The sequence below is a fragment of the Saccostrea cucullata genome, unplaced genomic scaffold (genome assembly GCF_032062105.1).
Source record: "Saccostrea cucullata isolate Sc308-1 unplaced genomic scaffold, CSIRO_AGI_Scuc_v1 ctg827, whole genome shotgun sequence".
NCBI lineage: Eukaryota > Metazoa > Mollusca > Bivalvia > Ostreida > Ostreidae > Saccostrea > Saccostrea cuccullata.
Window position 1 is genome coordinate 839 of NW_026922193.1, and position 72,089 is coordinate 72,927.

At 33.0% G+C, this 72,089-nt stretch overlaps 4 protein-coding genes across 7 annotated transcripts in view; 3 read left to right on the forward strand and 1 right to left on the reverse strand.

Moving 5' to 3' along the window:
* The first annotated feature begins 8,231 nt into the window (after nt 1-8,231).
* LOC134261354 (uncharacterized) lies at nt 8,232-20,522 on the forward strand. Of its 4 annotated transcripts, none has more exons than XR_009990800.1 (6): nt 8,232-8,296; nt 11,285-11,359; nt 11,777-11,815; nt 12,107-12,145; nt 19,748-19,858; nt 20,403-20,522. XR_009990800.1 is itself a non-coding variant. In XM_062743793.1 (6 exons), exons 1-5 carry the CDS (start codon nt 8,246-8,248, stop codon nt 12,281-12,283), a joined length of 243 nt encoding a protein of 80 aa, XP_062599777.1. In that variant the 5' UTR covers nt 8,232-8,245; the 3' UTR covers nt 12,284-12,331; nt 20,403-20,522. The 4 variants fall into 4 exon arrangements, 3 of the variants coding, with proteins under 3 accessions (XP_062599777.1, XP_062599775.1, XP_062599776.1); XM_062743793.1 differs by lacking the exon at nt 19,748-19,858 and adding an exon at nt 12,245-12,331; XM_062743791.1 differs by lacking the exons at nt 19,748-19,858; nt 20,403-20,522 and adding an exon at nt 14,602-19,741.
* Nucleotides 20,523-25,416: 4,894 nt separating this feature from the next.
* On the forward strand, nt 25,417-37,133 carry LOC134261343 (tripartite motif-containing protein 2-like). The gene is made up of 2 exons (XM_062743780.1): nt 25,417-25,506; nt 35,451-37,133. Exon 2 carries the CDS (start codon nt 35,475-35,477, stop codon nt 37,131-37,133), a length of 1,659 nt encoding a protein of 552 aa, XP_062599764.1. The 5' UTR covers nt 25,417-25,506; nt 35,451-35,474.
* A 9,641-nt stretch (nt 37,134-46,774) lies between these two features.
* On the reverse strand, nt 46,775-59,438 carry LOC134261344 (CD151 antigen-like). The gene is made up of 7 exons (XM_062743781.1): nt 59,265-59,438; nt 54,863-55,054; nt 54,274-54,348; nt 52,751-52,846; nt 47,995-48,117; nt 47,795-47,878; nt 46,775-46,944 (listed from the first exon to the last, which is right to left on the reverse strand). The coding sequence occupies exons 1-7, from the start codon at nt 59,328-59,330 to the stop codon at nt 46,885-46,887; spliced, it is 696 nt and encodes a 231-aa protein (XP_062599765.1). The 5' UTR covers nt 59,331-59,438; the 3' UTR covers nt 46,775-46,884.
* Nucleotides 59,439-72,006: 12,568 nt separating this feature from the next.
* The window catches only part of LOC134261346 (parathyroid hormone/parathyroid hormone-related peptide receptor-like), a 24,436-nt gene continuing 24,353 nt past the window's right edge, over nt 72,007-72,089 (forward strand). The window contains exon 1 of the mRNA XM_062743782.1: nt 72,007-72,089. This exon is cut by the window's right edge and continues 82 nt beyond it. The gene's annotated coding sequence lies outside the window, so the exon portion shown is untranslated.

Sequence of the window (72,089 nt, forward strand, 5' to 3'; positions counted from 1 at the left end):
CCCATAAATATTTTTTATGCATAAAGTATTTGTAGTTATTATTAGACATGTTATATAGATTGCTTATGTCTACAGTAACCCCAAATATCTTTGTAAAATTCACTTCCGGTCGCGTGATTTTCTGTCCTCAAAATGAGATGTTATCATAGCTAGATGTCGTAAACGATAAGAGGTTAAGACACCAAACTTATAGAAGTGATAGATCATGATAAGTAGGCAAAACCATAAGGGTTAAGATCGTTCGCCGTCATTTCCGGTCGTCACAGGAAGTGATCAAAGAAATCAAAAATTTCAGCTTTTCTTTTTAGAATACTTCTCGGCATCACATTATTGCATCTTATTGGTTGTTCTGATATATGTCCGTCCCACCAGAAACAAAAACGGCAACTTCCGGTTATGAGAGAAAAACTGCATAATTTGAGTTTCATACTATCCCATAAATATCTTTTATAGAAAGAGTATTTGAAATGATTTTAGAACATGTAATTCAGACTGCAATTGTCTAGAGTAACTACAAACATCTATTAAAAATTGATTTCCGGTCTCATGATTTCCTTTCCTCAAACTGAGTAGTTAATATAGCCAGATCTTGGTTATGGTAACACATCAAGACACTTAACTTATATGAATAATAAACCTTGAAGAGTGAACAACAGATATAAGGATAAATGTCTCCGCCGTCACTTCCGGTCGTCACAGGATGTGATTTAAAAAATCGAAAATTCCGACTTTTTTCTTTCCAATTTTTTTTTTCATTACTTTATTGCATCTAATTAGTAGTTTTTAAATATGTCAGCTCCACCAAAAAAAAAATTAAAACAACGAAAACTTCCAATTATAAGAAATAAAACAAAGGTCAAAAGGTCAAGGTCATTGGAAAAGTATTTAAATTGCTTGTATATGCCACATGACCTTGACCTTTGAGTTTGACCCTTACCCAAGAGTTATTTTTTTTTATATTTAGCTTGATACAGCTTCAAGTTTTAAAGTCGAGTTTAAAAGGTTTTTGAATGACCTTGACCTTGATAAATGACCTTTACCTTTGACCCCCAAAGGTCACAATCAAGCTTGAGTCCGTGGGGATGTTTACATCTCTCACTTTAACAAATGCTTATATACCCCCCCTTTTTTCCTTTTTTTTCTAAATCAGTAGGAAACTAGAAAAATTTTCTACAGTTCAAACGACGACACAGATCGACATGAAATTTAAAGATTGCAGTAGATGACACATCAAAGAAAGTGTCCTGAGTGTTTAACAGTGAGTCTCTGAAGTATATAATGAAATTCTAATGAGCATCGGCAACAACTACATCTTTTTTCTGTCTGAAATTTAGGTGCTGATGAGCATGAAAATTAATTAAAGCTTGTATTGGGTATTTCTTCACTTTTTGTCAATAGCATTCGATTCTCCTGCTCAAAAATGAAATTTTAATACCAAGTATTCTTGATCTCCTTTGTATGCAGAGTTTATTTCAATTTTATTTACATTGAATATTAATTGAATGAATCTAGGAAATAGCGATTTTTCCCTACCAAATCAATTTCTACGCAATTTAGATAGCTTAGATAAATTGCAGTTACCTCCCTTTGAACGGCGTGGTGTAGAGAAAATGTCCATGACTCACAACTGCATGAGATGTTTTGACCTTTGACCTTGAAGATTAGGTCAAGGTCATTGGAAAACTAGAGAAATTGTCGATTTAAGCTTAAAATCCAAATGACCTTGACCTTTGACCCCTTACTCAAAAAGTAATAAAGAAATATTCATTACCTTTATCTAGATTCAGCTTCAAGTGTTAATCTCAAGTTTATCTCTCTCTTTTTTTATTTGGATGACCTTGACCTTGATAAATGACCCCCTATTAAGCCAAATGTCACACACAAGTTTCAGGTCGTTGAGGTATTTGCAACTCTTACTCTAACAAATGCTTATATCCCCCCCCCCCCTTTCTAAAAAAAAATCAACAGCAGCATAGAGAAAATGTCTACAAGTCAAACAACACGATATATCGACATAAAATTCGGAGCAAAAGCAAGAAGAGACCTTAAAGAAAGTGTCCTGAGAGTTTTAAGGCGAGTCTCTAAAATATAATGAAATTCTAGTGAAAATCGGCAAAATCTGCATTGTTTTTTTGTCTTAGTTTCTGCTGAGCATAAAAATTAATTAAAGCCCGTATTGGCTATTTCTGCATTTTTTTTAATATCATTCGATTCTCCTGCTCTATTACAACATTTTAATACCAAGTATTCTTGCTTTCTTCAGTGTATGGAATTTATTTCAATTTTATTTGGATTTAATATTAATGGAATGAATCTTGATTTCATTTGAAATTTGATTTTTTTTTCTAGAATAACACAATCCCAAGAAATAGCGACTTTCAGCATAGTAAAAAGAAATACACATTTCTTCCCCGTGTTTCCCATCTAGAGATACATGTTTGGAATTTTATTCATGCTACTTACATTGAATTTCATGCCTATTTCGGTCAGGAATGTTAAAACCCGAACCCGATTCTCTGTTTTCCTTTTCCATAATTACAAACTGCCTTGCATCTCTCGCTCATGTTTCTCACATGCTCTTAAATAATTTATTGTTATCCATTTCAAACATAAAACAACTCAAATCGGATATTTTCAAACATCTCTTTAATACATGTATAATGCACATATGATGCAGGTACACATGGGACATTTCACAATGTTTTCACTTACGCTTCCGTTTTGATGCGCAAATCAAATGCAAGTTATTCATATTATCATGTATATCATAATTTTAATCAGAACCTACCCCTTACATCTTAACTCGAAAACAATCTCATTCAAGCTCATATATACACCTAGGAGCGTGTTACAATGTTTTGAGCGCGCTCTCTTTGCGTGATCAATGAATTCGTGCTTATCCCCGAGTCGACTCTAATAATGCAGGAAGTCTGTTTAGAGTATATTTATACCAACTGCGAGCCCGATCTAAAATCCTAGTAAAGAAATGAGAATTTTGCTGTTTTATTTATTTTCTTGCTTTTCTTCTACTTTTTTCAGCCCAAATGATATCGAAATGCTTACAAAAGTGGAAAGGCCGATAATTGTTCACTGAACAATTAGTCTACTAGTTTATTATATGTCTGTCTTTTTTAAAATAAAATAAAAAACATCCTGCATACAGATTAATAGAGGAGGACGGAAGACCTTCTTTGTTGCTGTAGCAACAAGAGTTTCTAGTTATTATTAAGGTCTTCCGTTTCCAACGGAAGACCTTATTGTTTTCGTTCGGTTTCTTTTTCCCTATTATTATTCTTTTTTTTTCTTACCGATTTTGTGCACGCGAATTCTCGGAAATGGCTCGACCGATTTTCACCAAACTTTTAGATCTGATAGATATTTATCTGAACCTTGTCGGAAATTTTAGTCGTCGATGACGTCACTTCCGGTCGTGAGATATGGACGATTTCCTGATTTTTAGAGGGTCGGCTTGTCCTGGAAACTCCTCCGGAACGACTTAAAATATTGACTCAAGATTTTTAGTGAAAGTAAGGGAAGGTTTGGTGAGTTGCAGGCAGGCGTCCAAATCTTCATAGCGCAAAAGGCGCCGAAGCTCAGTAGAGCCAAAAAAATGTCTCGGAAACATCTCACAAAATTTGACATCTTTTGTTTTATATCTTCGTATCTTTTCATAATTTGTTAAATCATATAGAAGAAAAGTTGTACAGATTCAAGAGACCTTTCAAATGAAATCAAGAAAAAGGGGCTGACCCCTCAAATCAGGGGCTCAGAAGGGCCAAAACTCTTTCATTTATATCTCTTTATTGATCAATATTTTGTTATACATTACAGAAGCAAAGATATTTATCTTTACAATTTGTAACAATATATTATAAAATTTTGATCATATGTTACGTAATTAGGGGTCTCAAGGGGCCAGAATGTCACATCTTTGACGCTTTATATCTCAAAAAGGGGGAATATTTTGATAAGCAATATTGAACAAAAGATGATCAGAATAATGTTCTAAACAATATGCATATTTTGAATTTTTGTAAAACGGCCCCATTAAGGACTTAGAGCGATGGCCCCTAAATATTTCCATTCAGCATATCTCCACCACGAAAAGAAATCTCTGAATAAGTGTTGAACAAAAAATGACAAGACCTTTCATTTGATATCAAGAAAAAGGGGCCGACCGCTAAAATTAAGGGCTCAGAGGGGCCAAAAGTTTTCCTTCTATAACTCTATAATGATCAATATTTTGTTATACATTAATGAAGCAAAGATATTCATCTTAACAATTTGCAACAATATATTATAAAATTGAGATAATATGTTACGTCATTAGGGGTCACAAGGGGCCAGAATGTCAAATATTTGACACTTTAAATCTCAAAAAGGGGGAATATTTTGATAAGCAATATTGAACAAAAGATGGCCAGAATAATGTTCTAAACAATATGCATACTGTGAATTTTTTTTAAATGGCCCCATTAAGGACGTGTAGGGGTGGCCCCTAAATATTTCCATTCACCATATCTCCACAACGGAAAGAAATCTCTGAATAAGCGTTGAACAAAAAGTCTTTGAATTTAAAAGCCCTTTCATTTGATATCAAGAAAAAGGGACTGACTCTTCAAAATAGGGGCTCAGAGGGGCCAAAAGTCTTTCATCTACAACTCTTTAATGATCTATATTTTGTAATACATTACTGATTAAAAGGTATTCATCTTAACGATTTGCAACAACATCGTATAAATTTTAATCATAAATTACGAAATTAGGGGTCACAAGGGGCCAGAATATGAAGTGTTTGTCGGTTTATATCTCGAATAAGAGAAATATTTTGATATAAGCAATGTTGAACAAAGGATGGTCAGAATAATGTTCCAAACAATATGCACCGTTTGAATTATTGTAAAATGGCCCCATTAAGGACTTGCATTGGTGGCCCCTAAATATTTTTATGCAAGATATCTCTTTAACGAAAAGAGATCTGTGAATAGGTCTTGAACAAAAAGTGTTCAAAATCACGAGACCTTTCATTTGAAATCAAGAAAAGGGTCTGGACCCTCAAATTAGGGGCTGAGAGGGCCCAAATCACTTTCATCTATAAGTATTTGAGATTGTTGAATAAATCAAAAGAATTTAATCAAGTGAGAGAAGTCTTGATATTGTTTTGTAACAAATATCACAGTCAAAATAATATCTCATCTTATCGACAAATCGGACGGAAGACCTACTCGTTGCTCGCAACGAGATCTCATCTAGTTATTATTATTATTCTTATTTTTTAGACAAATTTTGTGCACGCGATATCTCGAGAACTATTCATCGGTTTTTCATCAAACTTTCAGGGATGATGCGCTCTTATATGCCATTGTTACATTTGGAAGTATTTTGGAACAAGTCGATTCCGGTGCCAAGTTATGGCCATTTTCCTGATTTTAAAATGAAATTTTGTCAGTTCGAGATCTAAGGAACTACTAAAGATATGAACTGGAGACTTGTTGGAGAACATAGGACATGACTTCTAGATATGCGGAATGTCCTTTTCGTGTGTCGTCGATACTTCCGGTTGCTACCGGAAGCTAATAAAAAAAATCAAAATTTTAAACTTTTTTGTTTTTCATTATTTTTCTTTGATTTTTATAGTGATAATAGAGACATTTTAGAGAATGCGAAATATGTAATTTGTTTTTGAATTGATAAAGCCAATCTCGAGATATTCGCATTGAAAAATTTGAAGCGGTGTTCCCGATGGCGTAATGGTTAGCGCGTCGGATTTTCAAGCGGGCGACCCGGATTCGATCCCCTGTGTGACCGAAATTTTTTTATGACTTTTTCAGCTAGATTTTTCGCTTTTTATTTCAGAATCGGACGGAAGACCTCTCGTTGCTCGCAACGAGATCGTTTCTAGTTATTATGTTCCCCAAACGAAGTTGGGGAACATATTGTTTTTACTCTGTTTCTTATTATTATTATTATTAAGGTCTTCCGACTTCCTTCGGAAGACCTTATTGTTTTCCTTCTGTTTTTTATTATTATTATTATTCCACTTTTCATAGTACAGGTCATATCTCAGCTGTGCGTGGACGGATTTGAACGATTTTTTCAGGGATGATGCATCTTGTCAATATCTCCAGGGGTGTCCCTCACTTTTTTGAAATTTTTCTTCGTTCGCGATTTTTGGGGAAATTTGTATTTTTTAAATGGAATTTTGTCGCAAGAAATTCTCGAGAACGGCAAAAGATATGAAACTGAAACTTGCTGAGGTGATAGAACATTGATTGCAAATGTGTTGATCGACCTTCATTTTTCGTCGTTTTGACTTCCGGCCGCAAACGGAAGTGAATTAAAAATTCCAATTTTTCAACTTTTTTGTTTTTCAATATTTTTCATTAAGATTTTCAGGGTTGATAGAGTATTTTTTAAGAATTTTAAATATGTTTTTGATATTTTCATGCGTGCATTTATTGTAAAGATATGACCGATCGAAACTTTGCCCAACAATTGGGGGTCGAATCCCGCTTGGGGCGTTTCAATTTTTTCTTTGTTTCTGTCTTTTCAGTCGCATATGACTTTTTTATCTTCATTTGTGGCAGATTTTGCCGATTTTAAAATCTATATTTTGATACATTTTTGAATAACTGTATTATACTCATGATCTAGGTTGAGAAACTGCTGTAAATGAACGTACACGGAAAGAAAATCTGAAATCTATTTTATGGGATGAAGAAGCATAGTTCAGAAATGTCTTAAAATCCAAGCATACATGTACCTAATACTCAATATGTTCTCATCGATCACTATTGCTATTACTATTGTTGATTCACAGAAGATTCGTTTCCAATTCCGGTAATTTTTTTTTTTACTTTAAACTTTTTTAGAAGCATGAAATAGAGAAACATCCAGTCGATTGGACTTTTATACTTGATCATTTAATCTACTTTTAGGCGCTCAAATAGCTGACAACAGTAGACAAAAATAAAAGATAAATTCATTTTCCACCCATGTCCGTGATTCAGTATTGCTCTCCTCGCGATGAATTATTTGATGCATGATTACAGTTCATTATGTCCCACCTTTACTGAAACATTTATTACCGCTGTGCAATTAATTAAATGTAGCTAAAATTATTATTCCATAGGCGTCGGGACCGGGGGGCTGGGGGGGGGGGGCTTAGTCCGGCCCCTTTTTGCAAATATATACATAATATTTATGCATTGAAAATTGGGGTTTACCTTTCTTGTTAGTTTAGTCCCCCACTTTCAATTACCCCCCCCCCCCTTTCGATTTACTTCCGATGCCTATGTATCCCAGCTTGTGATAATAACTAGTGTCCATAAATTAATCTAAAAAATTTTAATTGAATGATCTTTAAAATCATTTCGCATTTGTACAATAAATACTCAGAAAGTACACATAATACGTTTTATATGAGATTTACTGTATACAGAACCAAATAAGCTTTCACATTTTTAAATATGTATTAATATATAATATGAGAGAGAGAGAGAGAGAGAGAGAGAGAGAGAGAGAGAGAGAGAGAGAGAGAGAGAGAGAGAGAGAGAGAGAGAGAGAGAGAGAGAGAGAGAGAGAGAGAGAGAGAGAGAGAGAGAGAGAGAGAGAGAGAGAGAGCATTCTGTATTCTAACGAAAAACCAATCATTTCTTCAGGATTTTTAAACTATCAAATATAAGCAAATATAAAGGCTTTTTTGCACATTGATCACATTTTTATCATTTTCACTCAATATGATTTGACATATCTGTCTATGATGCACATAGGCCTGGCTACTGCATTATAAATATATCTAAGCAGATAAACTTTGAAGAAAAAAAGAATATGTGTATGTTTCCTTACGTTTACATTCATAATTCAGCATTACATCTAGGTGTTCCATTATTTTGAATGTTCAACGTAAAGAAGGCCAGTGTAAATTTCATATCCGAAATATTTTGCGTACGAGATAATCAATTGCACGGTTCAGTGATCACAGCATCGCACCAGTACGGAGGTACAACGCAGAAGCGAAATTCGAAAAAGTGCAGCATTCATATTTATAAGTAAAGAAAGAGAAGCAAAAGGTTATCGTGGGTCTCCACAGTGATTTTTGACTGTAAGTATTGCTTTGTTGTAGATAATTTTTTTTTGAAAGCGACTGTTTACAACCTTAGGACTAGGCATTCGCGCATGCGCAGTGCTCCACTCCTTTTGCGCATGCGCATTTTGTTGCGCATGCTCAGCCTTCCCTTTCAATATGGCTTCAAGAACAGACGCTGGGATTTTCACAGAGATGTTTTTCCTCCTGGTTAGTTAATTTTATACTATTAGATGTAAATACAAACATTGAATTCTGATTAATTACTTGTCTCTTAATAATTTTAACAAGAAATCTGAAATAATTCAGTGAAATTTTATGAAATACTTGTGTGTACTCAATTTCTTTACCAACAATACATGATTTGATAAGAAATATGTGTTTTATCCTAAAAGAAATCAAAGAAAACCTTGAAAATTTACAAATTACTTGCCTAGTGACACATTTAAGCAGAATTCTCAAAGAATTCAGTGAAATTTTATGAAATACTTGTGTGTACTCAATTTCTTTACCAACTACATGATTTGATAAGAAATATGTGTTTTATCCTAAAAGAAATCAAAGAAAACCTTGAAAATTTACTAATTACTTGCCCTGTGACACATTTAAGCAGAATTCTCAAAGAATTCAGTGAAATTTTATGAAATACTTGTGTGTACTCAATTTCTTTACCAAAAATACATGATTTCATGGAAAATAACTGTTATATCCCAAAGGAAATGAAAGCAACCCTTGAATATTTACTAATTACTTGCCCTGTGACACATTTAACCAGAATTCTCAAAGAATTCAGTGAAATTTTAGGAAATACTTGTGTGTACTCAATTTCTTTACCAACAATACATGATTTAATAAGAAATATGTGTTTTATCCCAAAAGAAATGAAAGCAACCCTTGAATATTTACTAATTACTTGCCTAGTGACACATTTAACAAGAATTCTGAAATAATTCAGTGAAATTTTATGAAATACTTGTGTGCGGTCAATTTCTGTACCAACAATACATGATTTGATGGAAAATAAGTGTTTTATCCCAAAGCAACCCTTGAATGTTTACTTATTACTTGCCTAGTGACACATTTAACAAAAATTCTGAAATAATTCAGTGAAATTTTATCAAATACTTGTGTGCAGTCAATTTCTGTACCAACAATACATGATTTCATGGAAAATGTGTGTTTTATCCCAAAAGAAATGAAAGCAACCCTTGAATATTTACTAATCACATGCTTAGTGACACATTTAACAAGAATTCTCAGAGAATTCAGTGAAATTTTAGGAAATACTTGTGTGTACTCAATTTCTTTACCAACAATACATGATTTCATAAGAAATATGTGTTTTATCCCAAAAGAAATGAAAGCAACCCTTGAATATTTACTAATTACATGCCTAGTGACACATTTAAGCAGAATTCTCAAAGAATTCAGTGAAATTTTATGAAATAATTGTGTATAGTCAATTTCTTTACCAACAATACATGATTTGATAAGAAATATGTTTTATCCCAAAAGAAATCAAAGAAAACCTTAAATATTTACTAATTACTTGCCTAGTGACACATTTAAGCAGAATTCTCAAAGAATTCAGTGAAATTTTATGAAATACTTGTGTATACTCAATTTCTTTACCAAAAATACCCAAAAGAAATGAAAGAAAACCTTGAATATTTACTAATTACTTGCCCGGTGACACATTTAACAAGAATTCTCAAAGAATTCAGTGAAATTTTATGAAATACTTGTGTGCGGTCAATTTCTTTACCAACAATACATGATTTAATAAGAAATATGTGTTTTATCCCAAAAGAAATGAAAGCAACCCTTGAATATTTACTAATCACATGCTTAGTGACACATTTAACAAGAATTCTCAAAGAATTCAGTGAAATTTTATGAAATACTTGTGTATACTCAATTTCTTTACCAAAAATACATGATTTCATAAGAAATATGTGTTTTATCCCTAAAGAAATGAAAGCAACCCTTGAATATTTACTAATTACATGCCTAGTGACACATTTAAGCAGAATTCTCAAAGAATTCAGTGAAATTTTAGGAAATACTTGTGTGCGGTCAATTTCTTTACCAACAATACATGATTTCATGGAAAATAACTGTTATATCCCAAAAAAACTGAAAGCAACCCTTGAATATTTACTAATTACTTGCCTAGTGACACATTTAACCAGAATTCTCAAAGAATTCGGTGAAATTTTAGGAAATACTTGTGTGCGGTCAATTTCTTTACCAACAATACATGATTTAATAAGAAATATGTGTTTTATCCCAAAAGAAATGAAAGCAACCCTTGAATATTTACTAATTACTTGCCTAGTGACACATTTAAGCAGAATTCTCAAAGAATTCAGTGAAATTTTATGAAATACTTGTGTATACTCAACTTCTTTACCAAAAATACATGATTTGATAAGAAATATGTGTTTTATCCCAAAAGAAATGAAAGAAAACCTTGAATATTTACTAATTCAGTGGAATTTTATGAAATACTTGTGTGCACAGTCAATTTCTTTACCAACGAAACATGATTTGATAAGAAATTAGTGATAAAATGTTAAATTCCCAATTCCAAGGGCCTACGTCCAGTGTCAGTGACTTTGCTCACTCTGTAAATTTTTGTTAATTTAAATCATTGCATTTTGCTTGAAATGACCATACTCTAGGGATTTGTGTTTTTACAACTCAACTTATAGTCATTATACCCCCCGCAAACGAAGTTTGGGGGGGATATAGGAATCACCTTGGGGGGGATATCCGGTCCATATCCTTTTTACAGAGGGATATTAGAATCTATTACTCCACACTTAGATTGCTCGTGACCTAAGGGTGTGTCATGACCTTGACCCAAGGTCATTTTGGGAAGTTCAAGGTCACTGGAAGAAAAATTTCATAATTGGTGTCCGGTCCATATATTTCTTATGGATAAACTTGGTAGGTACTCATTTCACTCAAAAATTGCCCATGACCCAAGGGTGTGTCATGACCTTGACCCAAGGTCATTTAGGGAAGTTCAAGTTCACTGGAAGAAAAATTTCATAATTCATGTTTGATACACATCATTATTATGGAAAAACTTACTTCTGAAAAACCCAGCGGGGGGTATTTTGTCCCGTTTTGGCAGTTCTAGTTATTAATCACTGTTAATGCAATGTTAATAAACGTATGCATGTTTTATAGATAGCAGTGCATTTTATTGTCACTACTGGAATGCTGCATGGGAATGATGGCAGTGATTTTCTGTTTCCTGTTCCTGTAAGTATAGTTCATGTAACATTTCAATGGTGGATATTAACTACAGAAAGTGTTTTACTTTACATCTTGTCTGTTCAGAGGTTTTACCTGCACATGCCAAGGGTATTCCTATGTATACAATCAAAAAGGTGCAAAACTTAATAAATGTTTGTGCATTGGATTCAGGTAAATATCAATATGTATTTTTAAATCTGTTCATTCTTAACCACTTAAAATTCCTTTGACCTACAGCATGTACAATACAAATGTAATTGAGTAAAATGATGGAACTCTTTCTTTTCAAGAAATGAATTGACCTAGTGTGGTATTGCAACAGCAATTAAATTTTTGTAACGTACATGTAGTTGTAATATTTCACATTAAAGCTATAAAGTTCACTTTGTGATCATGGTAATAACTAATATTTTAATATTGTAGATTGCAGACATTTCTTTGCAGAATGAATTACTTGGAGAGGTGAGTTCAAAATAATGAATGAATGAAAAGAAATTTCTGTTGAATTGCTGTTAAAAATATTATGAAAATAAGTTATGTACTTGAAAAATCAGTCAGTGAAACTAGTGTTATAATGTCATTTGCATTAGAGCCATATCATAAACCACATATAACAAAATATCTTTGTTTCCAGGATAGGCTCAACAAGTTGTCTTTTACTCCTCAGTCACACTTTTGTGTCTTTTTTTAAACACATAATTTTAGGTTAAAAAAGATGTAAAAATTAAGTTTGCTCTTGATTTTTATTTTTAGAGACCCATTGACTCCTTACCTTTGGAATCAAATTCACAAGTAAGTTGAGCATACTTCTTGATTGGTAAACTTACAAATGAACTTCATTATAAAGAAAAAAAAAAAATATATATATATATCATTTTTAAAATCTATCAGGATGTAGGTATGGGTTGGTCACATGATCAACTTCCTTGAAGATCATCATGGTAGATTTGACATGTGCCAACCTCTATACTTATCCTGGTAAGTTTTAAAAAGCTGATGTGAGCTATGACTCATGTGAGCTTTCATGATCAAAAAGTGTCCATTTGTCTTGTGTTTTTCTTTGTCTGAATTTTGATCGGGATCAAAATTCAATTTACCATTCAACTTTCGTTTTAAATCATGGAAATACCAGCATGATTTTTAACAGCTGAGAAGATAGTTATTGCTGTGATAGCAGTAAAGAAGAATCATCTTTTGTGGAAGATTGATGTTATATGGTAAGAGATATGCATATTTGAATAGTCATGTGCAAGCGATTTTAACTGTGTCCAATGAACATAAATGCAATTTTTCTACTTTGAACTATTAAAATAGTGATGGTGAATATGCCTTAACATTGTTACACCCCACAAATGAAGGGAGGGTTTTAGTGGAATGGCATGTCTGTCTGTAGGTTTAATTTTGATTTCTTTGCTGTTTAAAGCATGGATTTGTCTGAAATTTTGTATAATAATAATTCACCAAAAGCATGAGCTGTTTTTTCTGTTGCTGTGGGGGTGTGCTTATTTTCAATAAAGCCATGATTCCTCTCTTTTATATGGAAGGAGCTTTTGATAATGATCTTTAAATTTATTCAAATTTTGACCTCTTGGAATAGGGAGGGGATACATTGAACAGGTTACCAAAGTTGTACTTAAATAGTATAGGAAAGTATAGTATAGGAAAGATCATTTTGAAATCTTCTCAAGAACAACAAAACCATCATAAGTCTTCAATATGATTTAATATAATTTAATTTTGGTTTTAATGCATCATTAATCTTAACACAGCAAATAGTGAAATCTATTTATCCCCTGTGAGCAATGATTTTACATACAATCCAGTTTAGTCTTTAGACTTGAATCACTGTTTGTTTGCCCTCTCTCAACTCAAAGAAAAAAAAATGGGTTAGAAGACAGACATAGGTATAATTTTTACCCCTAGAAAATTCCAACATACATAATAGGATGAGAAACTTAGAGGAATAAAAAAGTATATTAATTTAAAAAAAAATGAATCTGGACATTTTGAGCAAGGCGGTCAGGAGAGGGCAACCCAAGAATTTTAAAGATAACTTGTACATTATTAGTTATTAGACACTTAGAGGGGTAATACGTAAATATGTGGGGTCCTTGAAAAAATCCATATTGGGCGAGGCGTAAGCCCTACATTTATATTAAGTACGCAAGTCTACATAACAAATTTATCCTGCCGATGGTTCTCTAAAAGACTAAATATTTTATGTATTGATATACCACTTTCACCGAGGGTCCAAGCAAGTCATTCCGCATCCACTGTTGTCGTCAGATGCATTGTGACTTCAGTTATGAAGCACCAAGCGGGGTCAGGTGAAAACAGTATATTTGATGATGTGTTGTTGGTAAATTTTTAATATGTGGTGGGTAGGTCATGTGGAGGGGGCACAATTAGCAATGTAAGGTGGGTAGACAGCATAACATCGTTTAATACAGTATTGCTCTCAGCCAATGAAATTTCTAGATTTTAAGTGCATAATTGTTGATCAGTGTATGAAACTCATCGTCAAAGAAGATAGACATGACTGTCAAATTTGCTCATTTGACAGTGACATTTCTTGTGCAACATGTTTTACTTTTTGTTGTAATCTACAAGTAGATGTTTTTTTAAGAAGAATATTTGAATGACAACCTCCACAATATTGAATTTAAATATAATCTTACTCTATCACAGACATAAAGTATTTTAGGACTATGTTAACACATCTTAATTTTAAATAAAGTAAAACAGGATTCTTTCTTAATTAATTTGTTAATAGAGAATTGCAATTTCCCTGTATTCCAACCCAATTTTTTTAAATAATTGACAGGCGGTATATTATTGATCTTGATATAGGAAGTTTAGAACATTATTTCTTAATTTTGGTAGGATGGCTTAAGGTGTAGATAATGGCATTTACTAATTACAAGAAAGTCTATTAACTCTCAAAAGTCAGATGTAATTTTTTTTGTACTAACTTGACTAAAAGGTGGTGGCTGTTCTGTATTAATTATACTAAAGAAATACTTCTCTAAGAACTGGTAGTGTAAGGATAGTCACAGACATGGGTTCAATTCCCATCATTACCAACAAACCATTTCAGTCTTTCTTAACTAACATTCTGGTGATGGTTGTTGAATTATTCAGTATTATTTATGTGTAAATATGATAACCATATTTTCCCTTTTTTAACAATTGATTGCTTATCACAGTCTTTGCAGAGTACTAACAGCACACACGTAAATTTGTTTTAGATTTCAGATCCTGCTCATGCCGTAATTGATAAAGTTATTAATAATGAGTTTCAACTGCAAACGTTAGATGAGACTGAACTTGAGCTTACAAGGCAAGATGAATATCTTGCCATTTATGGGCTTTATCGACAACCTATAGTGGGTGATGGGAATTGTCTTTTTAGGTCTGTTAGCTTTTCCCTCTATGGAAACCAAGACCACCACCAAGAGCTACGAAACTTGGCAATTCAAGAAATTGAACAAAATTTAGACATTTTTAGACTATATTTCTTTAATCCAAATGGAGTCCCAATGAATGATCTGGAAATTCAGCAGGAGTTAAGAAATTTAAGACAGTTAGGTACTTTTGCAGGTCAGGAATCAATTTTTGCTTTATCAAGATATTTTGGGGTCAATATTTTGGTTACAGTTGGTGGTGACCTTGATCATCCAGAGGTGGCAACTCTTGAACACGATTTTGGCAATTCTAATTCGCGTATTCATTTAATTTGGACAAGGCCTGGTGGGGGACACTATGAATCGGTAACTGAAACTGTACCAGTAAATAGGAGAATTTCACAACCCCATTCAGTTGGAATTAAAAGTAAATATCATTGGAATTTAGAATATGCAGCATGTAAGAAAATCGATTTAGATTCACTAGTTTCAAGTAAGGATACAAATAACCAAGAAATTAATTATTTCTCTGAAAATCCTCACTTAAAAACACCTACAAATTACTTTCAAACAATCCATTCTTACGGAAAATCCTCTAATGACTTACAAAAGACAAGTAGCTTGGAAAAAAATCAGTGTTCAATTTGTAAGAAAACATTTCACGATAAGGCAAATTTAAATAGGCATAAAAAAAATGTACATGATAAAGAAAATGATAAGAGAATGTCGTGCATTGTTCCCTCATGTGATGTGAACTTTTTCCATGTCGAAGATCTTGTAAATCATTTAATCAGCATACACGATTCAGATATTAGGATTGAAAACCTGAACTTCGATAATATTAATTCTTTTGAAAAATTTTTGGCAGAAGAGTCTTTAAAAAGAAATACTAGGTACATTTTACATCGGCCCAAAACATTAAATAAAGATGGATCACAAAGATATACCCTTGTTTGTCATAGGGATGGGAAAAAACGTACATGTGACAGTAAAGACAGGAAAAGGAGGGAATATAAAAAGGGTTCTTGTAAGTTAGATGGCCTTTGTTTATCCAGATTTTCAGTATTAGTTGCTAAAGATGGAACGGTTAAAGCTAAATACATACAATCCCACACACATTCAACCAATTTTGAAGAAAGTAAGTATCTTCCAATTCCAGACCACATTAAATCTGAAATTAAAACCATGTTAGCTCTAAAAATTCCAATAAATACTATTTTAGACAAAGTAAGGGAAAAATTCAGCGATAGGAACAACCGCGATGACTTAACAGATTTAAAACATTATCATTTAATAGATAGGAAAACAATTCACAACCTGAAGAAAAAAATAATTGACTCCTCTGTTATCAGACATAGTGACGATGCAACTTCAACTTTTCTAAGAGTAGACGCTTTAAAAAAAGAAAAATTTAATCCCATTTTAATTTACAAACAACAAAATGTAGATGACAGCGAACTTGGTTTAAATAAAGAAGACTTCATGTTAGCAATAATGACAAAACAACAACTAAAAATGTATGAAAAGTTTGCACCTTTAATTCTGTGTATGGATTCTACCCACAAAACTAATATGTACTCGTTTAAATTAATTACACTTTTGGTTCCTGATGAATTTAGGCATGGTTACCCCGTAGCATTTTGTATATCTAGTAAAGAAAACGAACAAGCCATTTCCCTGTTTCTTAGTGCTGTAAAAAACAAGTCCCCACAAACAACAGTTAATATTCTAATGACAGATGACGATAATGCTGGATGGAATGCAGCTAAAAAAGTTTTTGGACCTGATTTACAACATTTCCTTTGCATTTGGCATATACATAAAAACTGGCGATTGAAAATTCAACAGCATATCAAAGACAAAGAGCAGCAAGCAGAGATTTATTGTTTGTTATGTGCTGCAATGGATGCCAAGTCAGAATCAGTCTATAATAAGTATTCAGATGTATTGATTCAAAGATTGTCCGATATTAATCCAGCTTTATTAAAATATGTCAATGATTTTTATCTATCTAGAAAAGAAAAATGGGCAATGTGTTTTAGAAATTGTGAATATGCTAAAGTTAATACAAATATGTTTCTAGAAAGTTTCCATAACCAGTTGAAAACAGTTTACTTTGAAGGGAAAAGAAACCGTAGAATAGATGTCCTTTTAGAAACCCTACTTCAGATTGAGAACAACTTATATTTCAAACATTTAGCATCTCAAAAATTTAGCATGCCTTCTCAAGAAAATATTAAGACCTCTGATCGTCACCAAAGTAGTTTCGACATATGCGATTCTGCAATTTGCCAAGTTAACGAAGACACTTTTTCACTAGCTTCTCAAAACAATTTGTATACCATTATTGTAAAAGCACAAAAATGTCCTGAAACTCATTGCTACACAAAATGTAAAAAGGTACCATGCCTAGATTTGTGCAGACATATTCTTACATGCAATTGCCATGACTTTGAAGAAGGGAATATTTGTAAACATATGCACAAGGTCATGTCTTTACTTAATAAAGATACCCTTACAACCCCTTTAGATAAAAAATTTGAATTTGTTGAAAAGAATAAGGACAAGGTCATTGGTACGCCATTGAAGAAAAGACGAATTTCTGAAATCTCCAATGATGCAAAAATTCAAGGTATACAAGAAAGAATGGACAAAATTATGTCCCAAATAAAGAATGGTCCCCTTGTTCAACAACATAGGCTCAATAACATAATTTCTGCCCTAGATTGCATTATATCTGCCAATGATGGATGTGAAAATCTTCCTAACTCCCTTGAAGAGTTTACGCAAACTGAAAAAATAGCATCAAACGCTAACAATGTCTTGCAGCCACGTTTTAGGCCCACTACCAAGAATCCGGGTAGAAAGAGAAAAGATCCTTTGAGGAAACCCTCTCAACAAGAAAAAGATAATGTCCTTGAACGGCTTCAGCAACATAATCAACAAGGTCAAAACTCTGCTCCTTCTGATGAAATAGGACAAGATCAAAGGTCAGGGCCCTCTGTTGCACCATATCCCCCATTGAGACTTGTACATACCAATGAACCCCCTGTTTTACCATCACAAACACAAGATCCAGTCATTAATCTTAATGATCCTCAAGGTCTACCTTCCTGGTATAGGATTCCTCCATCACTTTATGGTAGGAGGATAACAGTTGTCCGAAGTGATGGGAAAAAACAAAGCATAATTTTCACAGGTGGACAACACCATACAAATGAGGATAAGGATAACTAAATAACTTTATAGGAATCTATTTCCTGAATTCAATGGTCATGGCTATATACATGTAAAAATAACATCTGTATGGAAAGGGATATTTTAGACTCCTTTCTAGGGCTTAGTTGTTCTTAGGCATAGGGAAAAGAAAAGTTCAGTCTCCATCTAACATTTCAGTTGTGTTATTTATTTTTGTTCATGCTTTCTCTTATTTTTTGTTAGATATACTGTCAATCTGTCAAAAATACACTAAATCTATGCTTGAATCATTTCCCATTATTTTATTCTCTAAAAATATATAATAAACATGATAAATATCATGATTGAGATAGAATATAACTATAAAACTAATTAATTTTACAACTATAAATTCAGTTTAAGCGTAGTTGACAACTGCAACTGGCATAAAGTCAGTCCAGTAGTAGATTGGCAATGGTAGATGAGCATTCTCCGTCTGCTCTAGGCCAGTGTCAAGTTGCATGTTGTCTCCTTTTTTTTTTGATGTACCAAAGTAACGATAATTAGTGTATAGATGATGGACACAGTAATATCTTTTTAATTTTTGTATTAAACTAACTTTTAATTAATTAATAACCAAAACACTTTTCATAAAAAAAAATATGGGTGAAATTTATAAACTAAATGTACATATGAATGACAACTGCAACTGGCATAAAGTCAGTCCAGTAGTAGATTGGCAATGGTAGATGAGCATTCTCCGTCCGCTCTAGGCCAGTGTCAAGTTGCATGTTGTCTTCTTGTTGACAGATAACAGATTTGATTTGGATATTATATGGTTAAATAAGTTGTTTTAATACCTGTTTTGGAACACTTTATTCAATTTTTTGTAATGTGCGAAATGAAAAGTGTTTTGTCCACTGTATTTTATATGAAAAAATAAACAAAAATAGTGTTTACCGTTCTGTTCTTGTTGAAAAGCAATATTACTTACTAATGTATAGGCTCTGACTTTATTGTTTATCTGTTCTGAATACCGTAAATCTGGGGTTTTTTTTCACATGTAAAAAATTATGCGAAAAGGGGGTAGATTTGTACATTTTTTATTTTGCACAAGTTAATTTTTACGATTGAAGATTTATTTTCTTAAAATGGTAATGTTTTTCATGTCACATGATAGCTGTTATAATTTCTGCGTGTTTTATATTTTGCGACTTGAAAATGATCAAAGAAAAGGTGAAAAATAGATCATCGCGAAAATAACTGGATTTACGGTATCTTTTTTTTTTTTTATCTTGCAGCAATTAACTATGGTAATGTTAATAAAACTCATCTAATGGTATATTAATAATTTAATACATCACAGCTTTAGATATATATAAAATTACATTTATATGTTGTGTCTTTATATAACATGTCTTCATTAAAGAAAAAAAAACCTAAACTATATGGTTGACAACTGCAACTGGCATAAAGTCAGTCCAGTAGTAGATTGGCAATGGTAGATGAGCATTCTCCGTCCGCTCTAGGCCAGTGTCAAGTTGCATGTTGTCTACCTTTTAACAATTGATTTAAATCAAATTTTATTAAGAAATCTAATCATACTCTCATATGTGTTGTTGTGTTGCTGCAGGAAGATAGTTTACATGGGCCGAAACTTTCCTGGTTGTGTCAAATTTTTAATTTTTTAGAAATTTATTACTCTGTACAAAAATGATCTCACAATGAATGTGAATTTTTATTTAAATATTGAAGATAGATGTTTAACTTATAAATGTGAATTATTTGCAATTTTTGAAATTATGAAAACCAGGAAGGTATCAGGGGAATCTATTGTCCATTTTGATGTCTCAGTTTGATCTCTTCTCTGACTGATGAGGCCCAGGGAGACAAATTGACACATGTATAGCTATGTATAACTCATGTAAGTTTGAAATTAAGTTAACTACCTAGTCTGTTAGGAGAATATATATATATATATATACTCATAATCAATAGAAATGCAAAACCCTAAGCATGCTAAGTTTAGGGTGAATATTATGTAGGGAATATTAAGTTCTATGTACCAAAAAAATTAACTTTCGGTAATGGAATGAAAATCATTCAACTGTTAAATAACTGATTTGGCAAAGTAAAAGATGTCCTAACTTTTTGGTACATAGTTATATCCGTATATAATTTTCACCTTAAAATTTTAGTGTTGGGTTTATATTGACTATGAGTATATATATATTTAATATCTATTTAATTATGAAACATTTCATTTTTCATTTGATAACTTAAGTTTTATAATAATTTAATTCTAGTTATAACATGGAATTTTATTGGATAAAAAATTACTGGATATTGTATGAATTGGGTTGCCTACATCACAATGACTTGCATCGAAAATGTATAGATCCAAATGTGAGTAATATTAATGTTATTTGTTTATCCATGTTATTATTTATGTTTATTCTGTGTTTCAGGTCCCAATAAATTGAATTCATCAGCAGTGGTAATTCTTTGGTGCCAATTCATCATTTATGTGACATTAACAAGAGAATTATAATTTGTATCAACGTCTATTAAACCATCATATTTTGAAATCATGACTCTTTGTACTTTCTTAAAAATACCTATTGTATGACATATGAAAAAAAAACAGCAGGGTCTTAAGACACACACTGGCCTTGTGGAATACAACATTTCTGAGTATCATGATCATCATAAATAATAATTAAACTTTTTGAATGTAGAGGGTTTTTAGAGGAATTCAATATAATCAAAATTTACATTAAAACAATATTTACATTTGTAAATGTTTTTCCTTAATAACACTATCTGAGTAAGGTGTATTTAATTAATAGTTTGTCATGTGACCTAAATTATTATTCAGTCATAAATAATTGACATATTTTTAGAGTGACATCATAATTGGTAGACAAGTTTACTATTTATATCTCTGGGGGTTTATATTCATTTTACCGGTTTAGAACTTTAGTACATACATACTATAGATTGCCAATTAGTCTCGAATGAATATATATTTCATTACCTATCATTAAAGACTTTTATCATGATGTAAATATGGTTTGCATGTGATTAAATCTACCATAAAGTCTTTTATGTTTTCTTAGATTTGATCTCATGAACAACCCAAATTGACATCACCATAAATGGGTTCATTATGTGACCATACATTTATCATTTACACAAGAAATGTTTTTATGGTTCTTGGTACACTGTATAGACATATTGTTGCAAAAATATATCATATATATATTTATATAATATATGTATTACTATATTTATTATCTGTAAAACCAATCTAAAGTAGGATTCACCTTATCAAAAAATTGTATAATTGATATATATACTGTAGACATACTTTTTTCCACAGGGTCATGATTCCGCGGAATCTCTGAATTTCTGTTTAGCGGTAATAGGTGTGTAGAAAATTTGCTTACATTTATATCAAGTACGTTTTGACAAATTTCAGTGGAAAATTTGTGACCGTGTACATAGTGTAAATTAATACCACACGGAAAAATGTACTTCTACAGTATATATATATGTTATACACTTGTAGTATTTTCATTGAAGGAAGAGTCACAGCTCAAGAAATTGTACAGGTCATATGCTAGGCCTTGTTTATTGATAAATGACAGTGACTTTTTAAGACATAAAGGAGAAAATATTAAATGAATTTAAATATATAATAAAGCCATAAAAAAATCGAAGGAATGTAGTTATGTAATCATCAGTGGGGGACATGTTGAACACATTAAATTTAAATGGTGTTAAACTTTCATCATGATGTTAATACAGGTTAATGTGACCTTGTATTTGCATCTGATTAAGGTTTTAAAATAATTTCGAAATTAAAATCATTTCATCTTTCCTTTTTTTCATCCAATTTGAATTATCTTTCTAATCTGAAAAACACACACACCAAAAGGGAGAAAACCCATTTTAAACTTCAATTCATAATTTCTCAACATCATTTGAGAATTTTCTTTGCATTGTATACAAGTTGTTCAAATTCAACCACTGGTTTATCAACACAAAAAGGGACATGCCCATCCAAAAGAGTACTGGTAAACAGGCATTTATTTATTATTATAATTATTAGAAAAAAATGGAATGGCCCAAAGTCCAAAGTAAGTACTGAAAAAGTGTTCTGTTATTACTAAAATCATATCCCTTAATCACAAGCTTTTGTTTCGTATAGAAGGGGTACCCCTTAATATATATAAGTACTAGGAGGTACCCCGTGTAGGAAGAAAGTGCCTCTGCCCTTAATAGGTGAACGTGTATAAGGAACCTCTCGCTACATTAAAACCCGATAACAAACATGGTATAATATATGAAAATGTGTGTGTAATTTTAAATAAGAATCTTGGAGGAGTTACATGTATGCAATACATAATTCAAGTTTTCAACATAAGATTTAAATTTTGTTACAAAAAAAAATTATTCCCACCTAATAAGGGAAGTAAAAGGAAAATTTGAAATTTCAATTTTTTTTTTACACAATCAAAGACAAAAACTGGACAGATGGAATTATAATTTAATGGAACATTTTTTTTTAAAGTAGGGAAAAGATTTTTTTCTTTAATTGATCTAAAAAACTAAATAAATATGATTTTATTTTGGTGTTCAGGAACATTTGTTTAAAATAATTCCACCTGACCATTTTTTGTCATTAATTTTGTAATAAAATTGAAATTTTAAATATATTTATTATAAATAACCCATTTTGTTTCGTTTAACGCTGTAACTGAGGCATCTTTTCTAAGAATTTGTGGCCTTTCGGCCTTGGCCTTGAAAAAGGCCGTTTGCGATGACTGGATGAACAGCAGACAAGCACCAGGAAGCTGTGTACGACTGTATGGAGAGAAGATGATGGACTGTTCTTCACAGGACCTGCCGAAGGACTGACAGAATGCTGTGATAGAAGCACCTGTTTCCATGATCATTCAGATGCACTCCATCCTTGTCAAACAAGTTCTTGTTAAAGAATTTGTGGGTAAAGAAGAAAACCTTCTTACCCTGCTCAAAAGCACCAAATTCCTTAGCAAGAAACCTGTTGACACCTTTCTTCTTGCGATCATAAGATCGCTCAGAAAGGCCCCTCGGCCGCTGTCGAGAGAAAATGGAGCCAACAATGATGATGGAATCAGGGTGGTTCTCTCGCAACACGGAAATCAGCCTTCTCAGCTTCACCAAGACATCAGTGGGTCCGGTCTGGTCGTTGATGTCATTCCCCCCCAGTTGAAGGAAAATAACTCCAGGACCAATGCTCTTCACCAACTCCATGTCCAGATGATAGACCTGTGGAACAGTCCTACCTCCAACTCCATGCAGAAGGACATCAGCATTCCAGAGTGGCATGCCCTTGCTGTGTGCACTCATCCAGTCTCTAAGTCTCCGCACAAAACTGTGCCCACACACCAAGACCTTAGTCTTCATGGTGCTGCTGTGAAATGACGCTTACAGGCACTGTGTGGTGTTTATATACTAAGAAAAGAGCGGACGTCACAGAGAACTGTGACCCGGATGTTGTGGAAATTTACAAGCCAGCTGCAGATAGAAAATTTGTGCTTCGTATGAGCAAAAAATCCTTATTTTCAATCGTGGTTTTACATATTTGATAAAAGTGGCGAAAAGAATTAAATGTTCAACTAATATGGCATTAAAAATTTGACCATTGAATGTTGTAAGATTGAAATATGATACGTTTTTTTGAAACAGAAACAAAGGACTTGCTATAGATACACTAATTTTTATAGTTTTAAAGCCATAAATACGGATTTAGGTAGGGAATGAAGTTAAAATAAAATAACTTAAACTGATATTATTTATTCTGACACATTACATTGTGCTGAAATGTACACGTGGCCCCGCAGTTAGGTTGAATAAGCATGTTAGAAAACACAACACCATATAAATAAGGTGTGTTCATGACTGAGGTACAATTTACACTGTCGTATAAAGAGGAGATCATGTGTAAGTTGGAATTTAACTGATATGATTATATATATTATTTAAAAAGCATGTATTAGTCATAAAAATATATAGATAAAAGTTTAACTTTATCTGAAGACATGCGGTATAAGAGCCCCCCCCCCCCCCCCCGATCTGTTAAAATGGATACAATATTAATTAAGAATTCATATGTGCTTTATATATTTATTTTATATGTACTTTAGCTTTTATTGGTGTTATGTAAAAAAAAATAGTATATTTATATATGTTGAATATGCAGGTTTAACACTATTCAAGTACTTAGCTTTTTAACAGGATGTATACAAAAAGTTCGCGCATGCGCAACTTGCCTAGTCCTACTTTGCAATGTGACAGGATGTTTATGAAAAGTTGGCGCATGCGCCGCAGCCTAGTCCTAAGGTTGCAGATAAGCTCCTTCATGGATAACACGTTGAGGAATTATGAACTTGATGAAGCGCTGTTTTTTCCTTTTTTCATCAACGGATATTTAATGGAAATTATTTTGTAAGAAAGCTATAGAATAGATATTTTATTGTTTACCCAGGCATTAATTTTTCTGCGTAAAATTCCATAATTGCTCGTAAAACTTCAAACTATCTTTCAAAACGATTTTTAGGAATTGACTGGCAACAATTTATTTGTTAATCCGCGGTGTGAGCGATGCCCCAACATCGGTCCGCGTTGGTCTAGTAGTCCTTCAAGTATTTTAAAGTGTTTTGATAAAAATGGCATGGTTGCCGACCGGACTTACAAAGGCCCAGCGATGCGTTACTTATCATAAAACGATGTCCCAGGGTAATCGACCGATGTATAGGGGCCTATTACGTCGCTCATACATTGATGAACATCGTTCATACGTCGGTCGACTATGGACCAATGTTTGGTTGAACAATGACCAATGATCGGCCGATGTCTGTTGCCCACCACTCAACCCTCCGATGATCTTGGATTCAACAGATACTTGACGATGCTTGGCCATTCCTTGAAAGATGTGTAAATGATGGGTTGCCGATGAGGAGCGATGTGAGGCATCTGTGGATACATTGCTGATTTTTAACTACGAATTATCTTCTACCGATGACCCCACCGATTCTTAAAATGGCCTCAGTCACCGTCCGATTACTAGTGGTGTCCGGCCGGCAACCACACCATTTTCATCAAAAAACGCATCGGTTTCTCATCGTATATCCCATCGCTGGAAAATGTGACTGATACTTTACAGGGTATGATTTGAACCTTAGCAGCAGTTGAAATGCCTATTTATAATTAGCTTATATAATTTTTTTTCAAATAAACAATGATTATCATTACGTGCTAGGAACAAGCCCCTGTGACAAATAGGGCCTTTAATTCTGCACAATTTTAGGAAATATTATTCCCTTTATTCTGAACGGCATAGTCATAACACACCTATTTACAGTTCTAAGTTTACCTTTAAATCTTGTCATGTGATCTGGAAACACCTGGTGTCACATGACAACAGTGAACCAGGAAGTATAAACACCAAAACGAAAGTACAGAATGACTGAACCACTTACTGAACAGCAGCGGAATAATGTATAATACAGGATAAAAGGCTAGGTAAAAATTTTTATTTACGATTGAATATTAAGATTATACTTTTATTTCAAAATGAGTTATACAATCTAGAAGGGCAATTCAAGTTTGATACTGTGAACACATTGAATTAAAACTACAAGATAAATTCAACTATGTGGTCTCAGAAGGAATTTGGTTATAATATACATTCCTGCACATTACAGCAATATATTGACATATATAGCTACAGCAATGTAGATCTCTTAAACGGATAATTTGGACAGATATACATATTAATACAAAAATGTATATTGTATCAGTTCTTCATTTGAAAACTTTATAACAACACTCTGTTTTTCATATTTCCTAATTATTTCCATTTAGAAAGGTACATTTAGTCCTTTCTTTGTGTTTAAAACCTGGGGTACTCAAGCAAAGTGTATGGCAAGTTAAAGAGAGCAATTACTCTTGGAAAGAGTTAAAACAAGCTAATTCAGAGAATTTCTGTCCCCCACTTAGGGAAAAAGTAAACCATGCGCAGGGGGTGGGGGGAAGGGGGGGGGGGGGTGGGTGAGGGGGGTTTGGATCCCCTCCACTGAATTTGTAGAATTATTAAATGTATACTGAAGCAAATGAAATATGCCAATATGGATATAAAGGTTTGATTGATTATTCTTTTTTATGTGTGTAGATGATTCTTTTAATATGGAATATTTATCACACTATAATTATGATTTTATGTGTTTGTACAAGCCAGACCTCATAAATTTTTCATTTCACATGCTGAATACTATCATTTAGTAAAAAAAAAAGTATTTTGAAAAAAAATGGATTTTTCGGGATGCGAACCCTGGCGCTCTCACATGTGAAGCAAGAAACATACCGCTAGACCACGGATCCGCATTATTATGGCGAAAATTATAAACAAACATTATGTCACATACATGTACCGGTACAGGTGTATATATTCACGTTCGATATATTGTCAAAATTTAACACAATGCATGTTGTCTAATTTAACCTTTATTACACAGTTCTAATAGATGTAATAAGAATATAAAGTCCGCCGAGAACCTGTTTTATACGCAATAACTCTCCTTCATGCCCCTGTGCTAAAAATAGCGACATGTAATACAATCAATACTAAAACAAACGGGGCGGGACACTTTGAGAGGGGTGAGAGAGGTCCTAGGGACTTTTAGTATAAAATTACATTGCAAAAGCTGAACATCCTCTTGAAATATCGCTCGAAAACGATAGTGTTACACACAAACAGAATGTATACATTTATGACCTTGAAGTTTGACCTTTTGACCTAAAATCAGTAGGGGTCTTCCTTAAGCCACAGGGAGTTGTTATGTAAAATTTCATTGCAAAAGCTCAAAGGGTTCTCGAGATATCGCGCAGAAACGAAAGTGTTATAACAGACAGAATTTGCGATTTCATGACCTTGACCTTTGACCTCAAAATCAATAGGGGTCTTCTTTAGTCCATAGGGAGATGCTATGCAAAGTTTCATTTCAAAAGCTCAAAGGGTTCTAGAGATATCGTGTGGAAACGAAAGCGTTACAGACAGACAGAAAGATGGACGGACCGACAGACAGACCTAAATTAATATCCCCCACTTTTCAAGCGGGGGACAAAAAATAATGGCCAAGGCACTATACCACTCAGTGAAGACAAGCGAAAATGGGTAGCATTATGAGCTGAAAAGTTGCATCCTACTTTGTTGATTTTTTTAACTTTGTTTATCAGCCCCCCTTCCCCCGCAAGAAAATTTTTTCTGTACATAAGAGACATGCAATTTTAACTGCAAGTAGTTAAAATCTAAGTTCAGATGAGAAGGTTCCAAAACTTATATCCATACATAGCAACAAGTACAAGAGGCCCAGGGGCCACATCACTCACCTGATCAACTAGCTAGCTAAAAAGCAAAAATAGTCAGTATGTGAAAACTTTATATATTTTAAAAGTGGGTTTCAGGGAGATGGGGGGGGGGGGGTGTATTTAAAACAAGAGACCCATGGGCCACATTGCTCACCTGAGCACTGTGGCTAGAAAAAAGTAGAAATTGGTTTATTATTTAAAAGTTTAAATCCAAAAGTAGTCCCATGACCAGTCATGGCTTTGCTATTCTTGAGAAGAAATTTTTAAAGAATTTTCCTATATATATATTTCAATGCAAAAATTTGGTTGGCCATTTTGGCCCTGCCCTACCCCTGGGGGTCATGATTTGAAAAAACTTGAATCTAAACTACCTGAGGATGCTTCCATATAAATATGATCAATTATAGCTTTGCTTTTCTTGAGCAGATTTTTGTAGAATTTTCCTATATAGATCTATGTTAAACTTTGGTTGGCCGTTTTGCCCCCCCCCCCTCCTACCCCTGGGGGTCATGATTTCAACAAACTTGAATCTACACTGTCTGAGGATGCTTCCATATAAATTATATGATCAATTATGACTTTACTATTTTTGAGAAGAAGATTTTTAAAGAATTTTCCTATATATTTCTATTTAAAACTTTGATCGACCATTTTGGCCCTGCCCTTACCCCCGGGGGTCATGATTTGAGCAAACTTGAATCTGCACTACCTGAGGATGCTTCCTTACAGACCCTAAACCGTGCTACTACACCACTTGAACGGTACGGTTCGGTACGCTTTGTGCACGGAACGGTACGCTTTGTGAACGGAATGGTTCGTTTTGAGAACGGTACGGTACGCTTTGTGCACGGAACGGTTCGCTTTGTGCACGGAACGGTACGCTTTGTGGACGGTACGTTTCGTTTCTTGCACGGAACGGTTCGTTTTGAGAACGGTACGCTTTGAGAACGGTATGCAATTGAAGTGGGCGGAGCCTGTTAGCTTTAATTCTTGATTGGCTGCTAAAATTTTATTCATTTTAAATTACTTTTGAAGCAATTAATGCATGTATATAATTATATTTCAGCTATTAACAAATTAATTTCTCGGTTTCAATTTGAACATTTTACACCACAGCGGTGATGGAGAAAAAATGAAAAAAAAAATGAAAGGAAGAAATAACATCATCCCAACAATGTCTTTGGCATTATGTACATGTATAGATATGTATTAATATATATAGAATTCGTAAATATTTCCGTATTTAATTTATACGTATGCTAACCCTTCATTTGAAAAAGGAAAAAAAATTACATATAACGCTATGCACATATATAAATTATTTTTAATTGATTGATCTATAGAAAAAATATGACTATTCCTGCTTCATTTTTATTCCTAGTAATTAAATATGTAAATTGCTTTTTTTAATTGTAGATCTATCGCTTAAACGTTTGCTTCAGAAGAGAAATATCAGTGAACAAAATAAATACAAAAATCAATAGCAGACACACGAAATTAATACAATAACTTCCGAGCGCTTTCTCGTAACAAAAAACATTCTTTTCACAGACAAGTATTTATGTTTTCAATAATCCTTTAAGTGTATTGAGTATTTATTTTTTAAGTTTTTCTTTATTTTATTAAGCTATTCTATTCTTGTTAAGTCTTTAAAAACAATGTCGTGAGAGAGAGAGAGAGAGAGAGAGAGAGAGAGAGAGAGAGAGAGAGAGAGAGATGCAAACCCTTAATACATGTACATTATCTGTACAAAAAAATAACTTGTATTTATTCTCATTATTCGTTTTATTTACATCGCCAAAGTCACAATCCGTCTATGATGCTATTTAATCAACCCATTTACAACTATTGTGCAATGAATAATCTGTTCTCTGTACATGCATGCTGCCGCATGAAATCCTCGTGCATCACCTGTCAATCAAAATGGCATGATGCTAGGTGACCCTGAAAGTCTGTTTACGCAAGAAGAATTTCTCCTGTGATTTAAAACATTCTTTTGGTCAGTTCATAGTTCACAACTGTCAAAAAAAAAATATTGGGTCACAACCGGAGAGACAGGGGAGGTGGGGGGGGGGGGTGGCGTGTGTTGAACACACCTATCAAATTATTTAGTTCTGACCACATCAAGTGTATTAAATCACTCAACAGACATCCAGCAAACTCATCTTCCAGGTTTCACCACAACACTGATTACAAATTTACTTCCTAAAGTATCCCTTTTCAGACAAAAATAAATAAGCATGTATCCCTGAATTATAATTTTCTTTTTTTACAAAAGCACAATTTAAAGCCACATAAATTCGCATAAGTATCGCCTTCTAGAGGGGGGGGGGGGGGGGTAACAAACAAGATGGCTTGAAAGAGGATTGATATATTTTATTTTTAAATTTCATTTTATTTAGTAAATTATCTTTTTTCAGACACTTATAAAAATGTTTCCTGTAGATTATGGTTAATTTTAATTTACAACAAAGTACACATGTATATCATTTTGCAGACTTTTAAAGAACTTTTAACCAGCTAATTCGTATTGCTTTCTAAAAAGAGGATGGGGGTAAAGTGTAACAAACCTTCATTTTTTCGCAAACTGTTTTTTTTTTTCATTTTTCATAAGATGTATTTCAGAATGAAGTAATATTTATACTGCAGTTTGCACATTTTAATTGCAAGAAATTCGGCTGGCGATTTTTGTATGCAGCGTGAAAGTTGATCACAGTTTTATTAGAAAGATTATCTCTGTCTGTTCAGTAGAATTCTTCATGTTTACCGCATGTAATATTTTAATCCATATTTTACATGATTACAGATTTTCAGTGCAAGTATAAGTGATTCGCCAATAGTAGGAATCTTAACAGAATTAATGTGAGAGTCTAATACGGATCTTTTTTAAATTTGACAGTTTATATGTTTTAAAATTCTTACAAAATAATTCATTAGTAAAATCCTGCATCTGATATGTACTACATATCATCATATGAATGCATACTTACGACAAAAACGATCTTGTATCCGATAACATTTAAATTAATAATTTAAATGAGCAGAATTAAAAATCAAAAGTAGAGACAACCAGCGAATTAATTCATGAAAGCGTGTTCTATCTCAGTTGTATTATAGGCTATTGAACTTTTTTTTATGTAAAATTATTCGATAGTCGGTCCTTTCGACTGACAGTCGAATAGTCGACTATTCATTGACATCCCTAGTAAAATACAATTATAGGATTATGAAACATGAATTAATGTACATGTGCACATTTAAGGCGGGTTTTCTTCCCCGGGCACGAGCACAATTATATTGAATTTTGGGCATCTTATAATATTAGTTTAAATATCTGTATTGTTAAATTACGAATATTTAAATAAGCTAATATTTCAAAAGAAAATTTATTTAATTTGCTAAAACTTGTAGTATGAAAATGAAAGACTTCAAAGACGCCGACATTGTTCGAGGTCCACTGTGCCCCGTACGTGTTTTGCGGGAAAAACTCGTGGCCTGTACTGTACCTTTGACCACAAACATAACCAGTTGATTTAATTTATAGAAAATAAGGAATCGTCTCACACTCTTTCTAGTTGTTTTGCAGTTGTAGTTTCCTTATTTTTACAGTTGAAGATCCAGACGCATGAAACTTGATAATTGAGTTTCGAACAAGCAGACACAACCTCCGTCCTCCTTTCACAGGCACCGTAGCGAGAAATAAACCAAAATGACTTATTTGGTCATTATACGATTCAAAAATCATTGGGGGCGTGGTTTGCATAATTAACCAAAGAACGGTACGGTTCGTTTCTCATCAGTTGCACGGAACGGTACGCTTTGTGGACGGTACGGTACGCTTTGTGCACGGAACGGCTCGCTTTGTGCACTGAACGGTACGCTTTGTTCACGGAACGGTTCGCTTTGTGGACGGTACGATACGCTTTGTGCACGGTACGGTACGCTTTCTGCACGGAACGGTACGGTTCGTTTCTGAGGTGTAGTAGCACGTTTTAGGGTCTGTATATATATGGTCAATTATGGCTTTGTTATTCTTGAAAAGAAAATTTTTAAAGAATTTTCCTATATTATACAATTAATTACCCCTTGTGAGGTCAACATGGTGAAATAAGGACCCGAGACCTGGCCCACGAGGTGACCTGATCTGACCGACGCCGCGTAGTGGCCGAGGTCAGGGCAGGTCATAGAGTGGGCCAGGTCGAGGGTCCTTATTTCACCATGTTGAACTCACAAGGGGTGATTAATTGTTTTATTATACCGATATATATTGAAAAAGTATGATATTAATTCTTTCTTTGATCGGGATCGGGATTCGCTACAGACCGAATAGTGAAGTTGTTTACATCAATTTTTTTGACGTCTGAAGTTGTGTAAGTTTTTGCATCATGATTTACTGATTAAAACAATGTTTGGTTCATAGAGACATACATTGTTATAACTAACGATTACTTTTCCTCTATACAGTCAAAATCTAACACAGAATTTACCTTTTTAAAGAGCCGCCTCTACATTCTATTGAACTGAATTGTAACGATATATTGAAACGATAAATTTTACCGTATTCTTTATGGTAATGCAAAACAGACCATGCACAATTTTAAAAACATGTTTTTTTTCGAATAATTATTATTTTATGCATTAACTTCACTAAAAACCGAATTTTTGATTAAGCGGTCATTTTTAGCGGTCATTAACAATAATGACCGGGTCATTATATCCCACGTGCAATGATTCCTAGGTCAGTATTGCTGTAAACTGTACCATTTGGAGTCATTGTTGTGTTTTAAAGTTTTCTTACCAGCCAATCAAATTCGAGTATTATCAATAGAGGTATAATAAATTTCTATGTAAAACTTTGGTTAGCCATTGTGGCGCCGCCCTACCCCGGGGGGTCATGATTTGAACAAACTTGAATATATAATACCTGAAGAAAATTCCATATAAGTTTCATCTATCCTGGCACAGTGGTTCTTGAGATTTTTAAAAGAATTTTAAAAAAATTCCATATATCTTTCTATGTAAAACTTTAGTCAGCCATTTTGGCCCCGCCCTACCACCCGGGGGTCATGATTTGAACAAACTTGAATCTAAACTACCTGAAGATGCTTCCATATAAGTTTCAGCTTTCCTGGCACAGTGGTTCTTGAGAAGAAGATTTTTAAAGAATTGTCCTATATATTTCTATGTAAAACTTTGGTCGGCCATTGTAGCCCCGCCCTACCCCCTGGGGTTATGATTTGAACAAACTTGAATCTACACTACCTGAGGATGCTTCCATATAAGTTTCAGCTTTCCTGGCACAGTGGTTCTTGAGAAGAGGATTTTTGAAGAATTTTCCTGTATATTTCTATGTAAAACTTTGGTCGGCTATTGTGGCCCCGCCCTACTCCCGGGGGTCATGATTTGAACAAACTTAAATTTGCACTACCTGAGGATGCTTCCATATAAGTTTCAGCTTTCCTGACACAGTGGTTCTTGAGAAGAGGATTTTTAAAGAATTTTCCTATATCTTTCTATGTAAAAACTTTGGTTGGCCATTGTGGCCCCGCCCTACCCCCCGGGGGTCATGATTTGAACAAACTTGAATCTGCACTACCTGAGGATCTTTCCATATAAGTTTCAGCTTTCTTGTGGCACAGTGGTTCTTGAGAAGAGGATTTTAAAAGAATTTTCCTATATATTTCTATGTAAAACTTTGGTTGGCTATTGTGGTCCCACCCTACTCCTGGGGGTCATGATTTGAACAAACTTGAATCTAAACTACCTGAGATGCTTCCATATAAGTTTCAGCTTTGCTGCCACAGTGGTTCTTTAGAAGAAGATTTTTAAAGAATTTTCCTATATATTTCTATGTAAAACGTTGGTCGGCCATTGTGGCCCCGCCCTACCCCCCGGGGGTCATGATTTGAACAAACTTGAATCTACACTACCTGAGGATGCTTCCATATAAGTTTCAGCTTTTTTGGCGCAGTGGTTGTTGAGAAGATTTTTAAAACATGCCACCAAATTTTTATTAATTCCCAATTATCTCCTCTTGAATGAGGGCGTGGCCCTTCATTTGAACAAACTTGAATCCCCTTCACCCAAGGATGCTTTGTGGCACGTTTGGTTGAAATTGGCCCAGCGGTTCTTGAGAAGAAGTCGAAAATGTGAAAAGTTTACAGACAGACGGATGGACAGACGGACTACAGACAAAATGTGATCAGAAAAGCTCACTTGAGCCGAAGGCTAAAAACTTAAATCTACACTCTTAATCTTTAACCTAAGAATGCTTTTGAATTAAGATTAAGATAAGATGAAAATTTTTATTGATAAAGCCTTCAGGTCTACATAAATAATTGTGTTTCTGGTTCCCTGACTGACCCTGAAACATAGGTATTGGTAATCAAAGATTACGAAGCTCACCTCGACGAATGTTATCAGTTTAAGTAATGCAAATCTCACATCATATTTTTTTTCTTAACAGTTTGTACTTATTCTGACAACCATATTCAAGCAAGTTCTGTTTAAACAGGTTTTACGGTTCTTTGGGGATTGACCTGTTCCAAAAACTTTAACCTGATCACTTGTTTGGAAAATGTAGGTCAGATCAAGCATACCAAGCTAGTTTAGATTGTCCATCCCTACATGCATTATCCATGCAAGTTTGGTCCAGTTAGAGCTTAAAGTTTATTGGGAATAACCTGGTCACTAATCTGGAAAATGAAGGTCAGATCCAGCATCCGAAGCAAGTCTGGTAATGTCCATCCCTAGATGCATCATCCATGCAAGTTTGGTCTGGGTAGGGCTTATAGTTACTTGGGAATGGACCTGCTCCAAAAACTTTAACCTGGTCACTCATCTTGAAAATGTAGGTCAGATCCAGCATCCGAAGCAAGTCTGATAGTGTCCATCCCTAGATGCATCATCCACTGGTAGGGCTTTTAGTAACTTGGGAATGGACCTGCTCCTAAAACTTTGACCTGGACGCCGACTCTAACGCCGACGCGGGGGGTATAGCATAAGCTCATCTCAACTTCATCGAGGTGAGCTAAAAATTGTAGAAGACTCTGAAATTTTTTTTCTGCCATTATATCTTTCCAGGAGTAAACTATTTCAGTTTTACTATTAGAAATACTAATCTGAATCCCTTCACTGTTTGAAAAATGCATTTGATATGCACATTTATCAGAAATATTTTGAAAGTGATTTCTCTGGGGGAAAATGGCAGTGTGCTTGCTAATAAAATGTTTTAAATAAAATAAAATGTTTTCCCTATCTACATACTGAATATTTTTCAACCAGGAATAAGAAACACACTATTTATTTATCTTGGCCTTATATTCCTTTTTTATGTTAAGATCCACTATTATGGCTCCTCTATTCTCCTAATTGGTCATGATTTAAACAAATTTATATCTACATTACCTTTTTTGATGCTTTTAAATTTATGATCAATATCAATCAGGGCTTTGTGAAGAATTTTAATGATTTTTCCATGTATGCCTATATATTCAAAACCTTGATCACCCATTGTGTCCCCGCTCTACCCCAGTGGTCATGATTTGAACAAACTTCAATCTACACTACCAGAGGATGCTTTCATGCATATAATTATGACCAATCATGGCTTTGATGCTCTTGAGAAGAAGATTTTAAAAATATTTTCCTATGTATTCCAATGTTAAACTTTGATCCCCCATTGTGCCCCTCCTACCCATGAGGGTCATGATTTGAATGAACTTGAATCTACACTTTCAGAGGATGCTTCCATATATAACTAATCACAGCTTTGCTGTCTTTAAGAAAAAGATTTTTCTTTCGTATTCTTTTGTTAAATTTTGATAACCCACTGTGGCCCCACTCTACCCTACCCAGGGGTGATGATCTGAACAAACTTAAATCTTTACTACCAGAGGATGCTTCAACATGAGTTTTATCTTTCCTGGCCTAGTGGTTCTTGAGAAAAGATTTTTAAAGATTTTTCCTATGTATTTGTATGTTAAACTTTGACAACCCATTGTGGACCCATCCTACCCCCTGCAGGTTATAATTTGAACAAACTTGAATCTACACAACATGAGGATGCTTTCCTTATATAAGTCATTCATATTTTACAGATATGGTCATTATTGTGAGATAACATGGCCACTGCCACCAGCCAGGCACAGGAACTCATAACCTGTGACCTTTGTGTCAAACCTGTCCAGCAATTCTGTAACAGCTGCCAAGTCGGTCTGTGTGAAGACTGCATCAACAAACATGTCAAGAGCCTCAAGTCCATGAAGCATGACATTGTTCCTTTCACAAAGCGTACAGTACAGCTTGTGTTCCCTCAGTGTACATCTCATTCCCACCAGAGATGTGAGGCCCACTGTCAACAGTGTGATGTCCCGGTCTGCATCAAATGTCTCACTGGTCAACATAGGGGTCACATGTCTGAAGACATGGCAGATATAATTATCAAAATCAAACAAAAAATCAAAAGAGAAACTGAACAAATTGAGGTCATTATTCCCCAACACAGAAAAAAAGATAGAGAAGCTGAAAATAAAATTTCCAATTCCATGGCCCACTTTGTACAACTAGAGAAACAAGCTAAAAATCAAAGAAAACACTGGCACCTAGAGGTGGACAGCATCTTTAACAAAATGGAATCCCTGATCCAGTCACTCAGAGATCGTCATATTACAACTCTAAAATCATGCCAGTCCAAACTCAGAAGTCAGAATTCCACTATGACCAAAACTGTTCAAGAAAACAAAGAAATTCTGAAGTCCAACAAAGTGTCTGATGTCAACAACTACCAATCTAAACTGAAGGAATACAGGAATATTCCACAAATACCTGATTTACCATTGCCTTCTCTTCAAACTAACACAGTCCAAGGTAGAGAACTCAGCATAGAATTAGGAGAATACAAGGCTACACTGACACAGAAATCACTATCCAGTCTGACAGATGAAGTATCCTTTTTATCAGTTAAGAAATTATTAGAAGAAGCCAAAGTGATTGCTAACATTCCAACAAATGTTAAAAACTTAGGTAGAGTGGCCTATGTAGGATCAGATACAGCTTGGATTAGTGGAGAAGACAAAATGATAACCTATGTGGACATACATGGAGCTGTACAAGACACTGTCACCAGTACATGTGATTACTTCCCTGGTGACATTACAGTGACCAAACAGGGAGAACTGATTTACAGTGATTATATCAATAGAACTGTGAACATTGTCAGAGATGGGAAGACTGAGACACTGATCACCACACCAAGGGGCTGGCATCTAGAAGGACTGTGCTGTACCAGGTCAGGGGACATTCTAGTTAGCATGATTACTACTGAAATAAGTCGTTATAAAATAGTCCGTTATCAGGGACAGAGAGTGACACAGGAAATAGAAAAAGATGAACGTGGTGATCCAATCTATCAAGGAGGTGTACATATACTGTTTGTGGTGGAAAACAACAATGGAGACATAGTTGCCTCTGATCACAATGCTAGAGCAGTGGTAGTGGTGGACAGGAAAGGAAAAGTCAGATTCAGATATAACAACAAACCTCCAGGGGGAACGAAATCATTCTCTCCAAGACAAATAGTGACAGACTCCATGGGTCACATTATTGTCACTGATGAATTCAATAACTGTCTACACATCCTAGATCAGAATGGACAGTTCCTGAGATGTGTGGATAATTGTGGACTAGAGCGTCCTCATGGACTGAGTGTGGACAGTGAGGGGAGGTTGTGGGTAGGGTTGTATCTGTCAGGGGAAGTGAAAGTCATCCAGTACATGAAATAAACAGCAATGTTTATTCCTTTTGAAATGTCTGTATTACGAATTAATTACATTAATTAATAAAACATAACATGAAAATCATCTAGTATTCGAAATAAACACAAACAAGATGTGTTTGTGAAACACTATGCACCCGGTGTCAACAAAGTTCGAAAAAGCTATTTTTAGTATATAGGTCACAGTCAAGGTCACAAGGTCATTGACCTTGGTGTTGTTTGTAAGGACTTAATTAGTGGGGTATGCATACTAAATATGAAGTCCCTATCTCCTATGGTTCAAAAGTTATGGCAAAAAGTGGAAAAAACTATTTTTAGCATATAGGTCACAGTCAAGGTTACATGGTCATTGACCTTGGTGTTGTTTGAAAGAAGTTTATTAGTGGAGTATGCATACTAAATATGAAGTCCCTATCTCCTATGGTTCAAAAGTTATGGCAAAAAGTGGAAAAAGCTATTTTTAGCATATACCGTAGGTCACAGTCAAGGTCACAAGGTCATTGACCCTGATGTCATTTGAAGGAACTTTATTAGTGGAGTATGCATACTAAATATGAAGTTTCTATCTCTTATGGTTCAAAAGTTATGACAAACAGTTGAAAAAGCTATTTTTATCATATAGGTCACAGTCAAGGTCACAAGGTCATTGACCTTGATGTCATTTGAAAGAACTTTATTAGAGGAGTACGCATGGGTACCTGTAAAGTGCGAAACGAAACAGAAACGAAATGAAACGAAACGAACTAAAACGAAACGAAATCTGCCGAAACGAAACGAAATCTACCGAAACGAAACGAAACCTACCGAAACGAAACGAAATCAAGACGAAACGAAACGAAAACAAAACGAAACTTGATGAAACGAAACGAAAACCTTTCAGATTTTTTTTTCAATTCAAGCTATATACATGTAGTTGTATATAATGTGTAACTGCATATGGTTTATTTTTACTATATATGAAATTTATATAGTTCAAGCACCACAGGCAATTGTTTTGCTTCAAGCTCAAACATAGGTGTCGAAAGGAAATTGAAAGTGGGGGGGGGGGGGGGGCTTTACAAACAAAAAAGGTCAACCCCAATTGTCAATGCCCTTATAATAAATGTCATTGCAAAAAAGGGGGTTAGCCCCCTCCCACTTCCGACGCCTTTGTCATATTTTGTTAATATCTTACTGACTAGTTTACCTACTTAAATGACATCGTTTGCTTCGAGAGACTTTTTTCTCGTCAGTTAAATCGTTTTAGACGTCTCTGATCGAGCCTCTTTATTGTAAACCACTCATTTCTTCCTCGAAAATTACCTCAATAAAAATATGACCGTATGAATGTAGAAAAGATACACAAGATTGCGATTGGAGTTGCATGTATAATTGAACTGCACATATTGAAATTATACATGCATGTACGCTCGTGCTTATTTGCAGCTGGCAAACATGTAAATACATCATTAGACTGACAAGGCAGCATAATTTATCGGTAATTAAATCTTATATTAACAAGTGCATGAACTATATAAATTTTATTTGAAGTAAAAAAAAAAGTCCACATGCAGTTACACATTTGAAGAAAAAACATTTTGATAGTTTTGTTTCGTTTAGTTTCGGCAGGTTTCGTTTTGATTTCGTTTCGTTTCGGTAGGTTTCGTTTCATTTCGGTAGATTTCGTTTCGTTTCGGCAGATTTCGTTTTGTTTCAGTTCGTTTCGTTTCGTTTCTATTTCGTTTCGCACTTTACAGGTACCCGAGTATGCATACCAAATATGAAGTCTCTATCTCTATCTAGTTTTGGCGAAGGTTAAAGTTGACAACAGACAGACAGACAAACAGACAGGACAAAAACAATATGCACCCCGAAAAAATTCGGGCGCATAAAAAACTCCAGATATTTTCTTGCATTCTGTGAATTACTGCAAATGTTCATAAATTAAGGTCATACGAAACAATGTCCTGAGCATTTTGGGTTGTATACGGAAATGATTTCATCTGAGCAACTTTAATAAGCCTGAAATCACATTTAGGATTTTTATGCTAGTTAGAGGCAGCAGAGTTGATCAAAATTACTTGACTGAAAAAATGAATTTCAATTAGCCTGGCTTATTTCCCTTTGCTTATGACGTCAGTAAGACCCAGTCCCTACATTCAATACTAAAATTCATACAACGATCATGTCTTTTGCAGTGTAGTTTTTAAGAAATGTCATTATCTTGACTACAAGAGGCCCATGGGCCACATCACTCACCTGAGCACTAAGGGTAGGAAAAAGTAGAAAAAAGCTTTTTATTGTAAAGTTTAAATCTAAAAGTGGTCCCATGAACCAATCATGGATTTGCTATTTTTTAGAAAATAATTTTTAAAGAATTTCCCTATATATATCTTTAAAAACTTTGGTCGGCCATTTTGGCCCGCCCTACCCCTGGGGGTCATGATTTGAACAAATTTGAATCTACACTACTTGAGCATGCTTCCATATAAATATGATGAATTATGGCTTTGTAATTCTTGAGAAGAAAATTTTTAAAGAATTTTCCTATATATTTCTATGTAAAACTTAAGTCGGCCATTTTGGCCCTGCCCTACTCCCGGGGGTCATGATTTGAACAAATTTGAATCTACACTACCTGTGCATGCTTCCATATAAATATGATGAATTATGGCTTTGTCATTCTTGAGAAGAAGATGTTTGAAGAATTTTCCTATTTATTTCTGTTTAACTTTGATCGGCCATTTTGGCCCCGCCCAACCCCGGGGGTCATGATTTGAACAAACTTGAATCTACACTACCTGAACATGCTTCCGTATAAATATGATGAATTATGGCTTTGTCATTCTTGAGAAGATTTTTAAAGAATTTTCCTATGTATTTCTATGTAAAAGTTTGGTCGGCCATTTTGGCCCCGCCCTACCCCCCAGGGTCATGATTTGAACAATCTTGAATCTACACTACCTGAACATGCTTCCATATAAATATGATGAATTACGGCTTTGTCATTCTTGAGAAGAAGATTTTTAAAGAATTTTCCTATATATTTCTATGTAAAACTTTGGTCAGCCATTTTTCCCCGCCCTACCCCCGGGGGTCATGATTTAAAGAATTTTAATCTATACTACCTGAGGATGTTTCCCCATAAGTTTCATCTTTCCTGGCACAGTGGTTCTTGAGAAGAAGATTTTTAAAATATGCCACCAAATTTTCATTAATTCCCAATTATCTCCCCTTGAATGAGGGCGTGGCCCTTCATTTGAACAAACTTGAATCCCCTTTACCCAAGGATACTTTGTGGCAAGTTTGGTTGATATTGGTCCAGGGGTTCTTGAGAAGAAGTCGAAAATGTGAAAAGTTTACAGACAGACAGACGGATGGACGCCGGACAAAATGTGATCAGAAAAGCTCACTTGAGCCTTCGGCTCAGGTGAGCTAAAAACCATACATGAATATATGATGTTCTAACAAGGCAGTATTTGTCTTTTATCACCCTGTCGTATATTTGTAAGATTTTAGCATGTTTTGTCCTTGCATTTTATCATCGTCCTTTGACACTTCAATCTAGGGAGAGCTGTTCTGTACCCGAGTAATATGTGAATATAGATGCTGTCAAATAGCATTTACAGTTGAATATTTTTACCTTTCCAATGTCTTTATCCAAGATAAAATTACAAATAGTTAATGTACTTTATTTCCTCATCAATGTACTGGTTCATCGAAAGGTGAGGTTAAAAAAATTATGTGCAAGGCGGAGAAATAGAGACAAGAAGCACGGCTTCTAGCACGTGGTTTGGTGGAATCAAGAGCATGTAAATATAAGGAATAACTGTCATATTTTTCAATTTCATGATGCTGATCAATCGATTGGTTGGCGTGATAACTTTATGCATAAATGCCGAAGGCGTTTATGCAAATTATCAAGCAAGCCAATTGATTGATCACATCAAGGAATCAAAAAATAAGACAGTTATTCCTTAAATAAATTTCTAATACAAGAATATTGATGATTTGTTTTCCAATCAAATAATTTAAGCCATGGTCAGATTATGCTATCTACATACTCGGTAGCACACACATTTAAATAAAGCTTGATTCAATTGACCACGGTATGTGAAAGTGAAACTATAAACCTGTAAATAAATGATTTATTTCTGGGAAATGAAATGATTCTATCACTTCCCCTCTCTCAATCACTTTCCTATTTCTCTTTGGCTTTCCCTGTCTTGATGACTCTTTTTCTCTCTCTCCGAATCTTTTTTTTTTAACCACAGTCAGTACATATAGACTTTTTTTATCGTAATAATTTTAACTTGAGGCCCAGGGGTCATATCGCTCTAGGTAAAAGCAAAAATCAGAACGGTTTTGAAAAGTTTGAATATACTAGTAAAAGTGGGTTCGGGGGGGATTATTTGAACAAACTTAAATCTTTACTTCATACGGCTGCTTCTAATTAATATGATACATAATGCTTTTTTGTTTAAAAGATGAAAATTTTTATTGATAACAGGTTGGGGGCAAACATAAATTCCGCTATAATAGTGGTACATGTATCTCACTATTATAGTGAAATTACGCTATATTTCCTGCCTTGGATACCCTCAATTAAGTCAATTTCATCCAATACCATGCAAGGCGTTTGAACCGCAAGTCATATTGGGTATTAAAATGAACAAAAACTGTCATGCTTGCATGTTTTGAATTTTAATAAATTTTCTACCGTTGCGTTTAAAAATGTGAGCACTCTTTTTTTTAACAGAAGTTGCATTTTGACAAAAACAGCAAAGGTCCGAAAAGAATAAAGAGTTGTAAGAGGACAAAGACAGTTTTACATGCCATTTTCTTAAATTTTAGTGGCCTTGTTGTTCAAATTCCTATCCGGGGAGGCAGTTCAATTTCTAGAGGAGTCTAGAGAGCAAAATTTTTTGCAAACAATCGAAAGGTTAATGAGAGGAAGGAACCAGAATCAGGAATCCACTACATTAAATTTGTTCAAATCATGACCCGCAGGTTTTGAGTGAAATTTCTTAATGACAGCGTCAACGCCAAAGCCTGAAGAGAAAAAGTGTTTGGGGGATAAACAGAAAGTTAATATTTTGTCACACCAACAATATTCACCAGGGGCTCGTAACATAAAGCTTGCTAAGTTTTTGACTTAAGTAGGGTCGTAAGTACGTTTTAGGCACAATCTTAGGACCTGTCTAAGTACTACTTAAGTATGTCTTAAACCGTAACATAAAGCGAACTAAGCGAGGTTTTAGCTAAGTCAAACTTATGTTAAAAATATTTCATATGAGTCAACCAATGGTTTTTGATTTTATATAGATATATTGCTAAAAGTTATTCAGTTAGGGTTTTAATTGATTACATATTAATGTTGACGTCCTTGCCTATCGGTTTAAGTTATTTTAGATTAGATTTCGTATTAAAATTATAATTATGTTATGAATTGTTCGGAATGTTTGGAAACAAATACCGCACGGTCAGAAAGTGGCGATTTGTGATTCATTGTAAATGTACGACAATTGTTTTATCACCTGAAATGTTTTCAGTTTACCTTTTGTAACTCTTTTGTTTTGACAAATGTTCACTTAGCCTGTTATTATCGCAGACAAGAAAAGATAATCACCCTTTATCTACTTAAAATTGAAACTCTAAAAAGTTCAATACATGTTGAATTTCTGCTATGTATTATCAGGCCATGCATGTCAGAAGCAAAAACTGCGGACGTTTTATGATATACTCATTTGCAATTTAATCAAGGATACAAAAAAAAAAAATCGGGATTTTTTTTCATATGTCTCCACTAAACAGCAATTCTCTCTCTCTCTTTCTCTAGAACTGTATAGTGAGCCCTGTCTAACTCCGCACATGTCGCGTTCTACATTTATTATACTTTACAGATACTTTTTTCTAATATTATTGTTTCTGTCATTATCCTCTTTCTTTTCTGTTTTTAACAAATTATTTCAACTCATATTTTCAAAGTGAACATACAGATCCATAACCGAGACCCCACTCATTTCAGACGTATCCCTAAAATTAAATTTTGTATTTACATGAATGCTGTGTAGGGAGTGATTCCTAAAATTATTTTTATTTATTTACATGTATGCTATGTTGGGAGTGATATTGGAATCAGTGATCACCCCCTTCCCCCCACGAAAAAATAAAATTCTTAAATCATGCAGCGTCAAATAGAGATAATTATTTTCTTTAATGTATATTATGAATAGAGAAATGTTTTAACATCGAAAGTAAACATTAAATAATTCTAAATGTATGTACAAGAAAGTTAAGATATACTTAAGTCACCTCTACCGACTGCCTAAGTTTTGCTAAGATTGCCAAATCTTAGCACGCTTCTAGTTACGGTCTTAAATGTTAGCCTGTACTTCAGTCCTACTTAAGCACGGTGTTAGACTTAAGTAGCCTTTGTGTTACGACCCCCTGATCCTTACTTGGTTCATTTTCCAAACTTGAAAAAAACAATCAGAAATTGAATAAAAATGTTACGAACATGTGTTTTGATTAAAAGAGAATATTTGAGTGATATTTAAGTGATATCATTAAGATTAAAGCGTTGAAAAGCTTCATTTGCTTCTTTCCTAGCAACGAGGACATTATTTATTGAACAGCCCTCGTACATCATAGGGAAAGGCTAGTTCTTTAATCCAAAATTCTTTCTCCGTTGTCTACGGAAAGGTGAACAAAGTGATTGACTCTCAAAGGAGTGACGCCTTTTTATACTGGAAAATTTAAAGTGTTCAAAAGTCATAGTTCTGATTTTTTATTGATTTAAGAAAAACTCTAAAAGTTCTTTGGGTTTTGGTAGCTACATTTGATTAACACAACTTCTCGAATATGTTGTTGCATAATATTGCTGAAGTTTATTCTTTAGAACTTTGCCTCTTTATTTTAAGTATGTATTGTAATGTATAGTTTGTTGACGGTCTTCAGAGTTTTAGACAGCTTATTACTTTGCGACAACTAGACAGTACGTATTCTATTTCTTTATAGAAAAAAAAAATTCTTGTAAAATTTACTTTCTGACATTTGTTCTCTCTCTGTAAAACTGCGTGCAGGTAGGACGTTTGTGGCTTTGAATAATCCATAGACCTAAAGTGCCTTAGGTCTATGAATAATCTGATAGTTTGTTTAAAAACCGTTTTCTTAGAAAAAATATAAATGCTTTTGGATAAAATACATTATTAAATTAAACGATAAAATCAATATATGGACAAGTATCGTAGAGCTTTAAGTGTTTCCGATGTATTTTTCTCAACAACTGTCACGAATGAGTTTTAGTTGTGATGTCTCCTAACGCGCTAAAAGTCGTTTTAGAGATTTGTTATACTAACTTTTAATAGTTTTAGTACCGTTAGGTGCAAGTTAAAATCACCAATTACCTATGAATTATGCTACCCAGGTTTCTGCCTCTTTTTTGTCGTATTTTTGACTACGTGATAAAGTATCAAAATTATCCTCTGCCGTAAATTGCCACAAAACTTAAATCATACAAAAATGGTAATGAAATATTAAATTTAATATCTTTACGAAGCTGAGATAAAAAATACAATTTATTACATTAAATTCATATTATTAGTTTTTTCAAACATAAAAAATACACCATTACACACTTGCACTATTAAATTCGCTAATAAAACTTTATTGAATTATTTCTTTGCAACTTTGTACGCTTATACAACTGTTCCGATCTTAGATATTGATATATAAGGCTTCATAATTTTCCCAAGGCATTTTGATAGATTTGTAATCATTTTTAGGTTCCTTTTATTATGAAATAAAATATATACACTACTAAGGATATAAACTTTCCAAAACTTAAGCTTGCAAAATATATCTGTTTTGAAGCTGTACTCTTTTAAACATGCATATTATTCCATTTTTATAATGCATAATTATGCACACTACTTTTGAACAGGTAGCATTAAACATTAAAATGAAGTCATACAAAAAGTATTCTTTTGAATATATACTAAAAATAAAATTGTGCATTTGCATACTCTCTCTCTCTCTCTCTCTCACTCTCTCTGTCTCTCTCTCTTCTCTCTCTCTCTCTAGAATGCTATAACTCTGACACCAACAAACAGTTCCTTTAATATTCAAAAGCATTTTTTTTGGAATACATTTCATTGCAATAGAAATATTTTGATTCTCTGGTTTCTGACTAGATGAAACATTCAAAGTATATTTGCTTATGTGTCTTATATATGGAGGTGTAAGGGATTTAAAAGACCATATTTTTCTTTCCTCATCACAATTATACAGCTTTAAATAGAAATGATAAACTGCGTTTGAAAACTAGCAGGGACTATATTTGTGGCGGAATGGTGGCGTATGAAAATATCTTCTTTTCTGCCTCTCAAAATTATAATAGAACAATGAATTTAGTTATGATTTTTACACTATCGAAGACTTGGAGAAATTTTCAAATGTAAGTTAAATTAATAATGAGGGACTAAAATTTCAAAATATATCAAATAAATATGATTTTTCAAACAAACTAGAACTTTGTTAGCTTTTAAACGCTGCAGATTTGAGCCAAAAATCCATAAAAAGTATTTTTTCTCTCTTAGTAAACGATCAAAACTTTTTGTTTTTGTATCATTTTGTACATTTATAAGGCTACTTTATTATATGTGAAAATAAAAAAAAAGTTAAAAATAGGAAGCATTTGAAAATACCTAATATATACAAAAAAATAAGAAAAACAGAGAAAACTCGGATTAGCCAATATCCTGTTTAGTTAAATTATTTATGTAAATTTGGTAATATCATGCTATAGATCCGATGTAGTAAAATGTTTTTATGCGAAAAGAACAATCTTAAAATTTTGAAATAGAAGTAGGTATCACATGATTAACAACAGTATTTTTTTATTCGTAATGTCAAGGAAAAAGATAATGTCCTTGACCTGACCTTGCCTCTAATATAAAACAGTCAAATTTAATCTCACTGATACTATCACTTACTGATATTGTCTTCTTGATTCTGTGAAAATTTCATTAATTTTTAAATATTATAAATATGAGAAGAATCCTACCTTAATTGCAAGAAATGTTGAAATATAATAGTTCGTAATTTCCGTTTGACTTTTTTCGCGATGATGTAAAACAAAATATGAAAAAAAAGCATTTTTACAATAATGCTCAAAGGTTCAATTAATCGCTTAAAAATAAGAGCTGAACAAACACCCTTGAAATGATGAGAGGTGGGATAAGGTGTCATGGTGGAGTAGATATCCCCCGTCGACCTTTTACACACGCTGTGCTCCTCTTTTGTCTTATAATGTGAAAAGAACAACATAATTATCATTAAACAGAACAGTCAAAATTATCCTACTTAATGACAGGTATTATTTATTTACTTATCTATTATTGTAACGACCAAAGAATTTGCAAAATGATGATAATATGTAGAAAACTAATTAAATCACTTAAATAAAAAAAAAAGATTAGAGGTTTGGAGTAAGGGTTGCAAATTCTGGGATGTTATTATTTAACTTAAAAAAGTTTTTATTGGTTTAATATAACTATGAACTATTTTATAATGTACATTATAACAAAAAAAATTATTCCACATTATCAAACGAATAGTGTATTATCAAATACATTTTGTTAACTCTGATATACAATATTAATTATATCACATCTCTTTTAATTGCATTTAACAGTATGAGATTCCATGAAAAGCTTTAAGCTGAACACAAAGTATTCGCAAACATCCTACAGCAGTAAATGACGTCACAGCAACGTTCATCCATATTCCTTTTTCAATGTGTAGTAAAAACAACATGAGAGGATGACTCCGAAAATCTGTAAAAGACAGGGTTTCAAAATTATACAGATTGTATTTCAGACAAGGAAAAATGACAACGGTGATAGCATGAACATATCTGAAAAAGTATTTTTAAAGTGTCTTATAAGCTAAATAAAGTGTCTTAAAAGCTAAATAAAGTTATACTGAAAACTCAGAGGGGGTTTTAATATTGAAGTTTCATATAAATTGTAAGGCCATTATTTACATGCTGAATTTCCGCGGACTTTTTTTTGTTATTTCCCAAACATGAGCACACGGCGTGTGAGCGGTTGGCAAGGGATGTTCACTCCTCCATGGCACCTGTTCCCACCTCTGATGGTTTTGAGGTCCATATCTGCTCTGGTCTAAAATTTGTTTTGTTTAATGGACTTTTGAGCTTGAATTCTGGTCGTTACCTCCACATATTAATTTAGAAATTTTGACTTCAAAAACACTTAAGGTTATGTAAGTGTACCGTCTTTATAAACGAAAGCCTTATACCTAACGCTATTCTAATCGTTACGTTTGCTCACTCAATTTAGCTATAAAAGTACATTTTATCATTTTAGCAATCTATATTGAAATAAAAATGATATTCCTGACTATAAAAATATGTAAATTTGGAATTTAATCTTGATATCCCGTAGGCTGTGCACTCACGCGTATTTTTACTTTGTCAGCACATCTGTTCGAGTGATGACAATAAAAATTCAACATGTAAAAGTCAATGCTTAAATGATTCATTATAATCATCATACGACTACTTAATCCCAAATTTCAAATAATTATGAAATAGTTCGAATAAAATACTTGAAATTTGAAAATAAAAACGCACCAAGCAGTTCTACTTTGCTTGCCTAGACTTACTTGAGCAACTGAGAAAGAGAAGCCTCCCCAACCAATGATTAATAAATTATCTCTAGTCCAGATCTCAAGTGCTTCACAGCATCCCTGTAAAGTTATATGTATAATTTCCATTGTCTTACAAGATATGAACATTTGTTAAATTAAAACACAAATTTTTTCAAAGGAGAAATTAAATCGTGAATATGCAAATGCTGACTTACATCAGTGTAAATCATATTTGAAGTGTTCGATGAATTGTGGTGATCAACCAATATTTTAAAACAGGTTCGTGGTATCTGAGTGGCGGAGAAATCTGTTTGATTATAACACCCGCAGCACTCCATCTGAAACAATAAAGTTTAAAATCCCATGAGCAGACAAAAAGCAAAAAACAAACAAAAAAAAAAAAAAAGAAAAGAAAAGAAAGAAAGAAAGAAAGAAAGAAAAAAATCAGGATAAACTTGTAAACCGATCTGGACAGTATCATATCATAGAGAACTCTTTATTCTGATAGATCTTTTTATCTGCCATTTCTTGACATAACACCTTCAACAGTTTTAGATGCAGAAAGAACCTTTTCAAGAAGGACTGACAAAACGTTTCAGATCTGCAACAATGTTGAATTATGTACCCAAATATTTAGATGAGAAGTTTTTGTTTTGCTTTAAAATTCTAAAACAATTCACATTAACAATACAAATACAAGAAAGGCTTCACTTGACTAAAATATCAATTTGGAACCAGGCAGAGAACAGTTTACTCCCTAAAAAGCTTTAAGTTTTTGACCATTTAGGTGAACTGTATGTAAGAAAATAATGTAATATCAGAAAATATCTTAACATCAGAAAAATCTTAATATCAGAAAATATAATATCAGAAAATATCTTTATTTCTATTTTTAGTTGTCTTTTAAGTGATGTGGTACTATAGCATAAAGGATAAAAGGACAGAGTTGTAACAAAAAGAATTAGATGAAGCCGAACAGTTCAAACTAATTACCACAGGGCAATATTATACTGCAGATAATATCTTTCTCTTTAGTGCGCATGATGTATAAAGAGGCACCATTTATGCATTAAAAATAATTTCAGCTTTTTTCTCTCAATCGCTCGCAAAGCGTGCAACGTACCGATTGACATTATGAAAATAGTGAGACTTTGAAGTCCCAGAGGTGCAAAGATTGCATGATTGCAATCAAATATTCATTTTCAGAGTGTGATGGGTAATATTCACGCCTGTGTACTAATTTTCTTTCATGCTTTTAATTGGAATGAAACATATGGAGATAACGAACAGTATCCAAGATCAATAATGAGGTAATAATCTAGATTTAAGGACCTAATGATTTTCTATTAGCACTTTCTTGCGCTTCTCTGTACTTTTACACTATTTTGACCATAAATTTTGCCTTAATCGTTTTCTTATGAAGAAATAAATGAAATTCATATAAACATTAGGACTATCATACGGGCTTATCTTGAGCTACCACTCCCAATGTTAGAAAGTCTGGACAAAGAACGATACAGGACTAGTTTCTTTGTTTTCTTCTAGTTATTAAAACTTTGGAGTACATGAACTGTCTTTTTAAGATGTAAATGGACGTGCTGCTTTTTTTCTGAAAAAAAAAAAAAACAAACAATAATGATAAAAAATATTATTCTGTTTATAAAATGTCCTTATGTCCCTAAAGAGCAGCAATTTAAATGAAGGCCGATAATTATGGTCTTCTGTCTAACGCAATGTCAAAACAATACCGCCATTGTTGATTCCGATAAAGCGTTGTCCATTGGTCGGAGCAGGAAAGCACCTAATTAGCAGTGCTGAAAGATGTGTATGCTGACACACCGTTAGGTTGCAGTGAATACACTGCAAATTGTGTCAGAGTCGTGCTTTTAATAAATGTCAACAATATATTTTATAAATGAAATTTTGAAATAAGCATAGGAGGATATTGTTTTTACTGAAATGAATACGAATCCATCTAAAATTAAAATAATTCTAATAAGGCAATTGAATGAATAGAAGGAAAGATGAAAGGATTTGTAATCTTTTTTTCATTATTCAATTATCTGCAAATAGTCTGCCTAGCTTGATATATTGGTTGAATATAGAACTTTCTCATAATATTATGAGATAACGAAGAGTATAAACGAAGGTCTCGAAGTCCATTTTAAAAATTACAAATTGAGAACAGAGAACACACGAACCTACAAAACATCAGAGATGGGATCAATTGTCATAGGGGATTGAGCATCCCCTTCGAGTTGTCGATTGAAAAATTAAAGTACATCCCATATGTCACAAAGCTTTTTTGTTAGGTTACCCGTGAGTTCTTCTGTAGTAAAATATATGAAACCGATGTTTCAGACTATGCGGTAACTTTGGTAACGTTTATTTCATGCTCAGGGATATATGAAGTCGGCATATACAATGTAAATGGAAGTGAATATTTATAATTGCTTTGTCTTTTTCTAATGCCGAAGGTTTTGAAAATTTCTTTATCACATGAATACAAAAGTAGACCTTTTAATAACGGTGCGCAACTGATACCTATGCGAATAAAAAACAAAAATTTAGAAGACATTAGAATGCTGAAGTCATCATGATTAAGTTAACTATAGTAAATTATCAATGACTCCCATTAAAAAAATTAGATACAAATGAGATATTTCAGACACTTTGATGTCTTTAATTTAAGGTATGTCACTCGTCAGCTTTTTAGAAAAGTTCACGCAGAACCTCTTACTTCAAAACTATTTATTATAATTCAATTTTTATGACATATATATTCAAATTCAGCAAAGTAAATTATTGAACATGCAATGAAAAAACTACTGAAAAATCCACAAAGAAGCAAGAACTATGAGGGGCTATTTTTTGTGGTGGAAGGACATTTAGCAGAAAATTCTGCAAATCTGCACATTTATCATATTTAATATCTAAGGACTTTTGTCTCACATACTTTTACTCGGAGAACATTTTCCGTTATGATATGCTAGGATTATTTAATATAGGTCTCAATTTATATTTTTATAATATTTTTTACTCCTTCCATCCACAAACTCTGCCTAGAAAAGAAAATATGTTAAAGAAGTCAAGATAAAATTTGCAACGTTTCTCGCCTGAAAACACGTTTTGACTAACATTTCAAAATTAACATCACTGACTCCAATTTTTTCTTTCATTATTTTAAACTACTTGATACTTGTGACTGATCAACACTGAAGTCGTAAAAAGTTTAAAACAAGAAAACATTTTTTTGCCTATTTAGATTTTTAATACCCCAAATATGTGACTTTTTAGTGCAAAAAGGTCACACAATAATTTACGCGCATTAATTTGCTAGATTTGTTCAATGATAAATATTATTCAAACTATTTTACGTAAAATAAGATTATTTTTATTGCCATGGTTACCTCTGATAAAAAATTATTAAGGTTACAGTAATTAAAAAAAGAGTTAAAATTTAAGTGCAAAAAGGTCAACTTAATTGTACCGTAGCTCAGTAAGACGCACACTGACCTCCTATTTTCTCTTCGATTTTGAGTCATACTATATGAGTACATATCCAAAATATACCTCTCACAAAATCCTTGATTTAACAAATTTCACGAGTGACATACCTTCATTTTAATTTGGATATACATGTGTTGAATGAAAATATAAATGAAAAGAAAATATATATTTTTTTTTATATATTGCACTTATAGCCACAGCAGAAACAATTTTACCCGTGTACTTTTTTGGGGAATGCATAAATTCCGATCTATAGGGCCATAAAAGGCAAATTTAGTCTCAAAAGTGGCAATTTCCCTCAAATTGATGAAAAATCCTATCTACCAGTCTAATTCTCAATATTCCTGATTGTTTTCTTCAACAAAGAATATGGGCTGGTTTGATCTAAACCAAAGTCACTGTGTAAAAACATTAATATTAAAGGATCAATAATCTGAGTAAAAATAAATTTATTTATAAATTATTTATTTATCTATTGTCTGTATCTTCCATTGACTTGATGTTGAAGTCTATCAGTGATACGTGTGTCTCGTCAGATGGAGTGACATTCTTGATGAATCAGAGATGGACTCCGGTCTATTGATGTACCGGCGAAACAGACCTATTACAAGTTACAGGTCAATTAAGATTAAAGAAAGTAAGTCGCTGCGTCGTCTTGTTTCGTGGTGTCTTATCGCTTGTTTATATGTAATGGGCGATTCCCCCTCTTTCTGAACAGATTCTGTGTGTATCGTGTTTGGAGCTGGGGAGATTATAACACTCACTGTTAGGCGGGTATCAGTTTTTGTAGCACTCCTACATGTATATCTCAAATACTCTAGTCATATGGTACTAGGGTAACCTTTTTGACTGTTATTTGAATACCATTTATATTTCATATTAATTGATTTCCATTAATATGAAATAATCTGCTGGAAATATTTGATAAGAAATTAAGAACCTCAGAAAAATAGCATGATGAATAATACATTGAAGATAATTTTTCTTTTGACTCCTTGTCTCCTAGGACTATTAACATGAGAATTTAATTAAAATGATAAAACATAAATACTTTTTTATTCTATTGCAAGAGTTGGATCACAAAAATAATTTAAAGGGCTTATGATTCACGAGTTTTAAAAATTCATTCCTCACGGAAATATTATGACCAAAGCTATAGTTTATTCACTTTGCAAAAAATAAAAATTAAATAAAGAATGCGTTCTTCGATTACAATATACGAAGTTTTATCATGGGGAGTAATTAATAATTTGTGTAGATTTTTTTTAATCAAATGAATGAAATTATTAGGTTTTTTTTTTTTATCTCAAACGTTTTGGCAACTAATTCACTGATGAGAAACATCATTGCTTTGACTAAAATACTCAGATAAATCACTTTTTGATTTCAAGTGTGAGATAATATAAAATATATAAACATTTTTTGAATGATGAATGGCGGGAAAGGTTTGTGAATACTTACCTCTTTTTGGAGATTGTCTAAATTTTCCCGAACTGAAGAATCAAGGTAATAATCTCGAACGAAGGTCAACAATCTATCAGATAAATATTGTGGCATCTACCAAAAAAAAAATGAATGAATAAATAAATAAATAAATAAATAAAATGCATGAAACAATAAATTTATTCTATTTTTTCGAAATAAGGCATGGAGTATCAAATTTTCTTTCATGTATTATCCTTTTAATTCAGACATGTTTTGCAACGTAATTGTAGTGGCATACATACACAACTATAATCAAGCTAATTTCTGAAGATGCATTTATAGATGTATCATAAAACATTACTCCTTTCGGAAGCGAATGGACCCCTCCCCAAGGAGACGTTATATGTCGGAGACATGGTGTTGTGATAAACATGGGTCACCAGGTGAAAATCGAGAGATAAAATACTACAAAATGGACGAGGATTTACCAGATACAGTTTAACACTCAGTGAGATTAAGAGGCATATCATTCTAAGAGCTTTCCTTACAGACAATTAAATATTAATCATTGGCTTGATTCTTTAATTAAATGCGCAACTGATGGAGATTTTCTGTCTGGAATCCACAAAACAAAAATTAATTTAGAATGTTATAAAGGTACGCCCAAAATGAGATATTTTGCTATCTTAAGAAAGATCTTTAATACAAGCTGTCTTAGAAAGCAGTTGTTTTAGGAAACATTCTAGAATTAAAGGTTCTCCTCAGCTGAGCTTAAATAGAACGTATTAGCATAGGATAACTCTCTTGGGCTAATAAATAAAATTACTTTTGTAATCGTCAGGCTACTTGCATTAAATGATTAAAATGAGTATCCCAGGGCTATGACATTGTATTTTTTATTCTTCTGAGGAAATATTTCCGTTTTATCAATTTAAATATGTCCACTTCCCCCTGCTTCCTGTAAACGTGTCTTTGTGGTTCTGACATTCAAATTAGACTAAGGACAAACGTATTTTCTGTTGACAAAATATAAATCTTCTAAAATCTGTAGGTTATGATTGATTGCTAGAAAGTCACCCTAAAGCCCGTGTTTCTATAATAGTCGTTGTACATGCCTCTGTGCAGAAACCAAGGATTTGATTGTCTTTAAAGACTTAAAGAGATTAAAATGAAGTCATTGGATGATTTTATGCGTAATTAATCCTAAACTTATGGATAATATATAAATCTTTTGACCTTCTTTTAATGTTAAATGTGACATATGGAGATATGAACTGTAACATAACATAAAAGTCCATTGACAAAATAATACAGATCGGGAGAAGACCAAACACGGACCTCTGGAAATATCACAGTTGTGATCAGGTGCTAATGAAGAGTAAGCATCACCTGTCCACCGAACACACCCGCCGCGTGCTCCTTCTCAAGATCATGATATAATGAAACAATTCGTAGACAGTTTAGTGTGTAATAGTAGCATGAAAATTAGTATAAAAACGTCACTCGATAAGTATAGACCTTAATGAAAGATTGCTAGTGTTGAGAAACGGATAACTTACCTCATCATAAAATTGAAAGAATTGGACAGTGGCTAACACTTCAACACCAGAAATTATAACCAGAAACAGCAAAAACTGCAAATAATAAATTACATATCATATTGCTTTTTAACAAAAAGTTACCAGAATATAAATAAAATTGTAAATAATCAACAGCATATCATATTGCTTCTAAAACATTTACTGATATACATAATTACCATAGTTAACGGGTTTTATATGGATATAATGGTTTTTCGTTAAATTTATGATACGATATATATATACATCATATACTAATGATCAAATAATTTTATGTCCATTTTGATACACCTTCAATAACCAATAATCGAATAGATAAGAATTAAGGAAATGGTGAAATACATATATATGTTGTAATAAGGCTTAGAAATGTAAACTGAGAGCAGACCAAACACGCATGTCTAAAATTTCAGAGATGGGATATGATGCCATGAAGGTGTATGTAATCCCTGTCGACCATGCAGTCACATCTGCTGTGTGATCCATTTCATTACTGAAAAAAATCAATCTGTTGTAGACAATTCAGTGTGTAAATAATGACTTAAAATTGATATGATGAATTGTTTACCAGCAGGATGACGCCTTTTCTTTCGTTGACTCCTCCCATACACCCAATGATCCCATTAACAGTTGACGCCACGCCAGCTGATATGTAGATAATGGCGGGAATCTGGAACTTGCTGATTTCCAGAACTGGATTGTAGGACTGTAGAGTAATGTACTGCCAGATAGAGACACCAAGAAGAGCCGGACCCGCAAACTATGAAATTAAATCTATCGTACATTCTCATCTCCAGAAGTTATTTATTAAGGCATTTTTAATTAAAATATTTGAAAATATATATGCATAATACTTTGATATTCCAGTACATGTATATATATTTATCATTTAACAATAACATCCGATAATGGAGATGGTCTTTAAAATCCAAATGTTTTAAATGTCGACATGATTAATGTTAGATAATAATATTATAATATATGCATTTATATTTACTTAAGGTATGTCGCTTCTAACATGAGATATACTATTTTTTTTTTGAAAAATAAAATCTATAGGTAACCACTTATATATACATGCATCACGTCTTAAAGATATAAAGATAATTCGGGTCAATGTGCATCCTACCAAGTAATAGTAAAATTAAAATGGCCTTTTAAAACTAAAATTAAAACCATAACCGGATTGTAATGATGGAAATAATCACAATCTTATTTTAGATATAACAGTTTTATATTATCTATTTCTGAAAACTAATTCTGCAAATAAGTTTGCGTTGTTTATTGTACGTCTATTTTTCATTGAAAAAAGTATCATATTTACTTTACTTTAAACATATTTTATTAAAAAGTACAATAAGGGCTGGGCAAAAGGCAAGGTCAATGACTACACCTCTGTCAAATTTTGGAGGTCTACATGGCACCTGTTGATGTTTTGGAGGTCCTTTTTTGTATTGTTTTGTGTTGTGTTATGACTTTTGATCTTGAATACTGTTCGTTATAACCATATGTTTCATTGTATGATAGGTCAAGATACAGATATTAAATAGTGATAGTTGTACTTAATAATCAATAAGCTTATGTAAAATAAAAAATCACAATCAAGTATTATTCAACAGTATCATAAAAAATATGACAACTCTCTTACTGTATACAATTTTTTTACATACTGTAATATAATATTTTTACCATTAGAAAAACGTCAAAACCACATTGTCCTATATCATTTACTCAACTTTATTTTATACCGATCTGTTTAGATATAATAATTAAAGAAAAACAATTAAGAATAGTGATCCTAATTTTGAAATACTGATCAAAAAATATAATTTTCAGAAAAAAATGACGATGAAATATATGGAGATAACGAACAGTATTTAAGATCAAAATTTCATGAAACAATACAAAATAGGAGCTGAGCAAACACAGACCTTCAAAACGTCAAAGGTTTGATCAGGTGTGAGTATCCCTGCCAACCAGTCAACCCGCCGTTTGCTCCTTTTCCTGATCGGGAAATAACGGGAAAATCTGTTGTCAATTCATTGTGTAAATAATTGACGAACAATTGGTATGAAAAACATCAGTCAGCATTTGACTCAATGATGAATAGTATTTGCTGACAAGGTCATTATTTGCCATAGAACTTACGAAATTTTAAATGCGACTGCTAATAATTTTGTTTCATCAAATTTATGTCAATAATTTACCTCGTTTAAGAATTGTTAATATGTAGAGCATATTATTGCGTATCAAATCAACTGAGAGATATAAACCCCGTATGCAGGATACGAACTCAAGGTATATTGCTGCATATGTAGGGGAAGTCGATGATTGAAAGGTTAGGTCAAATTTATTGTAGAACTTTGTTGTTGATTACCATGTACGTCTTTTCAAGTGAAATATCCAAATATGAAACAGATTCTGTGGTTTCCTGTATCTCAAGCTCAACGGGATATATATATCGTATCAAATGGAAATACTATTGTTAAATTACAATACGATGTCGATATATATAAATGTCAAGTCAAAGGCCACAACAAGTGTTTTCTTCTCGTTACGTGTAAGATTATTACAAATTCTGCTTCATATGAATACACAAATGGGTCTGTTAATAACGGGTCTCAATTGGTACCCATCCGAATTCCAATAGATTGTTGGAAGACCTTCCACAGAAACGAATTGATATTGTCAATCATAAACTCAAGCATCTTTTTGATGTCAACTTCAGAGTACTTGTTTGTACAATCAAAATGCTTTTTAACATTTGGAATTTCCTCTTGACTTTTACAATAAACCTTTTTAAAACAAAACCTATTGAATAGATGTGAAAAATTATTAATTGAGGTTATGATATCATAAGAAAAAAATGTATACATAAAAGTTTTCTTTTTTATGGAATATAGAGATAAAGAACAGTATCCAATGCCAAGAGCTCATTTAAATCGGTAGCAGACCAAACTCCAAATAAAATATACGAAGATAACAAACGGTATTCAATCTCAAAAGTCCATAAACGATACCAAATATGAGCAGAACAAACACGGACCTCCAAAACATCAGAGGGGGTCAGGGATCAGGTGCCTTGATTAAAAATAAATCAGAGGCGGGATCAGGTACCATGAAGGAGAAAGCATCCTCTGTTGATCGATCACACCCGCAGTTTTCCTCTTGTCATGATCAGGGAAAAAGAAAATCCGTAAATAATTCAATGCGTAAATAATAGCCAAAATAACTAGTATGAAAAACGTCAGTTAGCATGTGAATCAATGATAGATTGCATTTGCATTCAATATTTTTCAATTGCAATAAACTTCACGAAAACTTTGAGTAAGTTTTATTTCAAAACTCAACTTAAATAAATAAATTTAAAGTGAAAGGGTCTGAACAAACTTTTCTCAAAAGCTGTCTTCTAATTACTGCGGTATCAGGCTTCAAATGTACAAATTACAAAACAAAGATTCATGATTATTTATTATTAAAAGACAGAATTACACCCATTGAAATCTTTCTGATGTTTAGAGATACCTTGGTATACGAAAAAACTTCTACGAAATATGTTTCAAAATCATCGATTTTTCAGTCCGTTCTATATCACTTCTTGTTATACATTTCAGCTTAGGCCCTTCCTCATCTTACTTTGTTTATTTCCTTATTAGGTAACAATATTATGACGCCATGGCAGTTCTAGATGTAAATACATTTAATCTACCCACCATATTTTTTTTAATGCTTAACATAAATGTATTATATTTTTCTTTTATTGACACTGAGAAATAACTGCTGTGTTAAAAGATGATAGAATCTCGACACATTGATCGTTTGTATAAGAAAGACGCTACGAACAATCCTAGAAACATGAAAAAACATAAGGACCTGACAAAAACATTGAACTATGAACTTTCTTTACAAGTGCCATTTCATAGAAATCAAAGACGAAACACATTTCATCATTTGATTATCAGTGGAAAAGCTTTTTCAGAAATTATGGTACAAAATAATTTCTTTTGTAGTATTTTCAAGCAAAACAAATATCCAAAATTAATATTTTGAAGGGAATGTTTTGGGTAATTAGGTGTATTCTTAGGTGTTTAAACGCGGTATAAGGTGCCTTAGTTTATTTCGGTTTCATTGCACTATTGCTTATTAGTCCTTTACAAAACATTAACCTTTTATTTCCTAAACATTGTGTATGCTGAAGATGACTGTTTGATTCATTTTATTTGTTTTTGAAAACTTTCCCTGTAAAGCCTTAAATACAAGCACAAAACATGTTATTTTAGTAAGGAAAACCAAATTAAGCGCGACCTTAATGTAAAAGGGTTCGCAAGATGTCACGCCCAAAGGTTCTGTATAATTTCAATGCTAAGTAACAGGTGATAGGGTCCTGTATACTTTTTACTTTTATCCCAAAGGAAAACTATATTTTTTAATTCCCACGTTTGCTTGTCTTCTTCACAAAATTATTATTTAATTTAATGAATAATTAACACTTATTAGTTGAACAATAAATGGCACATTAATGATTCTTATTCATTTCGAAATTTTTACTATTGAATAATAAATAATCATTTATTGAATAATCTCGATACTTATACACATTATTTGATAAATGATTTATTTGTCTCGTGCACCGTACAGCACTGTCTGGACTAAATACGCTTTTTTTTTAAATTACAAAATTCACAAAATGATTCTGAATATTTCATAAGGCATTAGTAATGAGTAAATTTGCTAAATTTTTAAGAAAAATGCATTTACTGAAGGACAAATTATTTTACTAAAAATATCAATTTTTAATTTGTGATGCAAAAAATGAAATCAAGAAAAATCTGGAATATACAAGTTATATCGGGTATAAAAAATAATAAAACGTTTGGATTAAATGTGACAAGACAATGCAAGGTTTTCCATTAATGGAAGAAAATTTTGAAACTGTAAGTTTGTTATTGCTTGGAAGACAAAATCCTTACCCAGAGAACTGTGTTACAAATAATGAAAATCTGTTTCATTCGGTAAAAGGAACAGCAGCACCCCATGTCTCTGGTCTATCAGTCATGTTGTCCGTGTGACGACACCAGCATCAAACTGTTCCTAAACTTCATTTTTTTCTTTGAACAATCACTTTACCCCTTCGTCCTCACTACTTTCTTTTGCACTTCTAATCTTGAGGTCTAAATTTTCATCAACCTGGCTAAATTAGACTGTTATCTGCTACCCTGCGAGGTAAGTGCTAACCAAATTGATTTGATCACTTAAATTCCAATAGTTTATAGGCAGCCGGTCAGAATAATAGAGATAGGGATACAGTGAAGCCCAGAGACACGTCAGGGGAGACGGAATCTAGCGGGTCAGAACAGAAGGCTAGATAGGTAGCTTAATTAAAATGTGAGGGTTATCTTTCACAGGTATGCCATTATGAGAACCTCTGTGTCAATACTACACCGTTTGACTACGTAATGTCTCTAATAGTTAGACACAGGGATACCTTTTTCGAGACACTTTATTATTTAGATAACGTCTATCAAAAGTAAAAGGTGATCTGATGTAATTTATCATAGACTTTGTGTATTCCGTACAAAGGATATATCAGTTTAATGCTTTTTATGCCCCCATAATTGATGATTCGGGGGTATAGTTTTTTCCCTGTCCGTCTGTCTGTCTGTCACTTTTGAATGGGTGGGGCTTTGGCATTCATATTTCACAACTGGAGTTATTTAGAAAGACCTTTCATTACAATCACCGATTTGACCTTTTGAGCCTGGAGTTTAATCTGCTTTTAACAATAATTTACCACAGTTTAATTTTAGCCATTCCTTTTAAACAGTTCATGCTAGTGCTTTTATACTTCACATTTATTGTGACAAGAGCTTTCAATGGGTATAAATACTTTGACCCACTTTAAAAACGCTTTAACCGTGGTTATTACTTTTGACCAGTTGGCACTAGGGCTTTTATATTTCACATGTGTATTGCATGTGAGAAGGCTTTCCTTTGGATACCATCAATTTTGACCTTGACCTTTAGATTTAGGCTTGCATCTGAGAAACTTCAACCCTCGCCATTAGCTTTCATACTTATGATACGGGGGCATCAGTGATACACAAACAACTTAATTTTATAATTGTTATTCATCCCCAATTTTTAAGCACAAGAAACCTATCAGATAGATACAAACATGATACTTCAGTACTCGCCTTTCTCATTTTCTGAAAAACAAAACCCACACACAACACTTTTATAATTAAGAACAGTGCAGAAAGTTATTTTTAACGCAAAAGACACATAACAAAGCGCCTTTCTGGCCATATAATTGTTTTTTCATTTGAATATTATAAAATGTGAAAAACGAATGACACCTGCTCCCGCAAAAGAAATAATCTGGTGTTCTGTACAAATAACGGGTACAGATAGAGGCTAATTGTATGTGTACAATGTAACTGCCCAGAGAGACGCCATTCTGCTCTATTCTCCTTTGTCTTGGTACCGTGTTTGTGATTATAAAGCATATATGTGCATTGTCATCTAAGGAAAAAAATATTCAAAAATAGTTTTTGTGTTCAAAATTGAAAATTAATCTAAAATCGTAGGTCAATAATCAATGTATAGAAATCTCTTCTGGCCTTTATGACGTCGAAAATACTGGGTATCTTAAGAAACAATGAATTAAAATTCTTGCATTAAAAAAAAAATGAATCCTTGTATTCAAATTAGTAATTTTTTTTTCAACAATTTTTTAAAAAGTTTATTCTTTTATTTCTTTCTCAAACAAATACGTGTGAAGAACAAAATTTTTCATCACAAAACTGTCTGTAGACCACCAACACTTGTACGACGCTAGAAGCTCATTGTATGTTACAACCAAAGTAATATAAACAGAAATTTGGGAATTCAAGGTCTTTCAACTTTCAAAGTTATTCATAATGCTGATCATTGGAAATATGAATAAACAGAATTTATGAAAAAAAATATCTGTCATCTGGTTTATTATCATTTTTATGGGTTTTTAATTCAAAATATCTAAATATGGTAGAATTAATACTGTAATAAAATTTGATATTGATATCACTAGGCTCTATATATTGCAAAAATTTTGCAAGGTTTTAATCACAAGGCAAATAAGATATTTATGAAAACAATATTTAGCATCGCGTATTTTATCACCTTTGTTGTTTTATAATCTTGTTACAAGATTTCAAAATAGTCATCTTAGTATGGTTGTGGTGTTTTAATATTTAATTTTGAATTACTAAGCTCTTTATATTTCAAAAGTTGTCTAAGTCTTGACGTCATCAGACAAAGGGAATATTCATGGAAAAGAAATAGGAATCGTGTTTCTTTAATGCTTTAAAGTCTTGTGAACATGTTTATGAAATTACATGTACTATCTTTTAAAATGTATTATAGAAAAAGTATATGCAATATAAATGTATATTTAAAAAACTGTACTATACATACAAAACGCAGGTTGTGCTAGTTTGTTTTTTCAAATCACAAAGCAAAGAGAAGATAGGAACAGTTAAATCAGTTTGTTATATCATGGATACTCTCTCGTTTTTATGTCCTTTACTTTAATTATAATAATAATAATAATAATAATAATAATAATAATAATACTTTAAAAAATAGTGCAATGCAAGTTTTTGGATAGTACAATTAGGATTACAATAGTACATTAATCAGAAAAATTACAAGTATATTACATACATGAATTACATTTGAAAAAAAAAAGAAAAAGAAAGTATATACAATGTATTATCAAAATATAGAAACAAGTTACTAATTAGGAAATGTTGCGTCCATTGATGATAAATTTTTCTACATTTTTACGAAAGGATTGTACAGTTGGAGAAAAACGAACATTCAGAGGTAATTTGTTCCATAAATGAACGCCTGAATATTGAAAAGATTTTTTAAATAAATTTGTTCGGTACTTTGGTAGACTAAGGTCATAATTGGATTCAGAACGTAAAACATAATTTTTGGAGGAAATAAATTCAAACGAGTCTCTCAGATAATCAGGTGTCATATCATGAAGTGTTTTATAAAGTAGTATGTATTTGTGAAAATCTATTAATTCATATATAGTCAGCCAATCAAGTTTCACAAATAATGGTTGTGATAATATTAACATAATTCTTGCTGCTCTTTTTTGTAATTTAAAAACTATGCCAGCACCTGGAGCATTGCCCCATATAGTTATAATTTAAAGATGGCAGAATGTATGTATAAAAAAGTTTCCGCGTGTGTAATGGGAGAAATTTTTTAATTTTACGTCATGTAAATAGTTTATACGTCAAGGACTTGCACACAGAATCAATGTGACTAATATAGCGCAATGAATGATCAATATGTACTCCCAAGAGTTTTTCTGACTCAACATTTTTAAGAACTTTGTCTGATACACACAAATCTAATTTTGAAATTGTTAATTTAGATTTTCTATGTTGAGTCCCCATAAGCATACATTTTGTCTTCTCAATATTCAACACCATTTGATTTCTGCTTCAATCTCACACAAATCAACATTTAGGGCATTTTCAATAGAATGCACATTATTATGATATGTATGTAAATTACATCAGCAAACAAATCAATATCTGTATTATTTACATGTAGAGGAAGATCATTTATATATAGTAAAAATAAAAGTGGCCCTAAAAAAATGTGGCACACCTGCTGTGACGGGCATAGATAGAGGAAAAGTAATTTTACACATGCAAATATATTTAATTGACATGTATATTTAAAACATGCTGTACTAGAAAAGTTATCCCTACAAGATTTCCAAAACTTGCAACCAATTGTCTGTTAGTTTTGTTAATGCTGTTTGTGCTCGAAAACCAGATTGTGATTTATATATAAGATCAAATCAAATAATTTGGACAATGTTGGAAGAATTGATATAAGCTTAAAAATAGGGGTGATTTTTGCTATTTTTAAAATGGAAATACCCCATTAATGATGCTAGCAACAGTTAATGGATCATATGACATTTTGTTATATACATGGATTTATTTACTCTCTCATATTAAATTTATGTCACTAATTTTTACTGAAAAAATTTTATAAGTTTTGATTTTGTAAAGCTGTCTAATAATTTAGAATCAAAATTTTGCACTGACATATTGACAATAATTTACTGGCTGTAAAGTGTTTATTTAAAATATCAACTATATCCTGTACATTTTCAAAATCAGAACCATTCTGAGTGATACGAGTTGGTGTAAAGTTACTGGAGTTTGGAGATGCCAACTGGTTTAAATAACCCCACATTTCTTTAGAATTTGAGCTTTCTTCAATAGCTGATTTGTAATAAGATGTTTTGGCTTGATCAATTAACTTTATTTTCCAAAATCTGAAATTGTTTGAAACCTCGTAAAAACCTTGCTGCTTTCAATTCTGCATAAATACACGAATTAATGACAAGAATACCTTTAAGATAATGAATTTCTCAAAAAAATAGAAAAAAAGTCATTTAAGCACGACCATCTGTCTTTCTCTGAATAATTTTTTTATATATTTTGAAAAAAAAAATCATCTTAACTTTGCAAGTATAACGGTGCTCAACATTCCAGAGGTTATTCTGTCAAAAAAAAATCCTAAACAAATACAAGACAAGTGAAGTGGTCAGTACCAAATAGACAACCAAGTGTTTTCCTTCTCAGATGAATTCAGAGATAAAGTGCAAGTTGAAAAATTTCAATCTTTTGTTTTCATTAAACAGGGAAATGAAAATAATTTTATGCAGTTAGGTAACCGTAATTATATCCAGGCATATCATCTTGGCCAAACTTTATATCAAGGCGATAATGATATATCCAGGCAGTTCTTTATGGCATCTGGTGGCTTTTAATATAAGTGAAACTGTTAAAACAAAAACAATCAGAAAAGTCAAACATAAAGAAAAGTGAGTTTCACATATAATTTGACACCACGCTGAATCTAAGTTTCAATTTTAGTAGAATAATAAAAAGGTAATTCATTCTGTAAAGAAAAAAATTTTTAAGAAACCTAAAAAATAATATATTATACCTATATTTCATGGTTAAATTATGCCATAATGTGGACCTCATCATTTTAAGAGCTAAATTACCAGGTAAATTAATTTACTTACTATTATGAAACAGATCATCAGAAATGTCCCTGCTTGTCTGTTTTATGGACTTTGTATACAATTCTAATGAACTCTATGCTGGTCTATTTTATGGAATTCTTACTTTTTTCTAGAGATCTCTATACTGGCCTGTCTTATAGACTTTGTACTGATTTATAGAGAACTCCATGCTTGTCTATTTTTTTTTTTATGAACTTCGTACTGATTTCAAGAGATCTCCATGTTGATCTGTTTTATGGACTTCATATTGATTCTTAGAGATTTTCAAATTGGTCTGTTTTATGGACTTCATACTGTTTTCTTGAGTTTCAATGCTGTTCTGTTCTGCAGACTTAAGTGATTTTTTTTTTTATCAAAGTAATTCTGTTGATAAACGATCGCCTTTTTGATGTCATTGACAGCTGTTTTTTCAATACAAATGGAACTCATAAATTTACTTACTTGGTCATTGGTCATTTGCAAAATTATTTTGTTATAACACATTCTGATTGAACACACAAGTACTCTGAAGTAGACACCAAAAAGATACTTGCGTTTCTGATTGACAACATCTATGTGGTTTTTGGAGACCAGGTCTTCCAACAATCTATTGGAACTCCCATGGTACCAATTGCGCTCCGTTATTAGCAGACCTATTTTTGTATTCATATGAAGCAGACTTTGTACAAAATCTGATGCGGGAAAAGAAGAAAACACTTGCTGTGGCCTTCAACTCGACATTTAGATATATCGATAACGTATTGTCCACTAACAATGGCAATTTCCATTCCTATGTCGATACGATATATTATGGTGAGCTTGACATAAAAGATAACACAGAGTCTGACACATCTGTTTCATACTTTGATATTTTCCTTGAAAAAGACTTAACAGTAATCGAACAACCAAGCTCTATGATAAACAAGATGACTTTAATTTTCTTTTCTATCGTCAACTTCCCTTTCTTATGCAGCAATATACTAGGTACCTTCATCACCTGCATACGGCGTTTATATATCTCTGTATGCTCTACGTATGAACAATTTTTAAAACGAGGTAAATTATTGACAAACACATTGATGAAACAAGAACATCAGTAGTCTCGTTTAAAGTCATTTCGTAAGTTCTATGGTCAATACAATGGCCTTGTCAGAAAATACAATTTATCATTGAGTCAAATGCTGACTGATGTTTTTCATATTGATTGTTAGTCCATTATTTATACACTAAAGGACGACGGATTTTTCCGTTATTTCCCGATTTTTACAAGGAGCACACGGCGGGTGTGACCGGTCAGCAGGGGATGCTCACTCCTCCATGGCATCTGATCCCACCTCTGATGTTTGGAGGTCCGTGTTTGCTCTGCTCCTATTTTGTATTGTTTTATGGAAATGATGACTTTAAAGTGAAATATCCCTCTGCCTTAAATTTCACCATTTTGAAAAAAAAATCCAAACATTGATTTTTATCAACAACAATAGCATTAAATTCAAATGGAAAATAGTTTGAAGTATGAAGCGTTGCTTAATTTTTTCAGAAATGAATAATATGTCAAATCATGATGTGAAGAAAATATTGACAATAGAAACTAGAAATAAACATCTGTACTGTAGATCAAATTCGATTTAGTTGACTATAACTTGGTCCTTACAAGCGAAATCTGTAAAATCTGGTATGACAATTCATTTAATTTCATGGGAAAATATCTTCAGAAAGTTTTCTCTCTTATCAGAGGGATATTACACCTTAAAATAGACTGCTGAAATTCTAGTTTCATCAACTTGTTTGTCAATAATTTACCTCGTTTTAGAAATTGTTCATACGTAGAGCATGCTCTTCCGTATCGAATCAACTGAGATATACATGTATAAACTCCGCATGCAGGTGATGAAGGTATATTGCTGCATAAGTAAGGGGAGTTGACGATAGAAAAGTTAAAGTAATCACGTTTATCATAGAGATTGGTAGTTAGATTACCATTAACGTCCTTTTCAAGTAAAATATCCAAATATGAAACAGATGTGTCAGACTCTGTGGTATCTTTTATTAATTAAGGATGTAATGGTCAACTCACATCATTATGTACTTTCATCGAAATAAGAAATTTTAGCAAGTAAGCATTTTTCAAAAGGTCTATCATTGGAAAATAATATAAAATTTTATCTACACTTTTAGATAATATAATAATTTTCACCCGAAGCAATAGAGCATACGATTTCCACATCAAGAATCAGATATGGGTTAATGGATCAGCATTAGGAGCAATTTACACCTGGCCTTAAGTATCCGGTAAATCTTCCCTTCAGAATAAAGGGGATATAATTCACTGCTAGCAAGGTCATGTCTTCACATAGGGTGTGATGTATGTTGATATATATTGAACATCAAAGAAAGGACACTGAAGACTTCTGCAAAGAATTAAATGAGGTCTGTATGGAAGGGAAAATGTATGGATTACGACAAAAGATGTTACTTATCATCATATTAAGAGAATTGTGAGCATGGCATATATAAACCAGACCATTAGAAAGATTAAAAATGGGATCAGGTCTCTAAGGTGATTAAGCATCTCCTGTCCAACAATCGTCCACCGTAAGCTCTTTGATCGAAGTAATCAAAATAAGTATTAAATCACTGTAATAACTTACTTGTCAGTAGCTTGTGCCGGTTTTATGCTCAGGGCATACATACTCCAAAAGTTCCGAATAAGCCTGGAGACACTATATGTGAGGTTACAGATTTGTGATTGAAAACTGAAGCCGTCCTGTTTGTTATATCATATATTTGTCATTAACGTATATATTGTCAAGCATTTAAATATTAAACATTAATGGTCTATGGTGTCTTTTATTTCGAGTTTACAGGAATATACTGAATTGACATACAAAAGAAATTAATTATTGCAATTTGTTATATCTTACCTCTCTGAATTTTTTTAAAGGTTGAATTAGAAATCATGGACGATTTTTTTTCTCATGCCAAAGATTTGTCTATATTTTGCTACAAGAGCATAAATAAAAAGATCGATTTAAAAAAAGTATATATAAAAGGTGCCCATTGATAATGATAATTTTATTTCTGCAATGTTTAAACAGGGACCGTTTTTAAAGGAAAACACCCAAACTTACTAAGTACAGGCTATAAGCTACCCTCTAGTGCTAAGAAAACCAAAGAATATCTATATTTGTATGTATTTACAAGGATAATAATGAAAAAATATTCCACATAATCGATTAAAAAACGACAAATTGTAATAATCCCAAAATGAAAACCAAATTATTTTGTGTCAGTGTATCTGTAAATAAGGACTCGATGGTATTCAGTTTAACGTGAAATATGGAGATAATAAACAGTACACATGATCAAAATTCCATTCAAAAAATCAAATAATACATATTAAGAGTAGAGCAAACACTGAAATCTTAAATATCAGAGTTGGGATCGGGTACCATGAATGAGTCAGCATTCCCTCTGCATCGGCCACACTCGACTGGCCCTTGGCTATTAACGGTCAAACAAAAACTCGTAGGTAATTCGGTGCGTAAAATGGTTTAAAAATCAGTATGAAAACTGTCAGTCTGCAGTCGATTTAATGAACGATTGTACAAGCCGACAAGGTCATTCTATCGATCATAGAACTTGCAAAATAATGACTTTAAACAAAACTGTAGATATCATGGTTTCCTCAGCTTGTTTCCTCATAATTAGAAATTCAACAATTAACAGGATTAAATGAAGAAAACATCAAAGTAAAATATATTTTTTCGATGAGAAAAGCATGTTTTCGAAACAACATTTGTCATTTTACTAAATAACGTAGGAAAATGGTAATGAATTCCTTCAGTTTAAGGGTCGATACGCGCGTTTTGTTTGGAATGAGTCGATTTTGTCGACAAACCGGAGACAATGATTTTAAAGTGACCGTTAGATTCTGCACACAAGTGAATGATATCAAAAGTGCATTTGACATGTTTTACGTTTAATAGGAATAAACTTGGTATAAGGCGAAAATTTCCCATAAACAATCATTAAAGGGGATTAAATGCAAATATATCGTGTTTTAGTCCATTTTCAGGCTTTTCGTTTCAAAAATATTGTGTTTGCAAAATTTTTTTTAGTGAACCAATTAATAAAATTTGAAATCATCGAATTGTAGGAAGTAGTAACTACTGCTAAGATTTTGAGACCCTTTCTTGCAATTCATTTTTAGTGTTGTTCTGAAACATAACTCAGTAGAGTTTGTGTAACTGTCTTAAATATTCAACTTAATAAGTTATGATAGCTGAATAAATTTCACACTTACATTTATACCCTGTTCACGAGTTTTATTGTTTGTAGATTCACATCCTCTATTCCAATTCTATAACAAAAATAGAGAATTGTCTTTAATGTTGATTAATTATAGAAGAAGGCCATGGTCATCCCAAGAGAAAGGATTAAAAATATAAATGTACAACAAAGGGATGCTTGCTCCTCCTAGACACCTGATCCCACTTATGATATTTCCAGGGGGTCTGTGTGGAAGCCCTGTATCTATATCGTTTAAAGTTTTTTTTTTTCATGTTTTTGTTCGATATTTTCACCATTTATTATTGATGAAACGAAACATATGAAAATAGTGAACGGTATGCAAGCTCAAAAGTTTATTAAACAATACAAAATAAGAGCACTGGCCTCCCAAACATCAGAAGTGGGATTAGGTTCCATGGAAGAGTGATCATCCCCTGCCGACCGTTCACATCCGCCGTGTGTTCCTTGTCATAACATAATTTTTATGGAGCTCATATTTTTAAAATGGAACCTCTTGTTTTTTTCAGAGGTCTGTGTTTGTACTTTTTCATTTTTTTATTTTTAAAATATTGCTTTAATCGATTTTGAGTTATCCACTTGCTTGCAGTAAGGCGCATAATATTGTATTTGTTTTACAGTCTTCTTTCTATTTTGTAAAACAAAGATGCAAAAAAGTCTTCAGATCTGTGATATATTAATTCATGACTTTAACATTTCTATCGTCAACTTCCATTACTTATGCAGCAATATACCTTCATTACCTGCTTACGGAGTTTATGTATCTGAGTTGATTAGATACGCAAAAGCATGTTCTACACATGAAAAATTTCTAAAACGAGGTAAATTATTGACAAACAAGTTGATGAAACAAGAATATCAGCAGTCTCAATAAAAGATCTATGGTCGATACAATGACAAGCAAATGCAATTCATCAGTGAGTCAAATGCTGACTGACGTTTTTCATACTAATTGTTAGTTCATTATTTATACACTGAATTGACAACGGATTTTTCCGTTATTTTCCAGTCATGACAAGAAGCACACGTCGGGTGTGACCGGTTGGCAAGGGATGCTCACATTCCATGGCACATGATCCCACCTCTGATGTTTTGAGGTCCGTGTTTGCTCTGCTCCTATTTTGTATTGTTTTATGGCCTTTTGATCTTGAATACTGTTCGTTAACCTCATGTGTTTTATTCTAACTAACGACAGATTGTAATAAAACAAATAATCATATCGACCATATGATTTCTGATGTGTTGCCTGCAAACAAGACTGTTCAACTCCTTAATCACAAACTTATTTGTCATTACCCTACCTCGTTTTAGAAAGTGGATGTACGTTGAACAAGGATACACAGGTTCCATCTCCTTGTGATGATGGCAAATTGCTACAATTATATCAGTGAGGGACTTTGACGATAGGTATGTTTGTCACAACGCAGTTTGCTATTTGCCAATTTGTCTTTTTCTGGTAAAACATTCAGATATAAATCCTGCTATGAGAGCATCAGTCTAATTAATCAAATTTACGGTAATACATGCTTTCAAAACAATTGTCTATTTGATTTTGCATATGTTTCCATTAGAAACTTCAATGAGTCTATGTCACAGTCCCTCCTAAAGCAAGTAAGTCTTGAAAATATACCTTTTTTTCCAGTATTAACTAACACATGAAACACATGGAGATAACGAACAGTACTCAAGATCAAAAGTCTATGAAAGAATACAAAAAAGGATCAGAGCATTCACGGACCTGCAAAACATCAGAGATTGGATCAGGTGCCATGGAGGAGAGAGCATCCCCTGTCGACCAGTCAAACCCGTCGTATGTTCTTTGTCATGATCAAGAAATAATGGAATAATCTCTGGGAATTTTAAGATTTCAAGAATCCTTTTGTCACCAACGTCCTCGGTCAAGAGGAGATGCTCGCTCCTCCTACGCAACTGGTCCCATCTCTGGATTATCCAGGGATCCGTGTTTTATGCCTTGTCCAAGATTTGCATTATTTGTAGATTTAACACAAAACACTCTTTGTTCGTTATTTTCTCTTTTCCTAATTCTCTTTCACGTGATAAATAAAGGCATGTAATTGTCCATAAAAATAAAAATAAAACTGAAAATGATTCTCTTTTGGACTTACAACAACAAAATATTGTTGATGTTGTCAATTTAACTTTGTTTTCAGAAAAGAGAAAGCTTTTAAATCGTTTTTTTACTTTGCAAGAATATTAACACGATAAAGCGTTTTCTCTGCTATGATATTCTGATTTGTGAATGCATGGCATGCACACACTATCGCTCTTAGTATCATTTTGTTCGATCGGTCTCGATACAAAAACACAACATGCCTGAAAAAAATTTAAAGGAACCTACGCTTAGTTATTATTCTTGTTCATGACAAAAGCGACGTTGATGGTTTCTTATTAACGTCAGGCAATTTTCTAAATTATGATTTATAAGGCTTCAGTTGTACATATACCCTGATTGTTCGAAATTCATAACCCTAAGAATAAAGCAAGAGACGAAATAGATGACACACAACAATCATCAACAGCTAGTGCTAAGGTATTTCATTTGTTTTATACTTATCTTATGACAAGTAAAACGAAGCATAATTTTAATTGTGTTCACTCTAGAAATATTTTAAAACCTGTGAATATGAAAATAAATAACAATAAATTGATATAATTTGGAAATTTTTTTTTAAATTAAATCTAAATGATTTCAAAGGTCACAAAGATTAAAACCCTTATATAATTGCAATAAGCCTTTTGAAAATAAAAACAAGTATCTAAGCTGATTTTCACAGAGACTACAAAGGCTTTTAACTTGCACTTGACAATATTTATCAATAACCAGTGTTGGCTATTACCTACGACGATAAGAGCAATCCCCCTTTTATTAATCTGTATCGAACACTCTCTGGAGGTTATAAGCTACTCACTTTATGACGAGGAGACACTTCTCTCCTAATGCCGTGATTTGGAAGTCGCTAGCTTCGGTTTAGTCAGCCTATCTTATAAGTTAATACCCTGTTATCGTCGACATCTGACGGGGATGACAGCTACAGTTGCTGCTTCATTTGAAATAAATACCTAAATAGTTGCATGAAGGCCAGCTTTTGTAACAGTGTATAGTATTTATTCTGCCATAAAACAGCAAAAGAACGCTCGTGATTATTTCATAAAATTTGATTTTACAGCCATTATTTGAATCTCATTAGGAGCGGGGTGGAATACCATTAGTACAGTTGAACATTGTCTGTGAGTGTGGACTCCGAGGGCGTTCATCACTGCAGGGGTCGGGAATATGACAACCATACATCACAACATCATTTACGGCAGGTCGTAAAATTTTGACGATCCCGTCACCGAATTGTTAAACAATTGAACTATATAATTTGGAAGC

Bases quoted from the DNA above. Each gene is read 5' to 3' on its own strand.
- LOC134261344 (XM_062743781.1), bottom strand. From the start codon at position 59,330: ATGGGGTGCTGCTGTTCCTTTTACCGAATGAAACAGATTTTCATTATT. The intron at 52,847-54,273 runs GTAAGTTATCCG...TTTTTTTGGTAG, and splicing joins TCTTTCAATTTTATGATGAG to ATGCCACAATATTTATCTGA. The intron at 47,879-47,994 runs GTAAGTCAGCAT...ATAACTTTACAG, and splicing joins CAAATATGATTTACACTGAT to GGATGCTGTGAAGCACTTGA.
- LOC134261343 (XM_062743780.1), top strand. From the start codon at position 35,475: ATGGCCACTGCCACCAGCCAGGCACAGGAACTCATAACCTGTGACCTT.
- LOC134261354 (XM_062743791.1), top strand. From the start codon at position 8,246: ATGGCTTCAAGAACAGACGCTGGGATTTTCACAGAGATGTTTTTCCTC. The intron at 8,297-11,284 runs GTTAGTTAATTT...CATGTTTTATAG, and splicing joins CAGAGATGTTTTTCCTCCTG to ATAGCAGTGCATTTTATTGT. The intron at 11,816-12,106 runs GTGAGTTCAAAA...TTTTATTTTTAG, and splicing joins AGAATGAATTACTTGGAGAG to AGACCCATTGACTCCTTACC.